Source organism: Odontomachus brunneus, unplaced genomic scaffold, assembly GCF_010583005.1.
Source record: "Odontomachus brunneus isolate Ranch 3 - 2012 unplaced genomic scaffold, Obru_v1 Obru_scaffold_050, whole genome shotgun sequence".
NCBI classification, from domain to species: domain Eukaryota; kingdom Metazoa; phylum Arthropoda; class Insecta; order Hymenoptera; family Formicidae; genus Odontomachus; species Odontomachus brunneus.
In genome coordinates this window covers 2,051,020-2,122,007 of record NW_022639500.1, presented here as the reverse complement: position 1 = coordinate 2,122,007, position 70,988 = coordinate 2,051,020, and the positions used below count along the sequence as shown (strand labels likewise).

Below are 70,988 nucleotides of genomic sequence, written 5' to 3'. Positions count from 1 at the left end.
GAGAGAGAGAGAGAGAGAGAGAGAGAGAGAGAGAGAGAGAGAGAGAGAGAGAGATGGAGGAATAATAAATTAAGGATAATATGCATACAAAGCTCTATAAGCTTTAGTGACGAATGTATGATGTTTATTATCCAAATTTTCTCATTAATATTTTTCTCATTTACAGAATTCTGTAATAATTTTTAGTATAAAATTCTCTCCATGTATCCCTTTCTCTTTCTCTCACATTACTGTATTTCGCGATATTTTTGCATATTTCGCGATGATTCTCATGAAGCCTTCAGACCCATTACGATGCACGCCATACGATGCCATTTCTATTACTAGTCCACCACACGCAACCAACTTGAAAATCGATATAACTGGTATGCAATTGTTTCGTTAGAAGGTCATTGGCCGAGAAACTACGTATAGAGTAGCGATGCGCTTTTAACTCAGATCAAGAGCCAAGCCATTAATCCTGTAATTGGCAATGATCACTCACGAAAACAGAAAAAAATTGCGAACGCATAATCTCACACTGAGAGAAATTATCTAATATAAAATTAACAAACGAATATTTCCGATCAAAATACCGATAAATTTTTATAACCCATCAGGGTACCCCATTAAATTTTATTGGGTACTTGCGATTATAATGGCATTTCATTAGATAAACTGATAAAAAAATTATAAACCGATATTTCTCATCGAATATTATCTGATCGGATACAAAAATTCGGTATTTTGATTGGAAATACCCGTTTGTTAATTTTTTATCGGATAATTTTTCTCAGCGCACCAAGCGACAGCCGTGAAAAATGCATTTTTCACGTGACTCATGCACAGTCATCGAACGCAGGATACATTCGATAAAATTATAGTGAAAAATTTGGAAAAATTTATCCGCGATTTTTTCTTAATTAAAACCAATTTGTCTAAGATTTAGAAGTAGCATTTTCTGTAGCCAACATGCATAGTCATCGAATGCAAGATAACTAGTAAAGTCTTGTTGAAAATTTAAAAGAAAATTTATCCGCAGTCTCATTTACTACATACACACACACACACACACACACAACAAGATTTGCCATCGACGAATTGAAAATTCGCCTCGACCAGTGGTCACCGCAATATTCAATCAATATTCCGGTTTCGCAACTTCGCAGTATCCGCGTATATTTGCCAGAAAATGCCAAATTCACATTCGCTGCTACGCCGTAGTCGCTGCATCATCTACACACTTCATATAACCGCGACGTCAGCATCGACGTTATCAGCCGTGATTAAGCCTTACCTATTTCCCGCGCGATTCACGACACCGACGAGATCAGCAAAGCTTCCCGGAAGTCGACGCGCATACAACGGGCACAAGCACGTGACACAAATCGCACGGGCGATTGCAGCGCGCATAACACGCGATTCTCAACACAAGAGAATCGGCACACCGTACATATACAGGACACTGCTAAAAAGCTCACATACGCGCAGGCATACTCACTCGTCCATTAACCGAGAAGGCAACCCCGTACCATGGGCAAGACTCGTCCCTGACCCCCGAAAGTCGTCTTGAGGGTGGTATGACTTCACGTCCAAGTTCGAAGCTCTCTCGCGGATATGTGTGTGTATCTATGTATGTTGAGCTTCCCGCGGATCCCCTCAGCGTCGATCGTTTTCGCGTAACGAAAGACGAGTCTCTGCTAAAGCGGGTCAACGTGGCGCCGAACGTTCGTTGCCTCCGAACAACGTGCTCGCTGTTGGTCGGCGTCGACCGGATGTAAACAAGAAGCCCCGAGCTTGCGCCCTTACTTGCAAGCTCCCGCCGCTCTTTCTGTCCTTTCTACCGGACAACTTCTTCGTCTTCCCGCCCGGCGTCTCTCCTCTTTGCTCCTTCCTTCCTTCTCTGTCCCTCTCTCTCTCTCTCTCTCTCTCCTCTCCTCTCCTCCTTTCCTCGCGCGGGTGTTGCGTGGTCCTTCGGCGTGTGCGTGCACGACTTCTTGGTCCTCGAGGAGCAGCAGTAACGCGCCGGCCGGCTGATCCGTTTCTCCCTCAATGTCTCTGTGACACTGCACGGCTGCCCATGGCGGTGTAATGGCGACGCTTAGTTGGTTATGGGGGTCGCCGTGCGCGCGCGAAGCCACCCCCATGCAATGTAGAAAGGCGATCAATACCGAACTCCCGCGATTCGCTTTTCCACCCTGTGGACGCTTCCCTGTCCCTCTTCGACGTACGGCGTACTGTTGCGTCTGTTGTCGTACGAAGCGGCGTGTGCTCGTAGAGACGATGCCGACGATGGTGGTGTCGGTGGATGCTTGGAGGTGGTAGTGGTGGCGATGGCGGTGGTGGCGGCAGTGGTGGTGGTGGTGGTGGTGGTGGTGGTGGTGGTGGTGGTGGTGGTGGTGGTGGCTGTTGCGTCGAAACTACCTCGTGGAGCGTGTCTCGCTTCACCGGCTGCGTAGGGTAGATAGAGGCTTCAGGGTTATTACAGGTGGAATGGTAAGGTTAACGCGAGGAGACCAACCGGCGCGCGGTCTTTGTTCTTTTTTTTGTGGTCGTGAAGCTTACGGCGCTTCAGTGCAAGAGTGTGAAATGAGCTGCCAAGGGGTAGCAGCGGCGAAGAAGTGGAGCACTTTGTCCGAACGAAACTTCACTCGACTCTGCGTACAGTCAGGAGCTTAAGGGGATGCCACAAAGTGGACGACAAACTCCAAAAATGTCGATAACGTAGAAACGATCGCCCATTAACACAATCACGCTTTGCTTTCTCATATTTCCTGCACATGTAGGTCTTATGTAAATATTTATTGTGCTCTGTTTTACTATATTTAGCGAAAAACATAACCATGCACATGTAGAAATCCTCCTGCAAACTATTCGTATATTTTTAAACTTTTGAATTCAATTGTAAAAGTAAGTACAGAGCAATGTTTTTTACAACTTTTCCGGACAGAACAAATACACACACGTTTGATATGTATGTAGCTGGGAAACTTTTATCATATTTACACTGACTGACTGACAGCTCAAAAAGATAATTTTGAAATTTTTTATAATATATTGTGACAATGCTCCAGTTCATTTCTGCATTGTGTTCACTTTTTTCATTATGTAAAAATGTTTATAATTCTGTGAAACCCATACGTCGTAAACTTTGCAAATAAAAGTCAGTATCTTGCTAGCAAAATTTCCAAATATGACATCCCCTTAACTCTACCAAAGTAACGTGAATAACTCTTACTCATACTGAAAGCCTCAAACTCCCCCTTTAGTGTTTACCTCATCAGCCACTGAAATGGATGCCAGTGCTTTCTTGTGAAATGTTACTTGAATGAATAAAAAATATTATTCATACCATCTCTCTCTGAATCGTAACATAGATTTCCACTATCCTTTGCAGAGAGGATTAAGGCTCTCAGTGTGAATAAAAATTATTTACCCTTCTAGAGTTAAAGGTCGCGACGCTTTTTTTCTCGATGAGTTTCGCAATACGTGCCGTGTCTAATTGGAGAATGTCTCTCCTGAGAATTACGGAAAAAAACAGATTCCCCTATTGGACAGGGTGCCTCGCGATATTTATCGAGGAGAAGCGTCACGACCTTTATGATCTGACTGTACGGCACAGTAGCGAATATATCACGGCAGTGTCCCAGTGCTCTGCCTAAGATTGATAATTTTCAAATTGGACATCAACAATGGGAAACAAGTTACTTCCTTTCGTGATTAAGCAACTACAGCGCGTTTCAGGTGGCAAATGATAAATAAATTAAAAATTTCTCCCCGTTTAATTTTTAAAGATTTTTTGGCGACATATTTTTCATTTGCGAATCTGCAAAGGGATGTAATAATGTTGAAAATTGCAACGAGTTGCAACAAGTGGTGACTCTCGTTGAGCTTGGAAATTTCTGTGCGAATTTTTCGACACTCCTCGCGTCACACCGTTGAGGGATGCGCAAGCGGATTTAGGGAACGGTCCGCCGGCCCTATCGATTTTATACATTACGACTTAAGCGACTTCGCGTAACGATGACTACGGGCTTGTATTGCGCCAGGTTTGACTAAAATGCACCCCCTTTGCGAGCGCCGCGCATACAGCCCGGCAACGTCGGCGAGGGGTAGATTTAGCTCGTAATTACGGCCACTTCCCTCCGCAGACGATCGTCCAACATCGTCGGCCGGACGGTCTGAACGGGATCACGATGCTTTGTAACGCATAATAGAGGGATATTGTTATTCCTTTGCCTTCGTTGAAGCATTTGTGAAACATGAATATTCGCATGCCTCCTGTTTCGCTTTTACTCCACGGCGGACCGACCGGGAGGATCGCGGCGATGTTATAACGAGGTTAATTTGCAAGCGAAAGTAGGCTAAACTTTTTACACGGTACCCTTCTCCCTCCCCTCTTAGAATCAACTTGCAGGCTATTTTTATCGTGATGGTGCATTATAATTAAAGTCCGGCGTTCAGAATCGCCATCTCCGTTCCATGTATCGATTATCTCGCGTTAAACGAGCAGTTTTTGGCAAGCAAAACAAAAGTACACCGGTATCACGATGCACTTGTCCGATTTTATTTATTGTTTCCGCAGTGACCAGCGGGAAAAATAAAAATCGCTTCGATGGGCTATAATAGAAAAAAAAAATGTTATTGCATCAATAGGATTGATTAACTGCACCGTAATTTGAATAAATCCTCTTGTGCATTGAGAGAAATTATCCGATGAAAAATTAACAGACAAATATTTCCGATCAAAATATCGATGCATTTTTATCAATAAATATCCCATCAGGAAACATCCAATGAGAAATATTGGTTCATAATTTTTTTATCAGTTTATTTGATGAAATACTATTATGATCCGATAAAATTTAATCGGATATCCTGATCAGATATAAAAATTGATTGGAATTTGATCGGAAGTAGCTGCTTGTTAATTTTTTATCGGATAATTTCTCTCAGTATGTGAGGTAATGGCAAAATTATTAAAACTAATGTATCATACATTACTTTAATAATTAAGAATTAGTTTTAACAATATTGCTATTGAATCAAAGAGATTTACTCCAATTATGGCATTTTTATTCTATACTGAGAGAAAATATTCGATAAAAAATTAAGAAATGAATATTTTCGATCAAAATATCGATGAATTTTTGTATCCAATCAGGAAACATCTAATGAGAAATATCGGTTCATAATTTTTTGATCGGTTTATCTAATAAAATGTCATTATAATCGGAATTTGATCGAAAATGTCCGTTTGTTAATTTTTTTTAATAATTTTTCTCAGTATACCAATTATGTTAATTCAACATATCTTCCCGTGTATACACAGAAAAATACATACTAAACTCAAGTAAATGTTACTTGTTTAAAATATTTTATAAGTTTATGTACACACAAGGATGATAAGTTTATCATATAAGTTTATCATATAATTATATATTATAATCAAATTTATTCAAAATGTATATATATTCTTAGTAGGTTTAATATTTTAATACAGAATATTAACCGAAATAAAATAAAGCCAATGAGAGTTAAGCGCAAGATATTGTAAGGTGTGATAAATTTAATGTACATTTACAATATGCATATTTACAATATAAAACAGTTAAAAGTAAGATTTATAAACTTCGCAAACGTTTCGAACGTTTCGTCAGAATTGATACGTGATTCGGCAAACTTTTGCATCAAACAACTTACATCATATACATTCTTATATACATATTTATCAATTATGCACTGAAGAGAGTTGAATTGTCAACCAAAATGTTTGCAAAGTTTACAAATTTGTTATTCTTTTAAGTACACGACAAAAGAATAATTTTCTCTACAATTTGCGATGGGTACTTTTTTTCTTATTTTGAGGCTATTGCGAAGGAAATATTCTCTGTTGAAGATAACCATTACTCAACAGAAGGAAACTAAACTGAGTAACTGCTTTTCTTAACATTAGAATGATATTTTTCTATGCGTAGGGCGCGCGTAAAAAATTTTCTCTTTTAAAGCGGGCCTCAGTCGATCTCGCAGCGACGCACCTCCGCAAAACATCCGCGTTCCTGATTCATGCGCCTTCCGGGCAGCGGGCGATCGAAACCGAGAGCGAGGAACACACTCACGCGCGGCAGCAATCTGTGAGCAAACATTAGACATCGAGCCGGGCACGTAAGGGTCGTTCCGTTCGCACGCTCCCTTACGCAACGTTCCTCTCACGCGCGTCGCGGTAAAAAGTACGCGCAACGCCTACGTATACGCGATGCATCGTCCGGTGCTCGTAGCCGCTCCATTCACGTTGTATCCTTTCGTACCTCTCATAGTTCCGTAGGATCGATGGATGCTCGCCTGTCGTGCTGCCGACGGGAATATACTAATAACGGCGCATCGCGATTAATCCTGTCAGCATGAGGAGGATGTTGCTACATTCGGGTACTCAACGCGCCGATACTACCCTGATATTCGATACTTGGAAATCAAAGGGTTTTGTCACACATCCCAAAGGGGATGTCACACATACATTTGAGAATTTTACCGTTACATTATTGACTTTTTATGCAAAGTTCACATTGCGCACAATGAGAAACAATATCTAAGAAATAAAAAAATATTTATTTATTTATTTAATGGAAACTAATAATATATATTTATTTATATTAATATAAAATATTTCTCAGGTAAGAAAATATATACCTCTTTGTAATTTTAGCTTTCCACGAAAACAATTATTTATTCTATTTAAACAGAAGAATTTAGATTTAAGTAAATATATCATTATAATACTCACCGAATAAATATATTTTATTTTTTAAATATTTTTCTTTCAGTGTATTGGTTATACGGGATTACAGATGTATTTACACAATGAATGTACGTGTAAAAATGAATTGAAACATTGCTCAATATATGACGAAAAAGATAAACAATTTTATGATTGATACATCGAGCTGTCAGTTAGCATAAATATTTGTTTGATATACAAAGATTTCGCCGCTTGTATATACCAAGCATATGTTTACTTTGCACGCGCTCTCAAGGGAATTTCAGAAAACATTATCTGTACAACTAAATTTAGAAGCTTTAAAATGGACGAAAAGTTTGCAGAATGATGTTTATATATATTTAGTTACTATATTTGCCACTAAATATAGTAAAACGATTTAGTGTTAGTGCTTATCTGACGTAATGTTTTGACAATCGCATTTACGTTCGACTTCTGTGAAGTTCGTCATCCACTTTAATATTCTCCTACACAGCATTATTTGTTTATCTGTACATAAATATATCCTCATTATTGATCTACGTGTAAAAGTAAAAAACAAGATTAAGGGAAAATGTGTGTGTGTGTGTGTGTGCTTGTACTTACCAAAATATTTTATATTTTATTTTAATGTGTGTTTTTAATAAAAAATAAAAGATTATTATTTAAAAAATAATAAAAGTTATATATTTCGTAAAGTATCTTCTATTAGATTTATGTATAATTTCGTAAGGATTGAATTTGGCTCAAATAATGAAATCGATTAATTTCTATCAGCGAGACATTCAACTTTTGCCCGAACGTTGGCAAAGAATCATTGAAAATAATGGGCAATATTTTTGCTAATTAACAAATTCTTATTTTTCTAAAATCATTTTTGAATTTCAATAAAAATTCTTACAAACTTTTGCATACACCTAATATATTAACCTTACCCTAATATTTTGTATATAAAATGACTTATGTGAAGAATAAGAAGTGAGAAGAAATAATGAATATAGAGATAATATTTCAGGATACTTCAGTGCCCAGAATTAATAACTAATTAAAATATTAGTTTATAATAAATATTGGAATATGGAATTGTTCCTACTTTTATGAGCCATATGTACGTGGACGATATTTGAAGAGATTTGAGGATGTGTATTTTCATATCTCTCTTCAAGTTAAGATAACAATCGGAAGTTTAAATACTGTCTAATACGCTTTGTGTTGCTGATATTGCAAGTTTGCGGTTAATTAGATCGACGAGATGCTGTATATTTGGAAACAGCTTGTTCGGCACTGACCTTAATCGGAAGTTAATGAGACAATGATTGGCATAAAGTGATCTCAGTATTTATAGATACTGCGTGAATTATTTTAGACGATCTGGTTTACTTGTCGACGAGTTAATTAAGAGCGCGTATTCCATCTATCAGTTAAACTAATTACCTCTCAAGAGCACTCAGGGAAACGCTTCTGTCGCGTCAACGGCACGTTCAATATGAAATACTCGCGGTCAGCCTCTCCACATCTGTATTTTCAAATGCACAAAGGGACCATCGAAAATTTCGGTTGGCTCACTGCGTCTAGATGCTTATCACAACAAAATACATTAATATTTTGCGACACGTTAGCCCGACTTTCAACGACAAAGCATAGTTGACAATAATGTCATTAATTTTTGGAAATTAATTCTAGAAGAAATATTCAATAACTTAATTACATAAACAAAGCATTAGTTTTATAATAAAATGTGATTAAGCTATTTTTTTACTCGACAACGATCAAGATTACACTGAGAAAAAAAATACTTGATATTTTTAAATATAATTGCACAGGATTACAGCCAGAGAAATCATTTTTGCATTGTAAATGTTACTACAGAGTGGCTCAAAAGTACAATCTGAAAAAAGAATTTTAAACATATACTACTTACAATTTTAAACATATATGTTACTGTATAAAAAGAGTTATGAATTTTTTATATCATTAACTTTTAACCCCTTTATAATGTTAGTGACAATAACCTTACACGCATTTTGCTATTACTACTTTTTTGTTAGAACAATAAGGAGTCATAGTTGATGCCGAAATGACTATCAAATCTGATATGGCGTTAACCAAATTTGTATACTAAGAAAAATATTTATAACTATAATACACACAATTCTTTTACCACATATGGTAAAAGAATTATAGTCAGGGGATTTATATTTCTAGTAAATGTTGCTATAATGATAATAATGATAATCTTATATGTATATTACTACTATTATTTTCTAATAAAAACAACAAGAAGATATAATTGATACCGAAAATTATTATAATTTCAGTGAAAGTAATAAACTTTTTCCTCAGCACACGTTTCTTAGGAGACCCAGTTTACGCGGGACGGATTGATTTCGCGAGGAGAAAGTCGCGCTGCTTCGTCTCCATTAGATTCAGTTTGAGGGTCGGTCACCGGATGACCTTGGACCCGAGGAAGGCCTACCTCAACAACGAGAGATCACGAACGTATTCGCGGAGTCGACACCGGAACCGCGCGGTATTTGGGTCGACTCGATCGCCACGAGCCGCCGGGTGCGCCGCTATTTCAATTATTCCCCGCTGTCGTCGCATTATTAACAGCTGCCTGTCGCGCGAGACAATCTCGCATTACTTAGAAAGTCCGATCTCAAGTGTCGCGAATCGTCCGCGATCTAAGTCGATCCCGAGACGTCGACGTCGCTTTCTCACCCGGCGCAGCTGGCTCAATAGAGTTGCGGTTTTATCAGCTCGGCGTTCCTCGTACTTTCTATCCTAAATAACGGGGGCGACCGTGGTGAACGGTATAATGAAAGAGGGAGACGTTTCGTTATTGCGGACGAGTGTATTGCAATTCGTAAGGTACAAATAGTACAAAGGGTATAAGAGTACAAACATTGCGTAGGAACTAGATTTTATGCGGACATAGAAAAAGTATAGTTTAGAGATGTGATATAATAAAGAGAACATTCCCGTTGCTGTTTCTTTTTCTTTTTTTGCCCTTTTCTTTTATATCACTTGCAAAATGTGAATTGCGTTCTTCATGAATTTCGCCTTGGTTTTATGTTTCTTCCGGCGAAAACTCATGCCGAGATCACAAAATGCATCAACCACGTGCACGAGAAAGAGAAAGAGAGAGAAAGAGAGAGAAAAAGAAAGGAAAAGAGAAACACAGAGTAACACAAGAATATCCGGCGAGAGAGAAAGAGATTCTCTCATGATATTTATTTAAAGATAAAATCGAGAGAGAGCTGGTTATTCGAACAATTCGACCGTAACAATTGAATTCAACAGTACATTAATTCCAATATTTATTGATAGAGAGTCTATTTTCGTTCCAGCGTAAAGCGACTGTATTGTCGCTCCACATTGACGTTCCCGTTGTTTTGAATTAATTATGACAAAAACTATGAACGGACGAAGAAAAAGGAAAAAGAAGAAGAAACATGGGATCTCGGCATGAGTCCTCAGGACTCTCAATAAACGTAACACGTCGCGCGTATATAAATCCTATGTCAGACGTTGTAATAAATATATTATAATAGAACAACATAATAATAAATATATTTGTATTTTGTGTATATATATATGTGTGTGTATATATATAATATATATATACTATAGGAAGAAACATGTCGACACAACTAGCGCTAAACACCGAGAGAACCTGCTTTATTGTATATTCTCCTCCGTTTATTTACAGTCGCCCTGGAGAAACGATATATCTTACAAAAAATCGACTGCACCGACCGGATAACTATAGTTCGCAATGGCGATAATCGATATCGAAGCTTCTAGCACGAGATACGTATTATCTATAAGTGTGCCTATATTTCCGTTAAATTCTCGACTTTCCCTCCTTTCTCTCTGCGTCTTTTTTCTCGCTCCATGTACAAACACATACTCACACACTTTTACACACACACACATACACATACGCACGCACGCACACCCGTACACGATCACACACTGACTCGTTCATCGCTCGCTTCGCTTCGCATTCGTGTGATCTCATCATCACATTTGTCAGTTGAGCATGAAAGAAACTCGAGTAGGTCGCTTCTTCAGTTTCGAGATCGCGCTCGGCTCCGTGATCGACTTTTGATCCCCTTTATCTCTTACCAGAGTTCAGACAGTGCTCTTCTCGACGGATTAAGGCTCAATGATATGATCGGCCATTGTACTGTGTTCCTATTCCGGACGTCTTCTTCCGTCTCGTTGCCTATCGCTCTGCATCCTACATATCCTCTTGAAGATTGCACGAGAGAGTTTGGGACAGATACTCGATACTTGAGTTCGTCGATCGGTTTCTAGCCGTTTCTCCGAGTCTGACTCGAAATAAATTTCTAATGTGACGATACAAATTTAACGCTGACGATAAAAATATCCGTGCGTCTCATAGGTCATGATCTTAACAGCGATACTAATATCACCGTCCCTAATTAATTGCTTTCTACGACGGCAAGTATTTACTTTTCTTGTGCGTACATCTTTTCTTATTAGGTATTAAAGAATTAACGTTCTCTGATTTCGATTACCTCGCAACACTTTGACTGCCACGCTGGATTCAGACAAGGCCCATCAGGCCCAAGCCCTCTCCCAGTTCCCACGGCCGTATATAAAGTATATAGAGTAAAATTATTCGAAATAAACCGTACCAATAAATGCTTGCATCCAGTTCTACTATCCAGTGAATATTTAACTCTTAATCTCTTATATAATTTTGATACTCCAATCTAAAATTGCAAAATATATTATCCTGCAAATTTATCCGAAAACAACTACCTCAAAGACAAATTTAATACATAATAATTATATTATATATTGGATTATTTCCCAGAATATATCATGCAAAGTAAATGTTATCTTGAATACATACAATATCGCTTATAATAAAGAAAATAATTTCGTTTCTAACACAACTAGTATATTAGCAGAAACGTTTTTATCATTTTACATTCGCGATATCCTTATAAATATTTTAAAAAGTCTCTTCTAATGAGTAAAACTCTCACTCGTCTATGAAATTCACTCTTGCGGAAACACACGCGTTATCCTAGATACGAGTGACGTGGTAATCAAAGTGTTCATGTATTTAATATCTACATGGTCTTTCTCTATCGACTTTACATGGACCGACTTTATATGGACAGCATGCTAGATGTTCGAAAATATTAAGTTCGCGAAACAAGTAACGACTTTGAATTTACTGAACAAGAAATCGAGAGAAATAGATCTTTCGCTGTTAGAATATTTCTGCACGGAGGAAAAAATTTGGTTAGATTAACCAAATCTAGTGAATATGAGTGAACCAGAATTCCGATTGAAGTTACCAGAATTCTGTTCGAGTAAACAAGATTCTGGTTAACCAAACAAGATTTCTAGTTAACCAAAAATCTTACTAACTTGAACAGAGTTCTGGTAACTTCTACCAGAATTTCTCTTTCGTTCATATTTTACCAGACATTAGATTAATCCGATCAATTTTCTTTCTGTTGAACTTGTCTGGTTACTGCAACCATTTGTTGACGTCACAGCTGAACGATTTAGGACCTGCGCTAGGAATTGCTTCGCAACTGTAATATTCGATAAGAAGGTTAATTTTGTTTACCACAAAAAATTCGTGAACAATATCATTGTACCAAAATATTGTCTGTTACTATATCGAACGTATTCGTAATCTATTTCTCCCGTCGCAATTTTTGTTCTCATATGAATGGACGCGACGATTGTCGTTTAATCCTAGAACACTGAGTGGATTTGATCAGTTAGATTGTTTATATCAAAATGTTTATTTATTTATTTCAAGATCTAATCTAGAAGGAAAGGAATATGTGTGGATTCCCAGTAAACAAAAAATCATTCATAGAACATTATTACAACGATATTTAACACGTGTAACATTTTCTAATATATAGTTTTTAACGTTGTGCTAACATTATTACAAATAACTTCGACACTTGAATATTTCTAAAACATTTTTGCAATATTCAAAATGATCGTATTATCCACTAATATCTTTAAAATGTTTTTGAAATATTAAACGAAAATGTTCAAGAGATACGCATAAAATTAATATTTCAAGATGCTGATCTAATGTTCTTTGTTTACTGGGTTTCTTTGCCTTATTAAAACTTCAAACTATTCTTTTATGTATCTTTATACTAACTATCAATGTGTGTATCGCGCTCGATGAGAATTTACTCACTCCAGTGTTCCAGGATTAAGCTGCATTTTGTACTACGTGGAAGACGGATATCCGTAAGAACGTTCAAATGCCTTCGATTGCGAGAGCACCAAACAACAAAATTGTATACTTCCGTGTCCCGGAAGTAGAGGGTCAATGCTTATCTTTTCAATTATCAGTGATAGAAATCTCAGAACTTGCAAACATTTCGAAATAAAATACTTTCCTCTAATTGCATCAATTATTGGAAAGAATTTTCCAGTTGAACTGAGCGAATCCTTAGCGATACTGAAACGTTCGCAAATTCTAAGACTACTCTAACTGAAAACCGAGTAAACGGACTCTTCCCCCTTCGAGGACTCGGCGTCGAAGTGGATCAGGATTTGTATTTGGTGTTCCGGCCATTCTCTCGACGTTCGCTTCAGTCTTTCGAGGAGAAAGGAAATTCAACTCTTCTCCCTCGGCCTCTCGCTCAGAAATAGAAAAATGTATCGAACGAAGGTTCATTGTTCCCGTGAAATCGAAGAACTACGCTTCGATCAGATTGGTTCTAAGGAAATCTAATCCTTTCTACTTCTAACGAGTGGACGTTCCGCCACCTACGAGTCGTGCGTTTGGTCGGTTGTGTTCCTTTGTAACCTTTTGGCGTCCCTCCTTCTACTTCGGTCCATTAAATTTTCAGAAAACGTTTAAATATATCCGGACGAGACGAGCCTTTAGAATCTACATAATATTGTATCAACGTTTATCAATGGATCCTATATCGAGAGGTTTAGTCAGTTTAACTATTTAGGGATTTTTCAATAGAGTAGTTTCAACGTAGATTAAGTTCAAGCTCTGTTCCCGTAACAACGTGTTTGATGTACTCGAGCGGAGTTCAAACCCAAATCTATCTTTAAGCCGTTTTTTAAAAATCGACCCTTAGATCTGTTGAAAAATACAGCTGAGTGATTGCATCACCTTCTAGCTACATCTCCGAACAGCTAAGTGATCCGTTTCTCCTATACGATATTGCGGGATTGATAGAAGATAACAGTGGGATAGTTTATCTACCGCAATCGCAACTCTCTAGCACATTCGGATGAACTTTGACTCTCCCCTATATCTCGCGCTGCCACTCTTGCTCTTCTAGGGTCACGGTTCAGGACGAAAGCTGTGGGAAAACGGCGAGTGATAGAGAGATATCGACACATACGTGATATCTATCGTTTATCGATACGAAACCCGGGATTCTTGCGGTTGCGCGTTTCACGGTTGCGGTTCACGAATCTTTTTAATTCGTGCGGGTCCGTTTTCTCTAGCGCGATATAATTGATATAGAGGCCGCTATTTACATATATCGATGGTTGAGTAGAGGATTAGTTACGTGGAAATCGTGAAAAGATGGCCGAGTATACGGAAAAGGAAATGCTGTTAATGGAATTGCCTCGCTTAGGAGATTTGATAGAATTACGTAAGAAAAATTTGTATAACTGAATCGTGTTTTGGATAAAAACTGATAAAATTACACGGAAAAATATTCAGCTAAATATTCAATCGCTTCGTATAATATTTAATTGTTAAAAGTAAGTCATGTATGAAACGAAAGAAATTAATAACTTTTTTATACAGACTGAAATATAAGAAATTGAAATTTCCTAAAGAAATGATAAGTTCAGATGTAAAGTTATATAGATTTTCAATAAAATTTTTATATATTTCTATCAATCTTTATCCTTATTTTTTAAGTTACTCAACAAACGCTAATGGGAATTTCCTTTTGTTTTCCGACTCAATAGCAATATTATTGAAATTAATCATATATTGTTTTAATAACTTGAGCATTAGTTTCAATAATAATATTGCTGTTGAATAAAAAAAATTTACTTCAATTGTAGCGCTATTGGCCGATTCTATAATTTATACAATAGCACTATTTCCGGCATAAAGCTCGAGAGAAAATCGTGCATATGTAATATTGCGGATTTGTAACGAAAGGCTCTTGGGAAATCGACCGCCTCTTCAGTTTCTACCTCTCTCAATCGATCCAAAACACGATCGCGTAATTAATTCTTTTTCAAGCAGCGGATGACTAATCCTGTTTAGGAAGTGACAGTGAACTTTCGCAACGGTGTTACGTAAACTATACGGAATTGTCGACATTTGTGCCAGCCTGGTATCTGTACAAGGTTAACTGGAGACACCGACCTCCGATAAATAACCTTCGAATTAAATAACCTACTGTTTATGTTCGTTTTCATCAGTGCTCTCTCATCGGCTCGTTTTTCTTTTCTCTAACTGACTGTGTTTACTGCGCACATGATATCCAGAGATGTCATTTGAAACTGTATTTGCTCTATGCCGTTAGTCCTTCGAGGTATCCAGGGATCTGACGGAATTTCTTGTAGTAATGACACGCGTATAGACTAGTGGCGTCGCGTGGATCGCGCGGCTGAACGTCCAGAACAGTTTTGTCCACGTGAAAATACCATTGTTCGTCGACCGAACGGATTCCCCCGGGCCGGGACAGTCGGTCGCCCTGCGGTCGAGGCGGCCTCGACGCGCCCGATTTTTTTGATCATATGAAATACGCCGGATCGTTCTCCGCGATGGCGTCGAGTCTCTGCAAGCTCCTGCAGAGCCGTTGCGGGGCACCTGCCGTCTTCCATACGACCTCGCGGGACCCCTTGCGTCACATATAGGTGGGCTTGACCTTGTAGGCCCGTTTCCACACCTCGCACAGGCACACGGTGCTGTGGAATCTGTAGAATATCGCTAACGGCATCGACACATGGGTTATTATAGTCCACGCCCACAGGCCGTAGAAGTGCAGCTGCACCGGGTGCGATTCCGCGCGGGACTTCTCCAACGTGTTGATCGCCCACATGGCCAGATTTGTCACCAAGAGGAACGTCACGATCTCCCGGCCCGGCTTCCGTCGTATCTGCTCGGCGGTGGCGACTGAGCGTCTGGAAGCGTCCAAGATGAAGATGGTCTGACACGTCGTCTGCACGACGCTGGCCAGCGCGGTGACCAATACCAGCACCGTATGCTTTTGCAGGGTGAAGTGGCCGCCTATGATGGTGAACGTGGAGTAAATGAACATGCCGGTCTGCGCGGCCACCAGGAGGATGTTGTCCAGCTCGAGATTTCTGCCGCCGTCGTAGCGCAACTTGCGCATCTGGAACATGCCGATCAACGTCGCCAAGGTGGACATCCCGTAGAGCGTGAGTTCGCAAACGTTCACCTCGGTCACGGCGAGGCTGACCAGCTCGGGTCGCGAGATGAGCACGAAGAAGAGGATTAGTGAGATGATGGTCAGTACAAGTATCAAGATACCCACGAAGAGACCTTTGTGCGCGCGGGCGCAGTCCACGCTGTAATGGTGAGGCGACTTCCTGCGAATCGTCAAATGTTCATCTTTTCAATGTGCCAAACTGTTCGGTTTTGTCGCGAGTTAGGGTCGTATTAATAGTCGTTACTTGAAACTTGACGTCAAATGAGATGCTCAGATTTAAGTTTAGAGTCAGAGTGGAATCGTAACTATGCAAATGTAATGTCATTATATTATGTCAATACATTATGTCATGTTTTTTCAACTGAAGAAACATGACCTGTAATCAAACTGAAGGAACAAAAAATTCAAAGAAACCAAAATAACAAGTTCAATGAGACAAATTTCAAATAAAGACACGGGCGTAAATTCAGGTTTGAGTATCTCACGTAAGACAAGTTTCAAGTAACGTTTATAAAATACAGCCTTCAATCCCTTTTATCCCATATATTTTTAAGAATTGCAAATATGTAGATATTGTTACATATAAAGCAATAAGTTAAACAATGCTGCCATAAAATAAATTTTTGAACTGTAAAACATATGACCCAACGGAATCGGGAAAGGACTAAATCTCGTGAGTGCGCATTTTTTAACAGAATTATATATGATATCAGTTATATTAAAATGTTAAAGAGTGCAAAGAGAGATGTTATCCGTAATTGATTTCGCTGTTTGCGAATGGAATGAGTCGGTAAACTAGACTGTCACTCGCACGTGGACCGTCACCGTTGTTACCGTATCCGTAGGCGTAGTATTGTTATCGCCGCGGTATTGTTTTATCGTGACTGTGGGCGCGCATATTGTCACACCGTACCTGTAGGCGTGTGCATGGTGACGCGAGCCCGGCGGCGTTACGGGCTGCGTAAATCCGGCTTTCGAAATGTTTTTCCACATAACGTATAAAATGGCCGCGCAAATCAGGCTGTACTCTATCGTACACGGGAAAAGAAAGGGGCTGGCGTCTTGCACCAATGATCCCATTATATTTGTCCGTCGGCACTCGAATATGTGATGGGGTCCTTTGAGACCGCGCGGTAGTCGCACGTGTTCACCGTGATGGGAGTGAGTGTGGCCGCCGAGATGAAGTCCACCCTTCGAGCCTGGACGTCGTGAGGAAATGTCAGATGTTTCATCGATTCGATGAAGAAATTCGATAAAGAATCGTTCTCACATACTTACCTAGCCTATGGGAGATTCGGAGAGAATTATTTTCCGGATTGTAGAAGGTGAGGATCTCGTGCTTCGTCTCCTGGACGAGGACGTTCAACCAGACTGACAGATTCGTGCCGATCATGTGCATCAGTCCGAAACGCGCGACAACACGATGGCGATAAACCTTCATTTGCTGGAACGTGACGTTATTTCATTATTGGAATTCAATTTACCGTGTGCGCGCTCGACAGCGTCATAAATTGTATATTTGATATAACATATCAATATATATAGTCGTATATTTGATTGTGTAATATAATCGTGTATATATTCGATGTAACATATTTGCAGCATATCAGATATAAAATAAAAAAATAAGTGAGGAAAGAATTCCTTAAAATTATACGGTCTTGTGCTTCGAGAAGATTTTTTCATTAATGTATTTTCTAAGCTGAGAATTTCATTATGTACGAACTAAAAAGAAGTTTTATTTGACGAAAATTAGATTAATTAAATGTTGGCAGCAGAATAAATGATTGATTCGTCGTGTGAAATACCAAAGGATTCAAGTAGTCACGTCCTACTATTACTTCTAGGGTTGTTCACCCTTCTGTTTCATTAACCCCGTAACCGACACGCTAGTGTTGGCTCGATACTTCCATCAGTGGATTCCATCAAGCAAGACCACTAAGGTTTTCCGATGTAACATGTGAAGCGATACTTAAGGAATCAATAGCAGCTTTATTCCGGTATCATATATTGTTTTTTCAAACCTTTTTATCTCAGAAAGAGAGAAAGTAATGTTGCGTTATACTACTGAAAATTATGATTATATGAAAATTATTATATCTTATTTCTCTTTATAAAGAGCATTTCAATAAAGATAGACAATCTTCCAGGAGTATATAATATCAGGTGAAAATAAACCTATAAATTCATGTAAAATGTTTTTCCACAACACATCCCTGACGTAATATAAAAAAATTTATCAAACACTTTTAACGACCTTAGCTTAATGTAAAAATGATACAAAAGATTTCTCTCTTTCTCTCTGTTAGGCAATATAAAAGTTATTTTTAGGAATGCTTCTCAGATTCTAATTTCGGAGACTAGTATCTTAGCAGGAGTACATTGGAGGAACAAATTAACATGAACTTATGGGATTATTTTCATTTAATCTATACGCTTTTAAGAGATTGTCCACTTTACACATTGTATATTAGTGTGTAACGTATATTATTTCATTTCTGCAATTTTTAAATCTGTAATGTCATAAGTAGCATTATATTCCGTGAAAAGATGAAAAAGGAATTTTATTTGATACTTTGAATAAAAATTTTCTCTTTTTAGACACAAAATCGTAAATCTTTACCCAAACAACACGCGTGTTTAAAAGACGTCTTATGGATATCTTTTTTTAGACGTCTTATTTCAGATATTTTTATGACCTATATTAATAGTTGTTACTTGAAACTCCTCTCAAGTGAGATCTAAGTTCAAAGTTAGATGAGAGTTTTTTAGTTGGGTACAGATATAGTGTCACAAATAACATATAATTCATCTAAAAAGCTCAGATCTAATTTTGAAAAAATCAGTCTCACGTGAGATAAACTTCAAGTAACGATTATTAATACGGTTTTATAACGTTTATTGAATAATATTTTTAAGACTATGTATAATTATTAACATTACTGCATCTGGTTGCGTTAGGACTATGGCATACAGAGAAACTTGAGCAGTAAAACGTAAGCAGTAAACAAATTGTCCAATCGCAGTCGCTAATTCTTGAACCGTAAAAAGAATCATCGACTATGATTGATCAACTTACTTACTGATTACGTCTTATTGTTTAACTTTTTGTCCGGACTCTTAGCTCTTTATGTGCTGTAAGCATTATTTTATCTTGCTTCCGTATGTGATGAACGATAAAAATAGAATGACACTTACAGCGCGTGAGCGCAGCTCATGAGATTTATGTACTCTGTTGCTATAGCAACTGTCATAACGATTTCTTAGCTTGCGAGCGTTATGTACGTGAACATATAAAAAAATCTTAAAGAAATTATTAAACTATAAATTTTGATAATTTGTTCAGTTTGCTGTTTTAAGTTGCTGTACCGAGTAAAAATGTTCTTTCTTCTATACAGATTCTTCAAAATTATGGTTAGACTCAGGATTAGGATTGAGTATCGATGACAGATAGTAAATGATAATGATATTTGACATTGTATTTTAAATGTTATGTTATGTATTACCAAATACTGCTATTTGACAACATATTTAAAGTATAGGGTGTGCTGAATGTCATCATTATTCGTTAGCTATCATCAATATCTAAACTTAACTCTGAACAAGACAGATGAGCAAATCCACAGTCTGATCATAATTCTCAACCGTCTGTGGCGAACAAACGATAATAAATAAAATATCCTTAATATCCTAATAAAATATCCTTCTTTTTTAATATATAAGTCTTAAGATAACATCTCGAAAACGTTATTTTAAGACAGTGTTTAAGATAATTTTAAAACAATGTCTTTAAGACGTCTTAAGTCGGGATACAAGACGTTTTTGAGATAAGTTTTAAGACTTTTTTAGACGTCTTTAAGACATAATTTTGTGTGGGTAGTTGATTTTTTTGGCGGATTTCAATAGAATTTTAATTCACGGATCGACTCGAAAAAACGCGTAAAATGGAAAGAAGTCCGTCAGAAAGATCAGATTGCAAATCATCCGTTCCGTGAAGTTTGTCGTGAAAATTAAGGCCGCGAGTTGTAGGTCACTCCACATACATATCGTTCGCGCCGAGCGTGCCCACTCACTCACCTCGTTGTTCAGGAATATGAAGTACATTTGGATGAAGATGAAGGCCATTCTCGTGGCGGGCGTGAGAGCCAACATGATATTGTGACACTTGGTGTTGCGTTCCAGCTCGAAATACTGGCCAAATTCCAGTCCGGAGTAGATCATCGAGCCGATGCCGAATGCCACGGCGCCCATTCGTAGGTAGAAGCTGCCGTAGTGCTGGACCGGACGTACCGGATTCACGTGAGGGTATCCGGTCTCAGGCGCGTCGCTGTCGCCGCCGGCGCCGCTCGACGATCGCGATGAGTCTAGGTCGCATACGTCCTTCTGCTTTTCTGCATCGCGATTTAGCATGGAGACCAATCAGTCGGCTATCCCGATTATATCGCAGGACAATGATCGTGGCGTGTGCACACATATACTGAGAAAAAATACTTGAAAATGTGTATCCCACAAATGAATGTTCAAGTATTTTTGCCAGTGTAGAGAGAACATTATACACGTAATTCTTTCCACATAAAGTCTTTACGATGTTTCTGACAGCGCAGAAATGAACTGTCAGAGTTTATATTGAGAACGTAATACAAATTTTGGTACTTCAAACTAGATAGTAAATTATAGGTAACGATTTTTTTAATATTCTCTATAGACATCAGTTCCTAAGTAAATATAAATCGCTTTAGCGAAAGTAGAATTTTTCAATCATGTTATAAAAGAATATATAATTACCTATGAAGGATTTTAACAAATAACATTAAGGGGATGCTGAAAACTTTATCGCGACAAAACTGACATTTTTCTGCAAAGTTTACGTCATATTGGTCGTACAGAATTACAATGCTTTTACGCAATGAAAGTACGTGCGAAAGTAAATAGCAGCATTGCTCAATATGTGACGAAAACGAAATAAAAATCTTTAATGTAAAATTTTAAGCGTAATATTTAGCCTAATCTAAATCTGTCTAATGTAAATCATATATATACCGAAAGTGTGGATGCTCCAAACAGAAAAATTTTGAAAAACATTGCTGTACTTCGCATCTGAATTCAGAAGCTTAAAAATATCGGAAGAGTCCGCAGAAAGATTTCTATATATGCCTGGTTAGGTTACCCGTTAAATATACCCGGTAAAATAACACACATTTACGTAAGATCTACATGTACAAAAAATACGAAAAGCATAGCATAGCATTTAGTGACAACCGTTTTTACGTTATCGACATTTTTCGAGTTCGTCATCCCCTTAAGGGGAAGCTGGAGTCGAAATCTTTACCGACAGATAACTGACGTTTTTCTGCAAACTTTATGTTGTATTCGCTGCACAGAATTAAAAATGCTCTCTTACATAATAAAAATATATGCGAAAATGAATTGGAGTATTGCTCAATACATAACAAAATCAATAAAAAATTCTAAAGTTGACGTTTCAAATAGTAATTAGTTTGTCAAATGCTGTCAGTTAAAGTAAATATTTGCCTAATATAAAATATCTGTAACTTGTACATACTGAGCTCGAATTTGCTCCGTTCAGGAAAATTTGAAAAAAGATTAATGCTGTATCTTTACATCTGAATTAACAAGATTAAAAATGTCGGAAAAGTTTGCAGAAAGATTACTATATATGTGTCTGCGTGGTTAAGTTTTCCGTTAAGTGTGCTGAAATGTGCAAAGCAACATACACTCACGTAAAATCTATAAGTACAAGAAATACGAAAAGGATAACATGATTATATTAATGATGGTTGTCTCTACGTTATTTTTGGAGTTCGCTATTAACTTCAGCATTCCCTTAAGCAAAAATATAAAAATTTGCCAAATTAGTAGTAACAAATTCTTTTTAACAATAGATTTCAGTTCCTAAAATATAAATGGCACATATGAGAAGCAAAGAGAACAAATTCAGGCAAAATATGTTCCTCAATTACAAAATTCTACAGTAATTTTTACTATAAAATTCTTTCCATGTAGTCAAGAAAAAAAAGATCGCAACACTTTTCTTTTTAACAAATATCATCACGCATTAGCATCCAACAGGAGAATTTGTTTTTTAGTAATTTCTAGAAGATTTTTTTTTTTCTAATAACATAGAGCCCGTTCTGAAGTTCATTGAGGAAAAAGTTGCGACCTTTTACCCACCGACTATTCGGATTCTACGCCGTCACCTCGTTTCGGCGATCGCTGTCGACCGAGAGAGGAATTTCGATGGGAAATAGGACGAGGTCGTCGAGCTTGATATACAAACGTCATGTCATCATGCGCGCGAATGTAGATCGATCGGAATTTAAGGCTGCGATTGTCAAGGCACGTCTCCGATCTGCTTTTGTCTATTCTCGCGGGTACACCTGTCAAGCGCGAGTACACCTGTCGTGGAACCGCAATCGAGATACCTCCCACAAGTTGAGAATCTTTATCGGTACCAATGGGAAACGACGCGGGCTTTCCGAATGTAATAAAGAACTTACTTGGTTTCGACTTGCCATCCCTGAACAACATGGCGTACATGTACACGAGGAAGATCATGCTGCCGAAGTAGAGGTAGAGGTAGAAAGCCTCGTAGAACGATGGCGGTATGTACGTGGATATTACTTCCGCCATGGGAAAGGCGATCCCCATCACGACCAGAAGTTTCCCGTACAACGCGCTCAAAGTGGTCGCCAGGGCGTCGCTGCAGCAGAAACGGAAATTGAAGCTGAATGAAACGCGGATCCGCGTCGAGCGCGGATTAAATCCTCGCTCGAGGAAATAGATCCATCTCCGGCTTGTACTTTGAGGAGGCACGTTCCCTCCTCTTCGATTAGTACGTCCCGACTATCAAGCGGATCTTCATTCGAAACGCGCTGTCAAGGAATTCTATAAAATCCGCCTGTCTGTAAATCCACTCAGGCTTTTATCGGCCAGAGGGATTTCAATCGATAAACCGCGATCAAGCGAACGAATATCATTGCTTGCGTATATTAAGCCGATTAATTGATAGTATTTCAATAAAAAGAATCACAGGTAACCTCGACATCCTGTATACGGACAAAAATTTATGTGCATTTAAAACTAATCTATTTAAATTGACAATCATTGTTTCATAAGCAACAACATATAATTTTGTAAAAAGAATTTTTAAGTCTTGAATTTCAACAATGCTATAATTTTAGGTGAATATTATAATTTGATAAGAATTTTATATAAGTAGTACATGATATTATTTTGGTGATAATAATATCTTCTTCCGATATTTCATCAAAGACATCATATTCCTAATCCAACATTTCACGCTTTTCATTCATGAAAAATAAATTTTGGTGTATAATAAAAATATATTTTTATAAGAATAATAAAAAATAATAATAAGAATATATTTTTCCTTTGTTAAATCACATAAAATGTTGCCAATAAGTTATCTTCATTTAACATTATGTAACCTTATTTTAAGATTTACATGTCAAGAATAAAGATATTTTCAAAGCAAAAAATTTTTTTTCTGCGTATAGAAGATTGATATTCTGCAGAATAATTAATAATTATATAATTTTCAAATTATCATAATCGATAATTTAACATAAGTATAATATAATATAATTTAATAAGCTATAATCAATAATTTTCTTTTCCCGTAGAATCATCAATTTCATTAAATTGTTTTGTAAATTTAATTTTCCAAAATCTGAATTTATATCTACTGTAATTAAAAAGGAGATTTTCTTTTCCGTTTAACATATAAATAAATATAAAAATCTTGTATAAATAAACAAATTTCTTCTCTTACACAAAGTCGCTGCAGATAATTCAAGATTAGCAAAGAACGTTGTTTGATATAACTGAATATATCTATAATGACGTAATTTATTTCCATTCCTGACTGAAATGAAAATAATTTGCCAAAGGAATCGTCGAAAACGGGAGATCGAGGGCAACACGCGTATATGATGGATCGTTAGTTAGATTCTCGTCATCGTGTAACATTACAGCGGAGATACCATTGGCCGCAAATACATCCACCCCCGTAAGAATTGGCTCAATTACGAGTAATCGCGTGGTCGCCTGTACGCGTGTGTTTGATTCATAAAGTACCGGTAATTGCGGTGCAGACGTCGGTCAGGATAACCTGTAGGATCACGTGAAATTTCCGTGGCGACCGGCATTCCCCCTTCGCATCCATTTGTCGGCAACGTGAGCGGATTCAAGTGACGAATCTTCGCGAAATCGAGCGCGTGCGTATCGGGGGGAAGCGAGAGTGCAAGCGTTTTTCACACGCAAAGCTCACACGTGCAGCATTATCATAAATAACAACATCGTTTCGCTAAATTAATAATTCAACTAATGAGCCTGAGTGCAATTAAAAAAATGCACGCGTCTGAATTTAACAAACCAATTAACATTAACGACGATCCCCTTCTCGCTCGCGACTCTCTGGGTGGCGATTCTCAACGTCATGCGAATGAGAAATGCGCATACGAAAATCCTATAGTTCACGTTACGTACACTATAAATTTTCGCAGGCGTATCTCATTCATACGCCGTCAAGAATCGGGTTCCTGGGCACGCGACTCGATTACCGCACGAGCTCCGCAAAGTTGTACAAATAAAATCACATTCCGCCGATGTGAAAAGCGTTGAGCTAATAACCGCAGGCGCGCGCGACATTCAATGGCTGAGAATCAGCTGCGATTGAAAACACGCGAGAGAGCGCCCGTTCGCTCGGGCGCTCGGGTACATCGACCTCCGGGCGATGACGAAACGATCTGATCCACTTCGCTCACTCACCATCCAAGGTTCTTCCACTTCCGTTCGTCGGTGACCTCGAGGAAGGTCGGCGCTGGATAGCAGACCGCCGGAATCGGCTGCGAGGAGCATGGCAGGGCCAACGCGAATTGGGGTGGCCGGTGGACGCGCGAGGGTGAGCTGCTGCTGTGTCTAGACAGCGTTTCCGGTGAGACGATTACCGCGGATGGCGAGGCTGGTGATGGTAGCGCGACCGGCAGCCCTGGCCAACTGTGCAGCCAATAGAATCGTTCAGAAATTAGAGGAAAATGAGAAATCGAAGGGCAAAGATTAAAGCTCCTGGTCCTTCATAGCGAAACTCGTGATTCGTGACGTCAGAAGCGAGAAAACGCATGCTTAAAATTCCTGCATGCTATTTTCAAATAAGTAGATTTAAAAAAACACTTCAGGTCACTTGAATATACTTGGAAAGTGGTTCGAAAACTATCCTTTTCCTTTGACAGTCAACAAATAGTCACAAAATTAACGTAGGCTGTAATCTTCCTCTTTAAGCTATCTTTCCTCGTGATTTTGTCACGTTAATGGCATGGTTATTTATTGACTGTCAAAAGGAAAGGATAGTTTTTATAAGTATACTCAAGCGATCTGAAGTTTTATTCATTTTTTTCTTATTATTTCTAACCTCAGACGTCATGATCCAACAGAGCCGCAAGGAATACTTAAAAGCTCTATACATTTTATACTTAACATATGTAAAGATTATTTATATGAAAGTTACATATATATAGAAGTTATTTAACATTTATAAAAATTAAATATATATTATATTTATATAATATAATAACATTCGCGCTTCTATGATTTATTTGGGAAACTCTTCTCACAAACCACGTTGTTTGTTTTAGGAGAAACCGAGGAGAAACTGAGTCTAGGACTCACACGTGTCAGTTGCCACAAAGCTTATATCTCACGTAATAAATGGGGAAGCATAGTCCTCTATAGTATAGGTTACTTGAGTCATATTAGTTGGGTGTACGAAATAGCTCATGATAGAAATGTATGTCGTATTTACAAGTACTTTTTCAAAATTGGACGCCGTGAGTACATTTTTTCTTGTTTCTATTTTTATACTTGAGTTTTTTATGAGATTCATTGATTTTGGAATTTCTGGTCATGATTTCTTTTTAATTGTAAGAAATGTTACGGATTTATTTCACTTTTCCTACATATAATTAACAGTTATTGCAATATAATTTGTAAATATAATCTTTTCTATCCCAAATAGTCGGGTTCAGATTAAATGAGATTATTTTTCATGTGTTGCGGATTTATCACGTAGCTATGACGTGACTTACATAAGAATACAGAAGCATACGCAGTGATGTATTATATTATTCATGTCACACAACAATAAGTCTGCGTATAAAATCCTATACTAGAGAGCTCAAAATTTTATTATAAAGTTTATGAGAATTATTATCTTCTTAACTGAATGATTGTTTACTCTACCTGATTATAAGATATCACTAACTTTAATATAAAACATTTAAAAAACTTAAAACAGAAATAATTTGTTGTTTAGTTCCTTTACATGAAAGATATGTGATAATCAAATCTGGGTATAAGATAAAGTCTTTGTTTACAACTTAATAACTTCCTCGTGTATAAATATTTATAAGGATAATATTTGTTTTCTTTTATCTAAAGGTTATAGCTATATGAAAACGTGCACAATATTTAAAAAAATATTGCATACATCTTTCTTTAATCACTATGCAAAAAGTATGACGACCAAACCCGATTTCCCCTAATCGTATCAAACAAAATTAGTTTTATGTGAATATGGACAGAAGAATCATTGCTGTCGCACATACGTTATGTTTATAGCAAAAGTGTTAAGTAACATTGATTTTAAGTAAAAATGAAAGGAAAAATCACCTGAAACGAAATTTTAGCTCTACTTTCGATTTGAACTTTTTAACCTCTATATGTTCTATAAAATCAATGCATGTTTAATATACATGAATTACGAGATGTTTAGAGTTAATTGGGTGTACAAAATAGCTTATGACAGAAACATTGCATGTTTCTAGTAGTATTTACAAGCACTTTTTTAAAATTAGATACGGTGAATACATTTTTTCTTGTCCCTATTTTTATTGATTCATTTTGGAATTTCTAATCATAATATTTTTTTAGTTGTAAGAAATTTTATGAATTTGTTTCGGTGTTTTTTTAAATGATAGAAAAAACAAAATGTCACTTATAAAGTTTAAAAATCTCTCGGCAAAAGTGATAAGTAAAATATTGGGTTGATTCATAAGTTCGTGCAGATTTTTATCTAGTTGAGGTATTCGTATATTAATATTAAATATTAATATTAAAAAGATAGTTTCATACAGAGTTGACGTATATGTTTTGATAGCTGACATTCGAGAGCATATTTTTGAGATAAATAATAGTGTTTAAAGAAGTACAAGTGTCTTTATTGTGGCTTGAAAATGGTTCATTGGAACATTTTTTCTTGTTTCTATTTTTATACTTGAGTTTTTTATGAGATTCATTGATTTTGGAATTTCTGGTCATGATTTCTTTTTAATTGTAAGAAATGTTACGGATTTATTTCACTTTTCCTACATATAATTAACAGTTATTGCAATATAATTTGTAAATATAATCTTTTCTATCCCAAATAGTCGGATTCAGATTAAATGAGATTATTTTTCATGTGTTGCGGATTTATCACGTAGCTATGACGTGACTTACATAAGAATACAGAAGCATACGCAGTGATGTATTATATTATTCATGTCACACAACAATAAGTCTGCGTATAAAATCCTATACTAGAGAGCTCAAAATTTTATTATAAAGTTTATGAGAATTGTTTATATAATTATAATTATGAAGGCAGTAATGAGTTATTCCAGTGTATTATGCTTTTTTACTTCTGAAAAAATTCTGAGTCTGGAATATTTTACCTCACTATATTCACTCGACATTGTCCCGATTATCATCTGTTTCGCTCATTATAAAACTTTTGACGGTATAAACTTCGCTTCTTTAAATGATGTGAAAAATCACTAGGAACATTTTTCTTCACCGGAAAAGTACAAGAAAGAAACTTATTTTACGAGAAGGGAATCATGAAATTACGTGAAAGATGGCAAGAGATTGTGGAACAGAATGACGAATATATTATTCATTAAAATGGTATCTAATAAGAATAAAATGCATTTTCAATTTTGTTTAAAAATCCGCAATTTACAGGTCAACCTAAAAGAATCAAAAGAGGTCGATATAGATTTCAACATGTATCAAAGTAGACATTAAATGGAATATTGAGGTCGAAAATATAATTTCTAGATTTCTAGATGTTAATCGCGTGACATCATGTTAATCTTTTATTTTCGAGTGCTCCATAGCCAATGAAACGATCCTTGCAGTATCTAAAGATAAACTTGGAATAATCTTAAATATAAAAATTGACTATATATAAACACCAACTCAAGAGGTATAATTTTTTTAATTTTATCGATACACTTCGTTCCTTTTCTCTTCAACGATAAAATATATATTTCTTTCACTCTTTTTAAGAGTACAATCTGGTTCAGTTAAAAGGAACTGACCTAAAAAGATGGCTTTTTAGCGTCAGAGATAAACATTAAATGTTGCGAAACTTCCGAATTATCGCGAGAGTGAGGCGATATTTTAGTGCTCGAACAAATGAGATTGTATTAATTATTTGCCTCTTGTTCTTCTTCATCCTCCTCCTCCTCGAATTAATTATCTCGCGGCATGGTGGCACGTGCCATGTCTACGCAAAGCCCCTTTACCTTCATTTTTTATGTATTTTGCGTGACGCCACGTGGGAAACGCAAATATACTCACGACCACGCCCTTCACGCCGGGCCACTATTTTAATTAATTGATAATTCACCTTTAGAAGATCGCGCAGTCAGTAATTATTTTGCTCGCCTCGCATCTCTTTATTACACACAATAACAATTCTCTTCTTGCACTTGTTATTTTAATAATTTTCATATTATGCGAATTGTTAATTGCACGCTCAATTTAGATAATTTGAGTCGGCAGCCTTGACCGACTTACTTATTCAGCGACTACCTGGTCTGTCGTTAATCCGTGTTGCAAGTTTAACCTTCGTTGACTCGCATGATTTCCTACTCTGTATATTTCTTAGAGAGGAATCTCGCTAAAAACAAGTGGAAAGTGACAATATTTTCATTCTAAGCGACACTGAAAATATTGCTACACAAAATTACAAAAATGTTTGTGGATTCCAATTACAAAATTATACGAACAAATCGATGATGAATTTTAATCGATTAAAGTGAATATGTTTCTGTGACGATAGAGTACATCAGATTCGCTCTTTAATTTTAAGGAAAATATTCACTCAACGATTCAGAATGGAAAATTCGTTCTCCATATTTTATTCTAAGAAATGTATGAAATATTTTTTAAATAGTCTCAATCAAAGTCTCGTAACTTGTTCTCGTAAAATTCGTCAGAACTTATAAATAGATTTACAAATCTATGCAATATCATATGTCGTATAATCACTTATAAATATCGTAAATTACATGAAATCGTAGATATTTACGAATAATTGTACGATATGATATTGCATGGACTTGTAAATCTACTCATAAGTTATGACGAATTTTACGAGAACAAGTTACGAGATTTACGATTCTCCTTAGAATTGCAGCAACAGAATGTATTCTCAATCCACATGACCGAATTTTTTAATTGGGTCGGAGTGTGAATTTGTGTTTCTATGTGCGGGACAATGGAGTGTATCAGATTTACTCTTCAATATCAAATAAAAATATTCACTCAACGATTTAGAGTGGAAAATTCACTCAATATGAATGAAAAATTATTTAAATTCAAGAGTAGCTTACTTTATTTTTAGGAAAATTCACTCTAAGAAATTTAGATAGTAATACACATAAAAACTCCTATTAGGTTTGTGAGACGATTTTTTAAAATTATGCAAATAGAATGTATTATATAATAATATAATACAATATATAATATATAATATAATAATATAATATATATTATATTATTATATTATATATTATATATTGTATTATATTATTATATAATACATTCTATTTGCATAATTTTAAAAAATCGTCTCACAAACCTAATATATATATATATATATATATATAACTTTGTCTTTCATAGATTTAGTTTCTGATTAAACTACCCGCGCACAGTAACATTTATGGTTTTAGAGCAGCACTGATTTCGCATCTTATCGATCTCGGAGATTAACATACGAGTCAAGAAAAGAAATGAAAAGTTAATCAAGACTAATTAGGTCCCATCCCATCCTTGAGATAGAGGTCTCTTTCCAGTATTCTACATGATAAATCCACAACCATACAATACTTGTACTTTATTATTATCTTTTCCATTTCCATTAAGAAAGGTCAGATATTGATTAATTTTTTAGGACGTTCAATGTCTCATTTCTTGATCTATTTGTGGATATAGTGTGTTTCGCAATCGGCTATCTGTGGACTCTTATTGGCTTTTTTATCCGTGTCTGGCCAGGAGAGATTAATTAAGACACGTGCACGAGGGCGAGGGAGATCGGTTGATCGTGCACACATGGCTTCGCCCATGATTTTTATATGAACCGCACGCTCGGCCGATTTAAGGTCAACGCGGTGCTATAATGTTTGACACATCACATTGACACTAGCTGCAGGAAGAGACCGACTAGTGCTGATGGCTTCGTGAGCGTCATTAGATGACGTAGCGTTGACTTTCTAACACACTAGTCGTTTATCAAATAATCGTCGTAAACGATCAATTTAATCCGATACACACACACACACCCGACGTTCTTTTCTCTCGGTGAAAACATTTCTTTCTCTTCCCAGCACGCGCGTGGATTTCCACAGTCGAGAAAATTCATGAAGAAATGTAGATCGATCGAATCGTCACGAGAAAGACTTGATTTACTCGGTAGTGAATGACATACTTTACACGCAGGAAAAAAGATTAGCAAAAGGGATAAACACATCGCCTACTAGAGACGTGAATCGATATCTTCAGTTTTCGACGCGCTGCGAGAAAGGAATGTTGATTCACTTTTTTCGGGGGTTGAAACGAGGTATTTCTGTGAATTCTATAAATTAAATCTTGTTAAATCTGTAAATAAAAAATAAGATTTTTCTGTAAATTTTGTAAATTCTCTTCATGAGAAATAATATTTTAATAAATATCATATACTAAAAACATTACTAGTATATTTATTAGCTGTGTGTGTCTTTTAAGTTTTAATGAAACTTTACAACTCTATATCCGATTTGTAATGTGTTAAAATGTAGCAGCGGCAGCCAAACTATTTCTTCGAAATAAAGACAGCTAATGTTATTTCTATTGAAGTTCAGTTAGTTAACTATTTTGATTTAAACGCTGTGGCGGCAAATATTCGCTGTCAGGAACAAAAATGACGTTTAAGAGAGGATGCCATACTTGAAAAATATACCGACAAAATATTGATCTTTTTCTGTAAAGTTTACGTCGTATTGGTTGCACAGAATTCCAAATATTTCTACACACTGAAAATACATAAAAAATAAATTGGAATATTTCTCGATATGTAACGAAGACGATAAAAAATTTTAAAAATTTACATTTCAAGCAGTAGGTAAGTGTAAATATTTACTTGATACAAATGTTTTGCAACTTGTATATACCGCACGTGTGTTTGTTCTGCTAACGAAAATTTCAAGGAACATTTTTGTATATTTTTACAACTGAATACAGAAATTCAAAAGTATATGAAAAGTTTGCAGAAAAACTTCTATATATGCATATACTGAGAAAAAATATTTAAAAATTAACAAATACTTATTAGATATCATTAACATATTTACTTAAATAAAAATTCTCTTCATTTAAACAAAGTGTTGTTTACTTAAATCTAGTAAATAAAAATGAATAAAAAGGTTTAAATAAAAAGAATTTTTATTTAAATAAATATGTTAATAATACCTACCTAATAAATATTTGTTAATTTTTAGATATTAACATTTTAGATATAACATTTATATGTATAAGAAATACGAAAAGGATAACATGATCGTGTTAGTGATGATCACCTCTATGTTATCGACATTTTTTGAGTTCGTCATCCACTTCGGTATTCCTTTAATTGAATCATCACGCCATTGCAATCATAAGATTACTTCGTTAGTATACGTGTACAATAAGATACTTAGCTAACGTTTTTTTAGCTATTCATACTGATGTGCACTTTTAATTTTAGCTAATAAACTTTCGTCTTGCCGTGAATGCATTTTGTGATAACCAACTCTCAGCAATGATAGTGAAATAGTTATCCTTTCAGCTGAGTCTTAATCGGTTTAGCTGAGATTCAATTGATAGCACCAAGTGATTTTTCTCGCGTATAAAATTTCGGAATAACGGCGATGAAACTAATAACAGGTCTCGTTGTCGCAATTACTCTTCACCTGAGCATACATTTTCAGGGCGGGAAGGGTACTAACGTTCCTATCGTTACATTCTTAAGCCGCATTCTCCGGCTTCTAACGCATTCTCCGGCGTGCGACTCCAACCCGGCCGTAAATTTCACCAAAATATCAATTAAGGCGGTAAACTCGAGGAAGGTCGAGCCCGACGGGGTTCTTTCTCCTCACGCGACGTCACTGCAAAAAGCTCGCGCTTCGACCTCGTGGCGACGTTCTCTGAGAAATCTGGCGCAAATTTAATTCGCGCCCTCACGAAGACAAACGACCCGGCGACGCATGGCGACCTATCTCTACGACGAGAAGTTAAAGAAGTAAAAAAGTGCACGGGGGTGGAGCCCGGTGCTCTTCAGGAAGCATACACACACACACATGTATGCACGCACGCAGAAGCCCGGCTCAAAAAGTGTTTCGCGGAAACATGGCTCGATACGCTAACGAAAGGAAGGGTGGAAGCTCATCTCCCGGAGCTTTTTGAAATAATCACGTAGCGTTGCGAAGCGTCGGAGCGAGAGAGGGTGTCATTGGCCGAGGGGGACGAGGGTAGTGAGAGGTTGATTCAGCGGTCGAGTGCCGTCCCTAGTTACGAAGGGCCGAGGGACGACGTATGTGAGGACTCGGCGCATCGCCCAACTGCCTACCCTTCGCCGGGAGATCTGCTCTTACATCACTTTCCGCTCCCTTCAATGTCCCTTACGGTCGCAGCGAGCCTTCCTGAACCTTCTCCCTCTTTCTCTCCTCTTTTCTTTCGTGACTTCTCGAGCGAAGATATTGTATTATTAAAATTCCATAACTATCAGAGAGAAGACTCTTATAATACTCTAATACACTGGGGTCATTTTTGATCCCACTCGAGTTTCAAATTTGAATTGCCCGCAAACAAGTGGAGTGAGGACCTTCGATTTACACGCTAAAATACTCTGGTATCCAATAATTGGTGAGAATATGAAGTTTAAACACTGTTGAGTCTGTATTTCAGTTGTCTGTATATAATTCATATAATAAAAGACCTCATATAACAAAAAGGCAAAGTTACTACGAGGTCGTTTCTGATCTCAGTATAGCCGGATTAAGGTGGCAAAGCATAAAAAATAAAAGTGATTTTTTGTTATATTTCGATTCTTTACCTTAAATATAATATATAAGAAAAGTTTTATGTGCAAGTAGCTCATTTTTATTTTTGATTATAGTATGCGTAATCAAGGTTTCTGTACCTTCAAACTGTAATCACGAAAAAAAAAATAAGATTTAGATACAACTAATCTTTGTTTTAATTTGAATAAAATCCCCAAATTACAATGGATTAATACTGCAAGAACTTGAAACTATTATTAATTTTATTCGCCTCCTGACTGAAAAGAACAAAGTGTTTTCGTATACTTAAAAAAATATAAATTGAAATAAATACATGTGTGCTTAATAGTTGTTATTTGAAACTTATCTCACGTGAGATACTCAGAGCTAAACAGAGATATTCTAAACTTAGAGCTAGATTTGATTTTTTTTATTTAAATCATATGATATATATGTGACATAAGATTTGTAATTGCATCTTACGTAAAGAATGTCTTAAATAATAATTACTAATACAAATCTTAGGCCCGTATTAATAATTATTGATTGAAACTCGTCTTAGATAAGATACTGAGATTTGAATTCAGAGAAAATTTTTCAGCTGAGTCGCGATATAAATATCACATATATCATAATTTAACTGATTATTTAACTGATAAACTTCTAACTCTAAATGAATATATGTGTAAGAAAGACCGAGGCTATTTGGTCATTGAAATAAATTGGTAAAATTGATTATTTTTACTGTCATTTAACAGATCTGTTAAACAGATTTACATTTTTACTGTCATTTAACAGATCTGTCATTTAACAGATTTCAAAATCAAACAAGCAGTGATTTCAAAACCATCTTTCACATATTTGAAAATCTTATTAAGCTAAATTACTACTTAATTCTGCGACTCGTTAGAAAATATTAAAAATGATTAGTTTTACCAAGTTACTCCGCTAGCTAACTAGCCCTGATCTGATATGTAACAAGTTTCAAATAACGATTATTAATATTGATTTGACATATGCAATCAGAAATAAATTTCATAAATGAATAGAAGCTAACGTGTAGATAATTTTTGACGATAATATAAATAAACCTCCAGTTTTGCAGTTGGCGAAACATAATTTACAGTTTATGTTCTGACAAGAGTAAAACTAAAAGCTAATTTACACTAGTGCAAAAGATTATTTGCATTTCTTGGCTCTTATAAGTTTATGAAGTTTATTAAAACTTTTCTCAAGTTCTGACTCGGCGACGTATCGTGAGATCAAATGAAATTTCATGTTTCAAGAAAGACTACAGCTTCAAAATTTAAACCGACTTAGATTCTTTTCTTATTTTATAAAAGCTATTGAAATTTAGAACAATTTCGTCGAAATAAATTTTTGTCTTTTGTTTCCTCTCTTCTAAATTATACATAAAAAAGTTGGATTCAAAAATTTTTTTCAATTAAATAGTAAATAACTCATTTCATATTTTATCTAATTTAACATCAAACACAAATATTGATATTGAAATTAGATATTCAAATTCTGATTGTAAGTTTGAAAAAGCTAACATAGGCTAATATAGATTCACTAAATCTTACCTTGACTTAACAAACAAGATTAATTGAAATAGTACTTAACTTTAGTAAGTAAAAACTACTGAAAGTTAAATAAAAATACTACTATTATGTTATCAATTTTGTTGTAAATTACTCTTCTTGAAATAAAACGTTTTAAACTTCCGCGTCTATCGGAATTATTTAATCGGAAAAAAACTTATAAATCTAACTTCATTGTGTCTGATATAGGAGAGAAGTAAGAGACAAAAATCTGGCTCAATAAAATTGTTCTAAATTTCATCAGCCTCCATTAAAACGAAAAAAGCATCGGTTGAAATTTCAAAACTATAGCATTTTATTGGAACATGAAATTTTATTTGGTCGCACTGTGTGATGACGCGCTCACCTGATTCGTTCCGATTTTATCGATTCCGAAAGCCGCAAGATTCGACGCGCGTTAAATTTGATCGATGTCACCCCGCGCCCTCTCCCTCGTTTCCGCCAGCTGAACTTGTTAATTTAATTAACTGTTCGCTCTTAGCCAGGAATAGGATCTCGAAAGAGGACGAGAACGATTGATCGCAACGTGTGTTGTTCGCGTTTCACGAGAATGTTCGCGTTTTTTTTCCTTCTACTTTTTTTTTTTTTATGAAAATATCATTCGTCATGATTTTGACAGCTGGTGTTTGCCGATCCGATTCATGAATAGATCTCACGAATGTATTCGCGCGAAAGCGGATCGCAATTTCCTGCGCGTCCTTTTTTTTCCTTCTTTGTGCGCGCACGACCCGTCGCTTTCCTCGACAGCGCGATCCTCCCCGAGAAATTCCCCGTGTTACACGTAGAGGCGTCGATGGCATTTCCACTTGAATTCAATTGCCGCGCGGCTATTGTCAAAGTACACATCTCTCATTCGGAAACGCGCGGGGGCCCTTCGCGCGCTGCCCTTTGAGTCGTGCCTACGAAGTTCCGGCTCGCTGGCCTTTCCCTTTCCCGTCGCTTTTCGCATATTACAACGGGAATTACGTGCCGGAGATGTCTGTCGGGCTGAGAAGCATCGCGATCCTATTGCTTGTCACTCTCTCATCCCGCTGCCCGTTCTTCATCTCCTCATTTCTCTCCCTCTATCTTTCTCTCTCGCTTTCCCCGTGACATCAGTGTCCCTTCCTCCTATCATCCTTTTAATTTCTGATTTATCTAATTCGCGTAACGGTACATTTACACGACGAGATAACACCTTATTGGACACGGCGCGGCGAGATCAAAAGCGATACCTGAGGGACGTCTCCTTGATGAGCATACCCGTGACCTTGACTCGAGCTTTCCTCGACCGTCTCGGCGGAACGTCGGCCCTCATGAACGGCCCTCGCCAACGGATGACACAATCACGGCCCTCCGGCTCGTGACACGGCACTCACGGACCCCGCATCGCAAACTGAGGCCCTAGTCGAGGCTGACCGGCTCCCTGGCCATCGTGCATATTGATCCTTCTCGCCGCTCGTATATCTCACCCATTCTCCCTCTTTCTCTCTTTGTCCCTGCCTGTGTACGCGATCATTTGACAGCGAGCGAACTCGTTAACGCGGTGTATCGAATTTGCGGAGCGGAGTGTGACACCGCCATAACAGCGCCGAACGCGCTGAAGTGATCAGCTGATCACTTTGTTTCGGTTACGTGTCGCGAATTCGGGAAATAATCGAGAGGGACAGAGTTCGTGTCTGGTGAGAATTCGGAACGTTTACGATTTATTTTTTTCTATAGAGAGAGAGAAAGAGAGAGAGAGAGAGAGAGAGAGAGATAGCCGAGCCATTCGAATTCGAGTGAGTCTTCACTCATGTAGAGTAAATTCTCTATCCTAAATTGTCGAGCGAACATTTTCATTTAATATTGAAGAGTGGATATGATGTTCTGTACACTGCAAAAACAAATTAACTCTAATTAATTTAAGCATTCGTAAGGACTAAATGAGACGCTCCTATAGATTAAGAATCCGCTTTGAGTCAAACATCAACTCTTGTGGCTTTGAGTAACAGTCGTCTCACTTTAAGTGAATTTTTGCTTGTTTTGAGTGAGATTTCATTCCATGAAACTTAGAAAATTATTCTCTAAATCTCTTCGAGTGAAAACCCACTTGAATAGAAAAGTGACGGCCGCGTCATTCCAATTCAACAGACTCTTCACTCGTGTAGAACGAATTCTCCACCCTAAATTGTCGAGTGAATATTTTTATTCAATATTGTGTGGAGAGTGACTATGATACACTCCATACTGTCATAGAAACAAGTGTACTCTAATAAATTGAATTGTTCATTCATATAGATTAAGGGTCCACTTTGCGATTCGAGTTAAAACATTTACTTGTGTGGTCCCGAGTGGCAGTATTTTCTCTTTGAGTAAATTTTCATTTATTTTGAGCTTTTCAAGACAGAATATTTTCTAAATCTCTTCGAGTGAAATTTTACTCGAAACGAAGACTGACAGACGAGTCGGTCAAATTCAAATGATTCGTCATTCATAGAATGAATTCTCCGCTCTGAATCAAATGAATATTTTTATTCGATATTGAAGAGTGAATCTGACTTCACCGTCATAAGAATAAATTAAAATGACTCTTCATTCATATAGAGCAAATTTTTCCAATCTGAATCATCAGGTAAAGGTTTTCTTTAAAAATTAAGAAGTTAATTTCGGTACACCCCCTTCTCCCTCCCTCCAGTTCACACTAAAGCATTCTCTCACTCGTAATTTCGAATAACAATATTTTTACTCAGAGTTACGAGTAATTAATTACTTTTTTAATTAATTATCATATTTAACTGACGATTAATATGATTAATTAAAGATTAATTGATTTTAACAAATTCAATAAAAAACCGTTTGTTTGACGATTAGTTCCAACGAATTCAATTAAAGACTGCTCAATCGACGATTAATATGAGTGAAAAGAATTAAAGACCGTTTACTTAATAATTAAATTTAGCAAATTTAAGTAAGGGTTACTTAGTTGACGATTGCACTTAATAAATTTGATTAAAGAATGTTTAATTGACGACATTGAACTTAGCAAATTTAATTAAAGGACATTTCGTTGATTAATATGAACAAATTCAATCGATTCAATCGAAGATTATTTTGTCACGATTAATATACTCAGTGCAACGCGAATCCTACTCAACCATTGACATTTTCCACGATGCCATGATGCTGTGAGAATTAATATTATCCACAAAACTAATTGTAGCTTTGAGTAACCGAACACTCCTCGATTGAGTCGATTGAATTTATTCATATTAATTATTAATTAAACAGTCTTTAATTAAATGTGTTAAGTTCAATTATCCATTAAACGGCTTTAATTAAATTTGCTAAGTTTAATTAAGTTTAGTTGTTAATTGAATGAGTTTTTATTCTCTTTGCTTATATCAATTGTCAATTGAACGGTCTTTAATATGCATAATTCGTCTTTAATATGCATAATTCTATTCGTTGAAATCAATCATCAATTAAACATCCTTCGGTTGATTGAATCAATAGTTAATTAACTGGATTAAAACATAGTTGTTCAAATCAGTTATTAAATTGAGAAAAATTTTCAATTAATATTTTCACAACACTGTCCTCGCTATCGTTTCAAAGGAATTTTTACTCGTTTTGAATGAAATGTCACTCCGAGAAATTTGCAGAGTATCATCTCATTATTTCCAAGCAAAATACAATACACTCCCCTTCCCCAATCGCGATGTAATATTATGCTACACGTATTTGAATATTCCAATAAATAAGTTTTAAATTTATCGATCGTATATATATGGAATTTTACGTAACTTCCTGTACACTTAAGGCCGACGTTTTCCAGAAAGCCGCACGGTAAACGTCGCGTCGAAGGCACGTAAAAGTGCTGTGCTTCAATATTCACATCGACTTTTATTCCGTCTGCTTCTCCCGAGATCGCCGGTTCTCCTCGTACATTTACTGGAAAATATCTGACGGTTTCGCGGTACGCCCTCGCCCCATTCGTGTCTACCATTTTCCCATCAAGGCGACAAATTTGTCGAGAGAGAGAGAGAGAGAGAGAGAGAGAGAGAGAGAGAGAAAGAGAGGTTCCTTCGTCGGTGGATCATGGGACATAAATTTTCCGCTGGGCAACGCTCTCTCTCTCCGAATATAACTGGGAAATTTTTCATCCCCGAGTGAAATACGTCGAGCACGCTGCGCGATACATCTGGTGGTCTTTCTCGTTCGAGAAATTATCACTCTTTTACATTTTCGAGCACATGGTGATATCTCCAATACGGCGCGCATCGGACTATTTGTGTTTTCGCTTTTATTTATTTATCTGCAGTGCGAAAATCGAGAGATCTCTCTAGTTGAACGCTGGAAAATTGCCTTCCTAGACGCCGTAAATTTCCCCGGACGAGAACGTGGCGTCGGCGCGAGTATGTGTCTACGTTGATTGAATCTGCATGTAAATCGACGGAATAAGCTGCTTTCCCGGTAAATTGGAGACGAGGGGGGGAGTGAGGCTCTCAGGAAGGCCGGCGGTACGAAGGAGAGCGCGTGGGAGAGGGTTAGGAGGTCTCTCCGAAGGTTGAACCGGAAGCGAGAGGGAAGATGCGCGTGGAGGTCGAGCGTAAGCCATAACCGAGTGACAGGTCAATATTAACTCTGACGCCGATGTTCCGTGCACGCGATTTCGAACGTTCGATATCCGGTGGAAGTAATCGAGTTCCGTGGATGGACCGAATTCGCCCGCAAACCAGACGCGACCTCTTGCCAGAATTCGGGACGGGCCAAGGGGAATTTGGACTTGACAAATTGCCTCATTCGGAACTCCACGACAAGCAACGATAATGTTCGATACATGGATGGAGATCGAGGTGTTATCAGGCAAGCGAATACGAAGTTGACGTTTTCATCAATTATAAAAAAATCGTAATATATATACAGAGTATTCAGTGTAATTCGCACGATTTTTCAGACACTTTCGACGGTTTAAGGAAAAGGTTGTTACACGAATTTTCAATTGCTTCGTGCAGACTACAACTTGCAATAACAACTTGCAAGAAGGTAAAAAAAATATTTTTTTATAAAGAAATCAAGGTCATCTTGCATTGCAAACAATGGCATCATGCATTGTTTTTTACTTAATATAGAAGACTTTAAGAAACATACTATCTTGACATACTGAAACATACTGACTTGAATTCAACATACTATCACAAATATCATTTTTGTTAACATTTAATGTGCAGCATTATTTTAAACAGCAATTATGAGCAAAGTGCGGATCTCACTGCTATCTTCAGGATACTTTTGAAAATCGTGTTATAATTAATGTACCAATCTGTTGGCCGCCTCGTTCTACAGATTTATCTCAAATAGATTTTTCTTGTGAGGATATTTGAAAGTTCTTGTGTATCAAAGACCAATCAAAATAATTGTATATTAAATACTAATTATAATGAAAATAATCAAGATCTTCGAGAAAAGATAATTACAGCTTGTCCAAATTTAGATCCAAATAGTATAATAGTTCCTACGCATAGCAATTTATTAAAAAGAGCAGAATTTTGTGTTGCAGGAGGCAAGCAATTTGAACATTAGCTTCCATAAGTTGGAGTTGTTCTATTGTTTTACTATTATTGTTAATAAAAATAATATTTGTGATAGTGCGTTGAATTTATCTTAAAGTCCTCTAAAATATTATTATATTATTATTATTAAATTCAAGGTGACGCAATTCAAAGTTTGCATTTTTACGCTGAAAACAAATTTTGTTTAAATGAAAAAATTAAAGAATATATATATCATAAAAATATGCATTTTTTTCTTATACATAAAACGTAGCTTTTCATAAAAAAAAAACGGTCTTCATAAAAACCTTTATGTTTATTCTATTTAAATTAAAAAGAATTTAAGTAAATATTTTATTAATATAATATGTATCGAATTAAAGTGCCTTATTGAAATATTTTTCTTATATTTTAGATATTTTTTCTAGTGTAGTACTATGTATATAAACTTATTATCAATAACATTATAATAACACTTTCTACACTGAGGACAAAAATAAAGTAAATCAGGTTTTAAAGTTACGTGAATTTTTTTGCGCAAACCGTAATCGAAGCGGATTAAATAAAAATTGAATTAGATCAATATTCTGTTATGGAAGAATTAGAAATATTAAATTTAATCAATAGTAAATAGTTAATACAACTTGATTGATGAATAATCTGTTCCAATTGTAATAAAGTTAAATTTGACTGAAATATTGAATTAAATTTTGAACCCGATATCAAAGACACAAAAGAGTTCGTTGGATTTTTAACCATATTTCTTTTATTAAAGGTCGTACTCGTTCATCTTTTTTTAACGACGTCAGAAATAAGGAAAATCATGCTAAAAATGTTTGCAAAATACATATAAATAAAAAGATATATTTATAAAACGACACATGCAATCGAGCAGGTCTGTTAAATAGTCCAAACACTTCCCTTTCGCTGTGACAATTAATAATGCCGTTAATTATTATGTGTGACGTATAATATATATCTTTTTAACTTATCTCTTCACATGATTCTGTCACATTTATTTTCGGTATTATGATATTACAGAATTACCATATTCACTGTTCAATATAAATTATTTTAATGAAAGATTAAATAAATCAGATAATAAATAATAATGTGTATCTGATATTCAGATATAAAATAATAACTGATAACGTGTCGAATGAACTTTACGAGTGCCTTGTTGAAATAAATTGAAAAGTATTCAAAAGAATTCAATTTTTTCAAGATTTAAATTACACAGACCAGAGATTAAAAAGACGTAAAACTTTTGCTGGAAGAACCAAAGCAATTACTTTATCATATAGAACGCCGAAATTGCGTTCCTTCAGCTTGATTCGAGTTATTTCGATTGTCGAATTTTGTATAATTGTAAAATGGCTTTCTCGGCTGTAATTCTTTTCCTATGCAATTACGACAGCAAGTACCAAATACTTGCTTTTCCGAGAGTAATACACACAGAGAATAAACCATACGCGGTATTACTGAACCCATTTGGCACGCTTCGATGAGCACAACGTATCTCCAGCAGTCGACACTTCCAAGGCGTGGAAGAGTTTCCGATTTCGGATGATATTCGAAGCGAATGTAGACTCGTCGTATATTCGAGAGACGAGACGAGACGAGACGTCGGTTTATTACGTTCGTCGGAAATTGCATCGGAAGGCATCCCGTCTGTAAAACGGACGTGGAATTGATGGCGCGGGGAGAAATCGGTGCGTTACTGCGAAATCGCCCAGGCATTTTTCACGATCAGGTTTAATTGCCGACGGTGTACAACGTGCAGGGAACCGTACGCCGGGAACCGAGGGAAATGTGCGTTAATCGCAGACGGTGATTAATGCTGCTCGCTCGGGACCGCCGCCGCCGCCACCGCCGCCGCCACGTTGGTCACTTCAATGAAGAGACGTGTGGAGAAACGCCGGGCACTTTAGGGGAGGCTGTAATTTGCGTTGCGGTGGTGCATACAAAGCGGCAACAATCGATACAAAACGCCCGAATCGACGTCGAGCGACCGCTTTCTTCGCGGTTTCGCTCTCGTGCACGTCGTGTGTCGATGAGAACATTAATTATTATTTCCCTCTTCTCCTTCGCCACTTCTCCGGAGGCTTAAATCAGCCGACTCGACATGAACTGAAAACGGCGGGTTGGCTCGGGTGGTTGGCTGTCGCCAGCCGTGAGAACCATCCGTTTATTCCGTTCGCTCGCTTTTCCCAGCTTAATCCGGACTTTTCAGTCCGCGAGTCGAGTGGCTCGCGAACCCGCCAGCGACCCGCGCGGATCGTTAACGACCGCGAAAATTACTAACGGGGGAAAGTGAAAGCGAGTTCCCAGGTAGACTTTCATGATTATCATGATTATCATGCGTGAGGCAATCAGTGATGGAAATTTTACAGTTCCTTTAATTGCATTTATGAAGCAAATATATAGGAAATCGCGTCTAGGTGGTATGTTGCTTTTTTATTTATCTAAAGAAGAACAATGGATATACAAAATCGCGAAATGGTTCTTTTAGGATATACACGGAGAAAACTATTATGGCTGTTATATTCACATATTCTATTAAAAAGAAAATTTATATAATTTTAAATGAAATAAATATGGCATTACAAGTTGCTGTTATCACATGCTTATCTATACAATTGTCACGACCATAGTTCTTATGATATGCAGGGTGGAAGGTAATAATTTCCGAAGCTTGGGGATAGATACAGATTGAGATGAACATAAAAGTCCTATGTCGTTTTATAATATTTGAAATAATTTTCGAGATATTAATTAAAGATTTATGAGTGATCACGCGAGACATGGCAGATGAACTGTAGTGGTAAATTTCGGAACGAATAACCTGCTCTTATCAGCTCTCATTGACTTTGTTATTCATTTTTTTATTAGAATTGTTTTATTACTGCTCTACTCATTTGAATAGCGACAACGTATCCAAATGAATAAATATTTACCCAACTGTATACATATTGTGTGTTTTCAGAATAATTGTTCCTTCTCAAGACAATTATACATTTCGGGGGAAAATTATGTTTTGGGTTACTGTCTCGACATTATGACACTTTTCGCGAAATCGTCTCCCAGTTTCTCAATTTCGAGATTTTGATATTTCCGGAAATAATGCATGACCAGCCAAAAAAATTTTCTCTACTCACTCCTGCGTGCTGATCGTGCCCGACGGTTTCTCGATATCCGTGCTAAGCGTGCCACCGTCGGGCGTTCGTAGAGCGGCCTCCAGCGCGGCCGCCTCCTCCTCTTCCCTCAATTCTTCCGAAGCCTCCTCCGGGATCGTCGTGATGTCCTCGATCGGCGGCAGCTCGTTCCCGTTCTCTTCCAGGTGATTCTCCAGCATCGGATCGGAATTATTGTCGCCTGGTCGCGTCACTTCCTCGATATCGGAATCGATACCCTGCGGAGTGCAAACGGGGGATACGCTGGTGCGGCCAGTCGCTTTTGTTCGCGAGAGTTTTCAGCCGCTAAAGATCGTCTCACGTGTTTCCAATGGCAAAATGTTCATTTACAAAGTATCAAGATATTTCCTCATACAAGAGGAATCCGTGCTAGCGGACAAATTGTGCTATAGAGCTGTTTAAATTATTTGATCGTTTGCAAATTTTGAATGTTAATTCGGCCGAACGTCAAAATTCGACTAATAAGTTACATTAACCTTCTGAGCTTCAGTTTTTATTTTGGAAAATTTATTATTTCACATTGAAAGAAAAAACATCTAAGAAGTCAAAAATATTTTTCAAGAAAACACATATTTTTTAAAACCTTTGCTTTTCAAAGCAATTACTTATTCTGTTTAAATAAAAGAATTTAGATTTAAATGAATTTGCTATTAGTACCAAATATATATTTTTCATTTTTTGGATTTTTTCTTACAGTGTAAAAGAGATATATGAGATAAATATAAATAGTGTTTCAAGGGTTTGATTTGAAAAGTGATTTCAGCAGGAGGTAATTAAAAAAGTTTATTAGAAAAAATTGGAAAATTGGTGAAAAAATAAAACTGACTTTCTTTCATAAATAAACTATTATTAGCCATCAAAAACGTTTTATTAAACGACGTAGATGAATAATATTATATTTATTTTTAGAGATATACGTCATATTCTTAAGGATAGGACACAATTATAAAAAAAAAGTTAAATGCATTATTGATATATTAACAGAAATGCAATAACGATACGCTTTTTAGGGACGTAACACGATTACGTTCTATCAGCGTGAATAATTAATAAATGCGGATCTTTAAAGGTACAGTTCTAAATTATTCAGTCGTTCTTATATAGATCGTCTATTTTTAGGGACGTCCTAGTTTCGAGGATATTTGCGAGGATATCGAATTTGTCTTGCGGCATACGGCTCTATTGGCGCGGCATTTCTGTTATTGACACGTTGCTACACTTTAATCCGATTTTAGAAGGGTCAAATATAGAGCCGCGAATATCCGGAGAGATTGACTTGATAGATATTTATTGAATCGCGACACTCACGTCCTAAAAATTATTCACCGCCACGTCGAATGTCAAGAGTAAAAAATGATTATCGAATTTTCATCTATATACTCTTCAATTCCAAATGTGACATTTTCACATGAAAGAAAGAAAAACTTATAATTTTACGAGCGGTAAAAACGCTTTGTAAAAACGCTCACGAGACAGAAACCGCGTGAAACTCGAAAACATACAAAAAGAAAAAAAAATATATTTACATAACAAAAAACATAAGATATATTTAAGAAAAAAAGAACAAATGCGCGCTTACACTGAAAGAAAATATATATAAAAAAATTAAAAATATATTTATTCGATAAATACTAATAATATATTTACTTAATTTTAAATTCTTTTATTTAAACAGAATAAACAGTTACTTTCATGAGATACAATTTAAATAGAATAAGCAATAACGGTCGTGAAAAAATACGGTTTTTAGAAAATATGTACTGAGAAAAAAATTGAAAACTTATTTGTAGGATATAAAATTTAATCATAGAAACAAACTTTCCCACAAATAAATTTTCAAATATTGTTTCCCAGTATATATTTTCTCATTTGTAAATTTTCTCTCGATGTAAAAATATTATTAATATAAGTAAATAATACTCACTAAATTAATATTTTTTATTTTTTAGATATCTTTGCTCTCAATTATATACGTATACAGATCGGCATAATAGTCTCAGTTATTAATTATTATAATTAATTTACTTGGCCTATGTGATCATTAAAATTATTTCAGCAGCAACAATATCTCAAACATAACTCAGATAAAGTAAACGTAAAAAACAGATAAAAAAAAACGTAAAGATTTGTAACATAAAAAATAAAATCGATATAAAAGGAAAAAATATTATGTGAAATATCGTTATTTTTAGTCAACAGTGATACACAGATGTGTAAGCACGACGCGTTTGATAAAAAAATTTAGATAATCCTGAAGTATGAAATGGGAAGGACTAGAAAATGTTAAGGTTATTACGTCGGTTTATATACACTACGCAAGTGAGGACACATAGTTGCGTTCGTTCGTTCGCGCAATAATTTGTCGTGAATTTGGAGACAGCGATTTGGAATTCGGGATTCGCGACAACTTGGTAATTCTCCAAGTCGGCGTCGCCCGAAATCTTTCCGAGTAATTAGCCTCGCTACTCGAGACAGATGATTTTTCATCTACGCGGCGTCTCACTTGCCACCCGCTGGCGTACCTGAGCGAAGTCCATGTAGAAGGAATCTCTGGAGTCGGAACTGCCCTGGCGTAGCCGGAGGCTGAGATCCGGCGAGCTCTCTCCCATCTTCCTTATCTCCTTATCTCCTTCTCGCTTTTTCACCACCCCCGGGCTCAACCGCACCTCCGCGTCGCGCCTCTCCTCGTCCTCCTTACCGCTCCTCTCGCGCGCCAACCCCCCGTATCTTTGTCTTCGGCGAGCTTCTCGCTCCTTTACGGACGGGGAATTCTAAAGAGGGTGGGCCCTTGCACACACAATCCACCACCGGGTTTACAGCCTGAAAGAATCGGCCCTTGAAAGACAGATCGTTTGAACGCCACCTCCTTTTCCTCTTCCTCCTCATTCTCTCGCTTCTACACCTACACAACTTCCTGCTCTTCCCACCTGCCCTTCGCTCGAGACAGAGAGAAAGAGAGAGCAGGAAGCTGCTCTCGACCGTGCGATGCGAAAATACTCCAGTGAAAAGAGTCAGTGATCGCGCGCGCGGCCTTCTTCTCAACGACAACTTTCAACTCCGGGTATCAAAGGCGTTTCTCTTTACTCCTTCGCACCCTCGCGAAAGATATTCGCGCGGAACGGAACGCGCCGGCAGATCGTGATTTTTATATCGACGCTTATTACACGGGGTTAAATTAGGTGCTGAGCGTTATGAGAGATATGCCAGTGTTGTCGTGTCGAGAGAAAATTAACCGCGTTATTGAAACAAATTCTCATATACACTGAGGAAAAATATTTAAAAATTTATTTGTACAATATATAAAATTCATTTCTGTAAAATAAAATATATTTCTGTGAATAAACTTTGTATTCTATGAACAAATTTTCAACTAGTTTTTTCTCAGTGAAAAGAATTTGACTGAATTAATCTGACAATGAACGAACTAAACGCGTTTTAGTTTAAATAATTTTGGTTATAAGAACTAGAAATTCTAGTTCCTTCAATTAAAATGGTTATCTTCAACAAAGAATATTTTCTTGATAATATATTGAGAAAAGAATATTTAAAAATTTTATTTATGAATATAAAGTTTATTTTTGCGAAATAAACTTTATATTCCACAAATAAATTTTCAAGTATTTGTTTTTCAATGCAATCTTAAAACATACTCATCGCAAATTTTAGATAAGTTCGTTATTATCTATTCAAAAGAAGAATTTATTCTCTTTACAAAAATATTATAAAACTTTATATAAGAAAAAGTAATATAAGGCTCGATTCTATACAAGTTATCCCAGAATAATTTCCGAAGCTCTCGTGGAAGCATAGTATGGACTAAGGTGAATATAAAAGGATTGAAGTGAACATAAAGTCCTGTACCGTTTCGTAATATTTGCAATAATTATTGAGATATTAATTGAAGAAGATTTGCCAATGATCACGCAAGATATAATAAATAAGTTGTAATGGCAATGTTTGCCATTGTATGCTTGTATATTAAGTCAAACTGAATAAAAGTTATTTTTCTAATAACTTTGTAAATTTTTAATTATTAATTCAAGAAAATTAGCGGATAATATATTAATGTTCTTGCTCACGATAATATATTAATATGTTCTTTAATAATAACTAAAATTCTATAAAATTATTTGGAAAAATATAGAGGACTATTTTATTCAGTTTAATATAATGTACAAGCTCGATTAAATAACATTAATAATAATTAACGTTAATAATAAACGATGATAGTAAAATAATTTAATAAAGGCCTACATGACAGCAGATGTCGTCACTACAGTCCATCTTCTATATTTCGCGTGATTATTTACAAATATTTTTAATTAACATCTCTATAATTATTGCAAATATCATAAAACGACATAAAACTTTTAGTTTATTTCAACCCGTATTATGCCTCCACGAGAGTTTCAGAGATTATTCTAGGACTGTATAGCAAGCAAACCGAATTTTTGTTTTTTTTTGTTTTCATTTGATATGCTTATTTAAAATATTAAATTTTCTAGGATTTAGAATGTATTTTGAGTAAATTTAATATCATAATAGAATTCATAATAGATTTGCGGATATATAATATAAATTTATGAAATATTTGAAACAAATAACTTTAATATATAGTTCAGAGTATATTTTTCGATGTATGGAGATTTGCATATTGCAATATGCTTGAATAAGAAAATAAATAAGAGTATTGTAACCCAGAATTTTCAACAATGCTTATCACGTGTTTCACGTGGGGAACTTCATCCGGCCGTTGAAGATGGGCTTCGGTGCCCTTAATTACGTAAGGTGACGAGACGGCGGTGCAGGGACGTACTTTGTAAGATCGAAACTAATTACGCCAGGTAGAAAATTAAATCTGACTCCCCGTTTGTCTTTGAGTTAATTATCCCGTTCACAGCGCGGTAATAATTTCGACCGGAACTGTATAATATAATTATGGACTGCGACGATCGCCTGTTGGCTACAGAGTCGGCTTTAAATTACATGCACGGAGAAAAAAGTTTGCTTGCATTAACCTGCCAATGGACGAACCAAACTCGCTTTGGCTTCTTCAGTGTCAGGTTATTTCAAACAAATTATTTTACGCACTGATTAGTGTATAAATATATAAAAGAGCAACGAACAAACGGAAGTCTTCTTTTCCTCTCTTTTTCGCGATCGACTTTATTAGCAAATTCGTCGGAACGCGTTGACACGAAAGTAGCGGAACGTATCGTCGTGAGCTTCAGTTTATCTTGCGAGAAGCAGACTTATGTACTTAACAGCTTAGTCATGTTGCTGCTAAGACTTATAGGCAAACTCGCTGCGCGGAATTGTTGTTGGTGAAGTAACAGGATACCCGTCTAAGACGCTGCTTTGTGCGCACGGAATGCATAATTACTCGCTAAAGTTAACGCGGAGCTTTCAGCGATACAATCTTCGAAACTCGAGTCGCTTTGTATCGGCTTTGTACGTCATTTTGCACGCTGACAGGGAGGGAATTGCAGAACAAGCAGTTGCTCACACTCGTTACGACGCCGAGTGCTTTGCCTATTTATATCTGTATCTCAAGAAAAAGAATATATGCGCGATATGTCCATTTTTCTTTGGTCTTTAGCTACTGAAGAGTTTCGGTCTATACTGAGAAAAAAATACTTGAAAATTTATTTGTGGGATATAAAGTTTATTTCTGCGAGTTAACTTTATATCTGAAAAATAAATTTTAAACTATTCTTTTCTCAGTAGAGGAGATTAGTTGGCTATCGGGATGGCAAAATTGATTATTTCTACTATTCTTTAACAGATCTCAGAATCAAGTTGATATTTCAAAGCCACCTTTAAAGCCATCTTTAAACATGTTTAAAATTCTTGCTTGTTTAAATCTGTAACCTGTTAGAAAATAGCAGAAATAATCTGTTTTGCCAACTTACACCGTAGCCAATTACCTCCGGTTTTTACTACTTGTAAATATACTGAAAAAATACTTGAAAATTTATTTGTGAGATATAAAATTTATAAGATGATGAGCTTTTCTCAAACTTGAGGATATTTTAAGATTATTACATTAGATCAAGAAAATATTCTTTGTTGAAGATAACCATTATTTAAAAGAGGAGAAGTAAACTGAATAACAGCTTTTCTTAACAATAAGAATGATATTTTTCTGTGTGTACACTTCGAGAAACATTAAAATGCTGCGAACCCAACCGTCCGTTTCATTTTTTTAAGTGCTTCGTCAAGATATTAGGCGAATCCGTCGGGGAAGAAAACAATGCGTCGTACCTTCAGAAGACATTTGTCCTTCTATGAGTAATCCAGTGCGGTGCCGGTGAAGCGCTTCCTCGCCGGGACGCAGGAGTTCTAACGTCAATGAACATTCTTCCCGCTCGAGCTCGTCCCTAACGCCATTCCACGAGACGGACCCTCCCGTTCCTCGAACGTTTTATGGTTCGTATACGTGGCATCGAATATTTCTCCATCAAAATGACTCCCCGCGCGCATTAGGGAAACACTGGGCACAGCAGAAACAGCTTGGGGTCAGGCGTTAAATTCTAGGTTGGCGAACGCAAGCAGTTTTGCATCGTCACACGCACAACAATACCGATCACGAATTGTCGTCTCCGGATCGCGCAAATTAAACACGTGCTCTCAAACAAAACGCGAAGATAGCGATTGTGAGCGTGAACCGATGATAATCGATTAATTAACGTTAATAATAAACACTGATAATAAAATAATTTAATGAAGGTCTACATTTACTGTAAAAAAATGAATAATTTAAAGTTCTGCTGATGTAGAATCAAAATAACTTAATAAAAGCTAGTTAGAGCCTGTACAAAGATTTTGTGGTGCACACATATACACACATACAATAAAAAATAAAACACATTGTTTAACAGAATATCTTTATTATTCTGGATATTTGATTAAACAATACGTTTTATTAAATTATTTGGATTGTATAATTTTTATATTTTAAGCTCTTACTAGCTCTTCATTAAATTATTTTAATTTGTATATTAACAGAGTCTTAAATTATTTACTTTTTAATGATAGAGATAAGATTCTTATACACAAAACAATATCGTTCTACTGTTAAGAAGAGCGATCTTCAGTTTATTTTCCTTTTTTTAAGAAATTGTTCTCTTCAACAAAACATACTTTCTTGATAATAATCTTAAAATATTCATCACAAATTTTAGAAGAGCATATTATCATGTCACTTAAAAAAAGAATTTATTCTCTTTACAAAAACATTCTAAAATTTTGTTAAAGAAAAAGTTGATTTGCGATGAGCAAACCAAATTCTGTTTTAATTTAATATTTCTGATCGAACTTATCAGGACTCATAATGTATTTTGAATAAAGAGTGCAGCCAAATTTTGCTTCTTTTGCATGGGATTTTGTAAAACTTTGAATATTCCAATAAATATTACATCGATTTGAAGCTTAGGATGAGTAAATAAAAAATATAAAATCTCAATATTATTCTCGTAGTCGTTTGAAAGATAAATGATTGATAAATGATGATTTTGATTGGTCCAAAGGATTGCAATCTCAAAATAAATATACCATATTTCCCAAACAATCTTGAGAATAATATCGAGATTTTATATTTTTAATCTATTCGCCGTAAACTTCAGATCTCTCCCGATATATCATTAGTTGGAATATTCCAAGTATTTGAAAAAGACGAAATGTCTATGGGCGCTCGGCCGCACTCTTTGAATGAACTAATAACGGAGTTATGGACATACAAACTTATGAAATACTTGAAACAAGTAACATTTACTTGAATACAGTGTGTATTTTTCTGCGTGTATTGATCCTTAAATCAATTAATTTCGATTCATTCATCACTGAAGTTTTAAATTATTAATATTTAATAACACGGATTAACGTCAATAATGGAGGGAAAAGCAATTTCCGCGAACGACCAGGTGAATCGGCTATGCAGATCGCACGAGAAAACATCGCGATAACTTCAGTACGCGATAGAACGTCACGATAGAAACAGGAAGCGACGCGAGGATGGCCGAACGATACGACATCGACACAGTGAGACGGAAGGATTGCCTCTCTACACCGATCGATACGCAAATTCTATATCCAGCAGCGTCGATAGTTTCGACGCTCTTTGGTACAGTAGTGCAGTTGTTGCTTTCCCAGAATTCCGCAACAACGATTTTCCCGTCGCGTGCGAGAAAAGCCGACGGTATTTCCACTCCGCGCGTTCATGCTCGGAAGCAGTTCATTGCCTTTTTACGCCGGCGATGTCGCGTTCCGACGTTTTATCTAAACTATACGCCTCGTTGCTAGATGCACGCAATAAAGCACGCAACAGGATGAAAAAGAAACGTCGGCAAATGATAGGCCGCGGGAGTTATCGAGCCACATCGAGACGAAAAAACGTAGCCCGCCCCGACTCGCTCGCGTGCTATTTACAAACAAAGCCGAGAGAGGCGGTAATATCTCGATCTATACGAAATATGCCGAACGAAGTTCTCACTCCTTGGAGTTGACTTGTGCTTATGCGAGCTTACGAGACTGTCGTTATCCACAAACGTTCCCGAATTTTGAATCCCGCGAGAGACTTCCGGCTATTGGTTATGCAAAACGCGAGTAACAATGATATAAACGACCCCAACAACAAGAGAAATTGGGGTTGAATCGCTCAATTCACTCGCAGATTTCGGCCATCTATTTCAAGAAGAGCCCGAATAAAGGCCGATCGATCTTGCGTCGTCGACTTAGGATTCTTCATGCAAACTATCAAGGCTCGTCTACAGTACGCGGAATAAGCTTGATGTAATGGATTTTCTACGAAAAGTCATTAGCCATAAGCTGCGAGTAAATTGGCCAACCACGGTTTTATTTTCAAGAATAATCGACTATGGTTGGTCAGTTTGCTTAGGGCTTATGATTAATGGCTTATTGTAGAAGGCTCATAAATTGAAGAAATAAAAGAGTATTTATTTCGCTTACGTCTCCAGCCTGCTTACGCCGGAGATACTTCTCTTAAGAAAAATATACACTTCCGACGCAAGAGATTCAGAGTTTAAAAGACGTATAAAAGCGAAATAAATTATTTTTATTTCTTATTCCAAAATCTACGCTCACTCCGTGTGCTGTAGACGAGTCTTCACACATCTAGCACAGACCTGTCGACACGACGTGACACGGAGCGCGTGTCAATAATTTCGATTCAATCGGATTATCAGATCTCACGATGAAAGCTCGCGACTAGCAACCCAACGAGCGGAAGCGGCTGCCTTTCGTGCGTCAGTCCAATAGTTCTTTTCCCTCCAACGCCGGAAGTCGCGACTTCGCGTACATCGCCTGCCGCTGGCCTGACTCTTGAGCGAAAGTTCGACCGAAGGAACGAAAGAAGCGCACTTACGGGAAGAAATCGAGGCACTCGTAGGCAGCCGGTGCTCGTCTTCCCGCACCCTTCGTCGTCGTCGTCGTCGTTCTCCTGAGGGGCGACGCATCCTCCCTCTCACATCGTAGTAGCAGTAGTAGCAGTAGTAATAGTGGCAGCAGTAGTAGTAGTAGTAGTACGCACCACGCAGTCCCCCGTTTTCACTTTCATTCGACTCCTCCTCTCGCCGGCTCGCTCGGGTCGCGGATCCGTCATCTGCCACCCTCCGCATCCGCTCGGGTCCACTGCGAATCCATATCCCGTAATCGGTGCCTAACGCCGCCGCCACCACCGCCGCCGCCGCCGCCGCCGCACTATCCGCAGGTTGTAAACACACGCACCAACGCGCTCCTCCTCATGCACACGCGTACCTGAGCGCGGCCCGTCGCTCGGGGGTGCGTACGAGAGCCTCGCAACGAAGTTCCCGGCGAGCTCCTTCCCGCTGCTCTCAGTCGGGGTTGAGGGAGGAAGAGCCGCGAAAAGTCGCGCGCTTCAATTGGACTTTTGTTTTCTTGCGTCGCCCGGTAGAACTTTCCTCGCGACGCTCCGGGAAAAAAAGGTATCGTGAAACTTGTTGAGCGAATCGAGCGGGAAACGGGAGAAAGTGCGAGAGAGCGAGATACACGGCGGAGCGACGACGATGTAACGTCAAGGGGGATGAAAGAGAGACAGGCGAGTACAGAGAAAGAGAGAAAGAGCGTTTTTCCAAAATCGAACCGGATGCAATGCGATCAATCGTGGCGCGCGGTAACGAGGCACGGGGACACTTCGGCACCTCCCGAAGGGCGCGCCACGCGAGGCATCGACATCCTGCGAGGGTCGCCGGGCTGCTGCCGATGGCCCGGGCGTCGAGACGGGAGCGCCCGCGCCGCGACGCCGCCACCCGTCGCACGCCGCTGCGCCGGACGACTTCGTTGCATCGCGGCGCAAGCCCGTAGCCAGGGGATGGACCGTCGCCTCCGGGGGCCAAAGGTCGAATGACACTCCACTGAGATTTTCTTTCCCGCCTTATTTTATTCTGCCTGATCGTCCCGTGAATTCCCGTGCATCGCAAAAAGCTCGTCACATTACATCTGTACTTTTAGAAACTAGAGATTCTGTGTTACAAGGCTTGGGATAATTGCAGGATGATCCTTTTTGTTGAGATGTAATTTGTATATTTTTTTGCAAGTATGATTTGGGAAGAGGAAGCTCCTTGGAAGAAGTCGATGCGATTAACGTCAAACCGGAAATCTGACGTGCAGTACGAAGAACTGCGATTATTTCATTATTGGGACGCGATTGAACTCGAGGATACGCCGGGGATGTGGTACAGCCCTTGTGAGATCGGAGCTGCGCGCATGCGCCTTCGAAATAGCTACTAGGAAATAAGGGTGGTTTATTGGAATGAGAAAGTTCTTGTGCGCAAAAAGAAGCCAACGTGATTAATGAGGCGTGAGAAACTCGATGCGCGGTAAAGCAGAATGGCAATTCCACGACAGCGACCAGAATGAAGAGACTTCATCTTGGCGAGATGAAAGTGACAGAGATTATTGCTTGTTCGTGCTTAAAGCTCATCGTGATTAGGCGCGACAAATTAAAATAATGTTGCATCTGCCTGTATGTGGATACTTTTATTTTCACTTTTCCAAAATATCAGACATAAAGTACAGAATAATAGACATTTGTGTATTCTGGTGTAAAAGGTACAATTTGACAATTATACGTGTTCACCGGGTGCAATGATGTAAACTGAAACTGCTATGGCCGTACTCGCGAAAGTAGAAAAGTTCGCGGAAAGCCAAGAGTAGCTCCTAATTTACATTAGTAAAAATAAGAAAAGTAATATAATAAAATTATTGTATACCTATGTAATATATATGCATCTATAATATTTATATTACATACAAACATATAACGTAATATACGTGGATTATCGCAGTTGTATGTAATATATGTATTAACATATGTGTGTATGTATAGATACGTATTAATACACGCTGCGCCAAAATAGCTTTAACATTTTTTTCGCCACTAGCATCGATCGAAAATCTCAACCACGTAAAATGCATCTACATATTCACGCGTCATGACCGTATACTATTCCGAAAAAGTGGTAACACTATCTAGAAGCAGCTGTGACACTGCGTTCAGTAAACGGAACGGTGGAGCGAAATAAAAGTATACTATTAAAAATGGCGACTGCTTCGTAAACATGTTGCAAGAGCGTAAAGCGCTGTCGTTCAGCAGAAAATTTTACAACAGTGGCGGCGTAGCGCAAAGCGTTCACTGAGCGTTTTCATCTGTTGAACGCAACCATTGACTGCGTTCAGCAGAGAAAGCTGTTTTGCAACTGTGTAAAATTCGTGAATCCGATTTGTACATGCTCTTGGATTTAACCAAAATTAAGAGCATACTCCAGTCAAATTCACGAATTTTACAACAGTTGCAAAGCAGCTTTCTCTGCTGAACGCAATCATTAACAACTCTCCATGCTACATAACACAGATTACTTTCCAAAAGCAAGAGCATTTCGATATGTATAAGCACTCTAATTCGGGATATAGTTCCCCTTAATTAAGACTAATCTTAAAAAAATATTTCTAATCACTTTTAACTTTCATAAAAACGCTTTCATGTAACACTCCTCTTTAAATGTTAAAGCTATTTCGGCGCAACGTGCACAACGTTTTTATCGTGTTATACAATAGTAAAACTACATTCGTATAATAAATTTGAGTTGAATAATCGTCGTCAGTCTCATACTAAATTCCCGTGAACATTTCCTCCTTCTGCATCGATTATTCGATAACGAATCCTTTATTACGTTCTGGCATATAAATTAGTTACCAACACATTTTTGCCAGGCCAATCCTCCGCACGCTATAGAGACGATTACATATATCGTAACCTGCAAAAAAAATACACTGGTTAGATCGCAATAACAAATCGGAAAATCAAATTGATCCTAACGTTGAACTTACGATTAAAATAGCACCAACAATAACGTAGATCTTGACATTCTTCCAAAATAAGGAGCGCGCTAAATTTCTACTTGTCTTCCTGAATGTGACAGACTGAAATAAAAACCAATCATTATTGAAACGTTCAATAACGATTAACGACATCGACAATAGGCATATTTTTACATACATTAGCAGATAAGTTTTCCGTTTTGTGCACAAGGAGTTCTAATCGCTCGCCGCGCATCGCTATATTGTCAATATTTTTTACCATGATATCCTTGAGTTCGTCTAACTCACCGTGAACTTTGGACAATCTATCAAGATCCTTTGATTCGCTATAATGTTTCTACACAAAAACAGAAAAGAACATACATGAGACTAGATAGATCTATGAAAACAACTTTTCTATGCTGATTGATTCTTTGCTGATATTACCATTTCATTGGCTAACACACGACTGAATTCAGTATTCATGGCATATGCCATGGCAGTTTGAGCACCCTGTCCATAAACAGCTAAAAACCTCCTCTTAATTTCATTCAGATATAAAAATGCTCTAGATCTTTGAAAATCCTGAAAAATGAAGTTGTTATATATTAATCTATATATAGAAATTATATTAGATATGTTAGATTGATCCTTTTATCTATTATAGAGAAAATATTGTAGTCAAAATTACAACAAAGTTTTTATAATCTTGAACCATACAGAGTTTAATTTAAGAGTGTCACTAAGCTATTTGAAAATGTTATACATGTTTGAACTTTTATTATAAAATTATTGTAATTACTTGAATATCTTTTTATCATATATTTAGAAATTTGCTATTTCTATGGTCGTCAAATTTACTGTTTCTATAGTAATTTACTACAATATACAGTTCAATCATACAATTATTGTAAAACGAAATATAACTTTAACGTAATTTTTACTATAATATATTCCCTCTTTCATACATCTTAATATGTTAGATACATACATCATACATAATATGTTAGATACATACATCATCTGTAATACACATATAAATCAGATAATCCTCGCAGATATAGTGGAAAAGATAAGGCCCCTGCGAGTATGTGAGTTTGTCATTGTGTGGCGGAATCTTTGCCAGAATTTTCTCTGTGACTTCCTCAAAATTTCCCGTGCACGCAGCGTGTTTTGCCAATATTATTGGCCCACGGGCTACCACACTGAATAAAATCGGCATGTCGGCAACTGTAACAAAAGAAACGGAAAGTTAAAGTAAAAGCAACTCGACAATCAGATATTTCTCTAGTTAAGAAAGAGATAAGACCTATAGAAGTTGTATGATGGATGTTAATGCGAATAATTAAATTATGTAAGGATAATATTATTTGACGGTGACAAATATTCTTTCTACATACATTTTCTACCTAGAGGAAGATACTTCCTACTGACACTGAATCAAATCATTTTTATCATGGACCAATATAGTATTTACAATGAGTTCTATATTAGAATTCTTATCTTGAATTCTTCTATGCTTGCAGAAGGTTCATGCTTAATGCTCATGCCAATGCTTAATGTACTGGCACAAAAAGGAAAAAGAAGCAATTAAAGCCCCAAATCTCTCCTTGTCTGTGCATTTTGATTGGTCAACAGTTTCCAGTGATTCTTATTGCAAACTAAGGTTGCCAGACATCCAGATTTTAACTGAACAGTCCAGATTTTATCAAGAATGTTTAGCTATCTAGTTAATATTAAAATTGCCCTGAATTTGAGTATTTAAAATAGTACCTTATATATTTTCTTTATTGTCTAATTTTCTATTTATCTCTATTTTGTAATGATTATAAATGTGCAATTATATTCTTATATTCTTACAATAATACAATAATATACTTTCTTCTTTGCTGTTGTCGATTGTAATTAAAGATGAATGTGACCACATTCTTGTATTCTTGTTATATTTTTTGTTTATTGTTGCAATGATTTTAAGTCTGTCATATATTCTTAAAGAAAAATATATTTTTGCAAATCATATTTCCAGTTTGTTTTCTTCGAAGAAAGTCTGCCTAGATTTTTCAATTTTCAAATCTGACAACCCTGCTGCAAACTTCTGCTTTACTAACCCAATAAACTTCATTATAAATGTGGATCTTACTCTTTTGTACTTTCTTTATACTTGATATGTCCCTGAACACAGCTAATGTTTTTAGCTTAGAGAAGAAAGGACAGACTGGTTATATTTTTGCTTCTCTCTTGTTCTGTCTGCGCCCATTTGAGTAAGCCTCCCAATATAGCATAACAAGTTTCCTGTTTACAATACAATATTCCCAGTGGAAACATTCTGTTATCTCTTAACATATCACAACCAAAAACAACAGGCATTCTATGCAGTAGGAATAGTAGATACAAACATTCACTTGGCTTTGAAACTAATTTCGAGTTTGCAAAGTGTTCGTTAGATATAGATAGTTATGAGTAGTTTAACAATGTTTTTCTACGAATAATGACTAATTACCACATGCACGCACACACAACACACACCACGCGCACGTTAATAAAGGCGTAATCTTAACCTCTTGATAACCAATTCGAACAAATTGTTCTCAAAATAAATTATTTTCAAAATTCTGGCAGCAAAATTCTGGCAGCTTCGATTGTATGAAGAGATTCAATTAACATATATCTGACAGAAGGTTAAATCGTCAACAAACTGACACTTGACACTTACCTCGATATAAAATAAAGAATAATGGAACAACTAGCTGCGCACTTTACTGCTTACGTCTTTCGCAGTGTGACACGATTATCCTTGGAATTTACATTCATTCACATTTATTCAAAGACGACAATCAGTCGTTCGATCTGTTGCTCCCTGTTGGGAACTTTTGTGAAAACATCAAAACACTCCCGCGATCAGACAGCCACACTCTTCCTGAAATCATCGATAAGTGTAAATACGTCAGTGTTAGATCTTCGCACACGCGCGATGCCAATAATGACGACCGTGAACTTTGTAACATACTAGAAGGCACACGTGTGCTACAGGAACAAGTCGAGTCATAACGGGTATTGCGCCTTCTGTCTCTTTAACTCAGTCCTGCTTTAACTCTGTCCTCAACAGCCTTAAGAGGGCGCTAACAGGCAGCGAGAAACTATGGAACCTGACCATTCGAATAATCTATACAACAATGGCTGCGTTCAGAAAACATAGCTGAACAGTGAGCGGTCAGTGATTATTGGTCCTTACTGTTAGATCCCTAACTTTAGACCAATTGCGTTGACTAATTACTCAACCGTTGTGCAACAGTTATGTCTTCTGAACGCACCCAATGACCGTTGTAGTACTGAATGCACGTAATGTTGCACTGGGATGCACCCTTATAGAAATATCATACTAAGAATCATTGATAATTACTTATTTTCAGTATTAAAAATACTGGATAATAAGTAATTATCAATGATTCTTAGTATGATATTTCTATAAGAGTTGACTATTTCTCTTCAGTGCTCGATATATTTGTTTTACTTTCTAAAGGAAGGAAGCGCAATCTAGTTCAACTAAAAAGAACACACTTTAGGGTAGAGTTCACTGGTGTCGACAGTTACTGGCTAAGTTCGTTTTGCTACTTCGAAAGCATTATATGAAGCATAATGCTGAAAGCATTAGCTTTATCGCTAATTATATGCCGAAAGAAGATAGAATAATTCTTTTAACACAAAAGTATGCGAGGCGAACTTAATCATTGTCGTAACTGAATATAATTAAACTAAACAATGATAGCTTAAACTACTTTACTTTTCACTCTATATGATAATAAGTTTAAGTGATCTTCCATTCGATTTTATAGCGCGAGATGTACTTTAACTTATTTGTTAACTAGAACAATAATGCGTGCGCTACGCGCGCGCCATATAACTAATAAAGAACAATAAAAAATGTAAAATAAAAATAAAATAAAAATTAAATTAAATTAAAATATACTTTAATTAATTAATAATTATAGGGAGAGACGGAGAGACAGGGAGAGACGAGGAGAGACAGGGAGAGACAGGAAGAGACAGGGAGAGATATGGAGAGACAGGGAGACACAAGGAGAGACAGGGAGAGACAAGGAGAGACAGGAGAGGCAGGGAAAAACAGGGAGAGACATATCTCTTCTGTATTTTTTTTCGTGACCTAACCAACGCGATGACAACTATTTGCTTGGTAATTTGACAGACGCAAACGACACCCCTTATAGAAAAGTATTACTGGCTGTGATAAATTGGCCAGTAATAAATAGTAATTTTATTACTCGTACGAGTAATAAAATTATTGAACAACAGTAATTATCGCTAGCCAAATTATCACTTATCAGTATTAAATTTCTATAAGGACGAAGCAAGCCGCAGCCTATATGAAGTAAGCTGAGCGAGAGAACCAATCAGCATCGCGGAAAAGCGGCAACAATTAAATCTCTTACATGCCTTTTTTTAGAGTGAATTATTATCCATGGGCTAAAGCTTGTTAATAGCTTTGGGCTACCCTTATAGAAATATCATACTAAGAATCATTGATAATTACTTATTTTCAGTATTAAAAATACTGGATAATAAATAATTATCAATGATTCTTAGTATGATATTTCTATAAGGGTATTATCCATGCTTGTGAAACCCATTCAGTGCAATCTGAAAAACTTATTTTACGTTAAGAATAAATGAAAGTGTTCGCGCATATTTTTTGACATCTTCGTTTCACGAACACAAGCGGAAGTCATATATAAGATTCATGTGAAAGATGGTTCAAGAAGCCACTACACATTCCAAAAATTTTTATGACATGGCCACATTTAAATTTTCTCTACCCATCAAACACAATGTTACATGTAACATGTTAGTTATAATTTCCTACTCAACAATGTAACTGTTATATAACATACGTGTTAGGAAATTACAACTAACATGTATCCCAGTAAACACAAAGTAACAGTAACATAACATCAATGTTACAATTTCCTACTCAATAATGTAACTGTTATATAACATACGTGTTAGGAAATTACAACTAACATGTATCCCAGTAAACACAAAGTAACAGTAACATAACATCAATGTTACAATTTCCTACTCAATAATGTAACTGTTATATAACGCGCGTGTTATATAACAGTTACATTGTTGAGTAGGAAATTATAACATTGATGTTATGTTACTGTTACTTTATGTTTACCGGGACGTTACATGTAATGTTACATGTTATGTTTGCTGGGTACACAATCGAAAATAGAAAAGTTTGAACACTTATTTTTCACTGTTTAAAAGAAAAATATTCTTACTATGAATTACTAAGAAATGTTTGGCACAAAATTTTTAAAAAGTACCGAGGAATTATCTAATTGAGAGTTCGTCAATTTAGTATAAGAACGATTATAGTGCGATTTATGTTAGAAAATACCCTGTTATATAACACGTATGTTATATAATAGTTACATTGTTGAGTAGGAAATTATAATTAAGATGTACGTTATATGTAACGTTGTATTTGCTGGGTAATTAACATTTATGATAATAAATGAATCAGTCATTTTATTATTCCAGTATTATTATCATTCGCATTTTTTAAACAGAATTGTACGAAAAGTAATGAGATACGCCTGTCAACGAATAAATAAATTATTCTTTTAAAGTTCGGGAAGGGGTTTTATTTCAACATAATGTTACTAGTCGTTATACTACTTGGGAATGCTTGCCTGATGTAGTTTTAAGATTTGTGTCCTGTCGGAATGGCCTAATAGTGGTATCATTTTTGCTACCTACGAAAAATGTTTCTCCATCACCCTTCCACTATACAATGAGGGTGAAAGAAACGGGTCCGCAAGTAGCAAAAACGATATCACTGTTAGGCCGTTTCCACAGGACACATCTTAAAACTCCATCAGGCAAGTATTTCAAAGTAATATAACTAGTAACGTAATGTTAAAATAAAATCCATTCGCGAACTTTAAACAAATAATTTATTTATTCATTGACAGGCGTATCTCATTGCTTTTCGTACAATTCTGTTTAAAAAATGCGAATGATAATAATACTGGGATGATAATGTTGGCTACTTCATATATTAATAATTTATTTTATTTCATATTCTAGAAAAATGGAAAAAAAGTTGGAGCAAGCCGGTATCGAGCGTTTCAGCTGCGCTCCCTACTCGCTGCTTGCGTTTTGCTTCTATTTACCAGATATGTAAATATGAAACCGGAATTTTTGTAGAAAATATACGTTTATTGTATGAAAATGATAAAAAATATTTTATTCGAAGTATTGCCCATCGCTAGCTATACATTTTTCCCACCTGTCTGACAATTTGTGGATGCCACGCCAAAAAAACTGTTGCTCTTTTGAGGCAAACCAGTCATTGAGCCATTTTTGTATATTTTTGTAAGAAATGAAGCGCTGCTTAGCAAGTGCGTGTCCCATCGATGCAAATAAATAGTAATCGGACGGTGCCAAGTCTGGTGAGTAAGCCGCATGCGAAAGTATTTCCCAACTAAACGCCTCAATCGTTTCCTTGACCAGTTTTGCTGTGTGTGATGGTGCATTATCATGAAGCAAAATCACTTTGTGTTGCCTTTTTTTATATTCTGGTCGTTTTTCACGCAAAGCTTGATTCAAATCGATCATTTGTTGTCGGTAGCGTTCAGTATTAACGGTTTGGCCAGGTTTTAGCAGCTCATAATAGATCACACCCTTCTGATCCCACCAAACACAGAGCATTGTCTTCCGTCCATAGCGATTTGGCCTTGCAGTCGATGTCGATGGTTCGCCTGGAGTTACCCATGATCTTTTACGCTTAGGATTCTCAAAATATATCCACTTTTCATCGCCAGTCACAATTCGATGGAGAAATGACTTTCTTTTGTACCTGGCGAGCAGCATTTCGCAAGTGGTTTTTCGGTTTTCCTGCTGTCTTTCATTCAGTTCATGTGGAACCCATTTTCCCATCTTCTGGATCTTTCCCATGGCTTTCAAACGTATGGAGACGACTTCTCGTATCACATTTAATTGATCCGCGAGTTGTTGCGTTTGAATGTCATCCTCATCCAACGATGCTTGCAATTCGCTTTTTTTTCAATCTTTTTCGGTGGTCTTCCACGTTCTTCGTTTCTCACGTCAAAATCGCCACTTTTGAATTTTTTAAACCACTCAAAGCACTGTGATTTACCAAGAGCATGCTCACCGTAAGCTTCGACAAGCATTCGATGCGATTCTGCAGCAGTTTTCTTCAAATGGTAACAGAAAATCAATGCTATCCGCAAATCGTAGTTTCCAGGCACAAAATTCGACATGTTCAACGCTATTACAAACTATGCTGTTGTATGAAACTTGTATTGTTGTGAGTTGAAAATCTTTGTCAGAGATGTCAACAAGGAAATGGCGCCAATGACGCGGTTTGACGGTAACTACATTGACAGCTAGGGCCATCTATGGGCAAATTCCAGTTTCATATTTACAGACCTGATAAGCGGTACTCTACGTGCACAGAAAATTTTTAATTCTGATTTCTCGTAAGCTAATGCTCAATGATAATAGTCATACGAGCTGTTTTTACAGGAAAGGGATTACTACACATATATAAAGATTAGCCAAATCTAACGCGGCGCATATTGTAAATTTCCTTGTAAATTGCACGTTAAAATTTTTTATTTAGAGAATATTTAACACACACATAATAAAACACAAAGTTGTAATTAGTAAACTGAAAAACAGACTCTTAGAATTCTCCGATAAAAGATAATGCGAGAATAAAATATAAAATTACAGATGTAAATTAGAAAAGATAAAGTATGAAATAAATTTAAAACCATTTAGTCGAACATTCGACTCTCATTTGCCCAAACTCAGTTATCGCCTAATCAATAATTTGAACATTGATATATTCGTATTTCAAGCTAAATTCTTCATATCCAATATGTACGATATATACGATATGTACATATATACATCAACTAACTGTACGTCAACTATATTATGAGGTCAATGGCTATTGATTGTGCACAGTAATAGAGTTTTCACGAGGCCGATTACCAACAATTATCAGAGTTCAGTACAGTTGCAGACATCTGGCACGTCCGATGGCTCATCTAAGCCTTGAAAGTCCAACCGACAGAGACCGGCGTACACGTGCTCCAACGAAACACGCATGTGCCAGGTCTGGTAGAAAGCTACGTGCTAATTCCAGACGGAGCTTTCGCACGTCACACCGATGTCTTCTCCTCGCATGTGTCGACACGGCGGCGGCGGAGACGGCAGTAACGGCCCGGCGACGGCTGCATCGACGGGATTTTACTACTACAGCAGTGGAAGGAGATAACAGAACGTAAAGCAAATGGATAACGGTGTCTTCCTCCGGAGGAAGGAGATGGTAGCGGCGTGCACGTGAAGTCCAGCGAGCCAGTGTCGCGGAAACTGCGAGAGAAGAGGTTGTTCGACTGGCCTGTTCCCCAGCTTAGGCATTCCCGAAGAGGAGTAGTTATCGTTAAGAACTGATATTTCCTAGGGTCCTTATCGGTGAAAACGTCTTGGTTTATCGCGGCCAATTTCTTCGTCAACCTTGGCATTGATTATGGGTAAATATATACATATATATTTATATATATATATATATAAATACATGTAATTTTATCGCACTGCAATCACCTGCTCTGGAATTTCTTAATGTGAAGTACTTGCTTACTGCTTTATTGATTTTCTTATTGGGGGAGATGACCAACGGTTGAATGACTCCAGATTTAGAGCAGGTCAACGCGCAAGACGAAAAGCGGAAAGAAAATGACGAAACGCGATAATGAGAGGTTCAGTGACTTGTGATATTACTTGCTCGGCTTGTACAGATAATAACGTTGAATTGCTGCCGTATCTACGGTGTATTGCGGTCGACAATAAGAAGTAGAGAGTACGGGGGATTAAAGAATGCTCAAAGTCCATGACAAATTGGCCGACGTAAGGAAATTGGTGAAGTTAGCTAACCCAACGTGTCATGTGTCATTTTGCGGGGGATAACGCGTGACGTGAATCGCGAATCGCGATGTGTGCCCATAAAATAACATAATTCATAAACATGAGCGAACGGATGTTATGCCCATTTGGCGATTACACTGAATGAGAGCCAGCGCGTCTGTCTGGCTTACATGTGTACATTCCACAATGGAAAGGCGTAAGAGCGGAAAAGCATTGTAGCTCTGGGGAATGACTGTGAGGAATCCGGCATTTCGCACGGTACATTTCCTATGAACAATGTATGTATGTTTTCTCCCAATTTTATCTCTCCTACGATACATCGGCCGGCTTCGCCATCCAACGCACGTCGGATGAGAGGTGAAATATACTTTGTAAAACAGAAAATCACAAAATGACGAGAAAATAACTGAATGATATTCGAAAGATGAATTTTTATTGTCATTTGCTGATAATTTCAGCGTTATCGTGTTCTACATAGCTATTCTGTCTATAATCGATACTCTACATTGACAGAAAAATATTTGAAAACTTATTTGTGGGATATAAAAGTTATTCACAGAAAAAAAACTTCATATCTCACAAATAAATATTTAAGTATTTGTTCTCAGTATATTGACAGTTTTTACAGTTAACCTATATTGCAGTTGGATCATACTGAATTGATTACATTAAATTGCATAAAACACTAATAAGTAAAATAAAAAATGATATTTTTATATTTATAATATTGTGTGAATGTATACAATTTTTAAATTTATCTTAATTTTGTTTCAAATTAAAATTGATTATTTAGATAGTAAAATAAATGTATAGAAACGTAATTTTGTTCGCTGAAAATAGTTTATAAGTAGTTAATGTGTTCCCTATTAAAAATACGACATTTAAAGCTACATAATTATCTTAATCACTGTTAACAATTGTTACAATTATCGATTATCGACAATTTTTTATCAGTTATTGATATGACACACTTTCGACACTTTGAAAATCTAATTCCGCTACTCTAAATATATAAAATTGTTTTTATTTAAATTCTTTCGATCGTTCGTGAAATTTAATCTCTCATCGACGAAGTGATCGTGCAAGTTACACTTCAACAGCCAGCCATATCCCCTTTACGCACGAATCATGCCTTCATTTCCCGCGGTATTGATTCAGTGAAGGGTGCGTAGTCCCCTCGAACTTCACCATGGAATACTCCCTTTCCCAGAAAAATATATTTCGAAGGGTCCGAAGATTCGAATGAGTCACTCCGACTCTTTTGGGCGCGACTTTGTTCTGTAGTTATTCACAATTCTTTTCGACTATTAGAAAATTCAAATGTAGTTCGATTTGGATTATATTAATAATATATTCTGCACTGGGGTGATTTTCAATGATTTTCCATTCACATTACGTGAGTTCTTATACTATTTCTCAGACATTTTTTCTCTCACAGTGCACTTGGTGTTTAATGAATTATGACGTAACAGGATATATGACGTAACTTATGATATTAATTTTTATGACATCTAGTTTTATTTTATCTAGTTTTATTTTATCTAATTTTGTTTTATCTAGTTTTATTTTATCTAGTTTTATTTTATCTAGTTTTATTTTATCTCTTATCTTATAGCATCTTGCATTTAATCGCAAAATAAAAAATAGAACGGCTCGAAAGAAGAAGCGATTGCGACGCATACCGCAAGCAATATGTTAATAGTGATATGTCGCTCTTATCCGACCACAAATTGCTGCGCAATGATTCCAGTCACGTTTAAAGTGTTGGTCGACTACTGTTACTCAGCAGTTTTTAATATTCGCTGCAAGTTGCAGAAAATTGTCCGCTGCTACATGTTGCAGAAAATTGTTCGCGAAAGGCTACTGAACGTTATTAAATAGCGCTCGTTTTAAAAATATAACACGATTCATTTACTCTACTAAAAAGTATTCGTTATTATCTACGATACTGGCATGACAAAAGAATTTCTTGCAATAACTCGTGTGTTCGAACTAAGTTGAAAAATTGAATATGTATAAAGGCCATATAGTAAGAATAGGATTTACATTTAAATTTTTACACGCGAAATTTATACTGCGACGCGTTTCTAATGTAGTAGACGGTACTACTCCAAGTGCAACTGCGAGAAACCGTAGATCTATGTGATTTGCATGCGCAACGTTAATTAACGAACTGTTTAACACTTAAGATAACGGGTTTCTCGGGTCCGAAGCTTGTCTTCCTCTGAAAGCGGATTCTACACCGACTTCGATGTGCAAGACGCGAGATATCAAAGCATGGTTACATAACAACTTATGTACATATATTTTTTATTACATTGCTACTTAAGATAAAGCAGAGCTTTGATACTGCGATACAGAAATAACGATAATTTTACTCAAAACATGGAAAAGTAGAATACCATTTATTCCCAACGATTCCTGATTTCTGATTTCTGATTCCGCACTCTGCAAACTTTTGAGTTTAAAAGCAAACTTGGTACAAACATTGTATTAAAGCAATTGTACCCATGAAATGAATTTTGTGGGAATTTATTAAAGCTTACACTGCATATACATTGAAATAAATTGTATAAACTGAAATAAAATAATAAACAGAAATTAAAGGAAATTAAAAGTGTATCATATACATGAATTAATACACAGACATGATATAAATTTCAGAATTAATAGTTGTTTTACTTTCAAAATACAACGGTGGAAAGTTTATAATTTTAATATTTAAAGTACATATATCTCAATTTAATATTTAAAGTATATATACATATATTTAAATACTTATATAGCTCTTGATTATTTGTGCATTTTTATTAGATTATATTGAATGACATTAAATTAATGCATAAAACATAATAAAAAAGTGAAAAATGAATATAAAATGAAAATATTTTTATATTTGTAATTGTATGTGTATATAGTGTTCAAAAAGTCCTGAGTCGTTAAAATATCACGAAAATGAAAAATTTTAGAAGAAAATATTAAACACAAAAATTGTTGGAACAATATCTGCGAGCATTTTAATTAGATCTTGGACTGAGTGTTCAAGGTCAAGTAAAGGTTATTTTGAAATTTTTTGATTGAATAATCTATTTTTTATTACATATTCTGATAGATGTTGTTAAAATATTTACGAAACAATGGTTACAATTTTTTTTTTATGAAAACTTTCTAAGTTATGAGTCCTCAGAGTTGAAGTATTGTCAACATTATCTAAAGTGTACCGCGCAGAGAGATGCTGCCTGATCAGATTTATACACCTCTTTTATATATGTGTGTATGTCTGTTTATTTATTTATTTTTTATACAATTTATATCTCATACAATTTCATTTCAAATTAAATCTGATTATTTAAATAGTTAAATAAATATATAGAAACGTAATTTCGTTCAGTGTATATTGTAAATTTATAAATATGAATGAATATTATAACATTATGGATGGTTCTCTTGATGCGCATCACGATCATTTATCTATGCGATGCAACTATCTTAAGTAAATTTACCACACCCGTTGCTATATCGTTCTATATCGTTACTTATCATTCGATCGTTCGCCTACGCGTGTCATCATCCATCGAAAGAAAACAGCATAAAATAATAAGCATACTACATCGTACTACGACTTTCTTTCGTTTTTCACTTAAAGTAACAGCGCGATATTTTTTTTCTCTTAGAATACTGTGGGCGTATATATTTTATCAGCAAACACTGTCGTTGTGGCTTGTGCGGGCATATAAAATACGAGCGATTAGATGAGCATCGACTGTACAGAGCGTTCATCTTCACACTGCTTCGTAGCGCGTTAAGTACATATTTTCCGTCGACGTTACGTCACATATGATTCTACACTTGTTTAAAGCTACTTGATGTACTGCTTCAGTCGAAATAAATTTCTTCTTCGTCGCCTTTCGACGATATTTTAGCAGATTTACTGTAATTGTGTACCGCCGATGAATGATTGGCTAACCTCATTTAATGATCATTTTATTGAACGTTTCTAGAACTCATAAAACCGGTTATACGTCGCGCGGACTAATTTTTTGTAGCCGAAAGATATGAGTCTCCGTACCACTCGAATGCTTCATCATGCTCGTCGAACGTGTGACGCGATCGTCACTACGCGTTGCTGTTTACTGTAGGTACAGTTACAGCAAGAAACATTGCCATACGTTCATCTCGATGTGATTTTTTAAATCTAATCCCATAAAATAATATATCTTTTGATAATGATTAAAAACCAATTTCGCATGTTGGATATCAAATATATTCTGAAAATTCATCGAAGTAAAAGTGCTTCTTGCAGTCACTGATTGTACACAATTATATTAACCCAGATAGTACAAAGAATTCACGAAGAATTCAGCCGTATGTCACTAATTCTAAGTTTATTTTCAGATGCAAAAATAATTTTTCAGAATTCAGTTCAGTGAAAAAAATTCTTTTTGCATCTAAAAATAAACTCAGAATTGATGACATGTAACTGAATTCTTTTTTAATTCTCTGTGCTATCTGGGAATATTCTAATAACATACTCTTATACATTTAGTACTAATTTTACACTAGTAAAATAATGAAAAATATTAGTTAATATAAAAAAATCACAGAGGAACGTTAAAAAAATTTCATGAAAAGTTTCCATTGCATGTTAAATGTGCATTGACGTCTCTATATGCAAAGATTAGTAATCGATTTTTCTCATAATTCTAAAATAGTATCAAATTATTAAAATTGTAATAATAATATAATATTATCAAGGTACCATTACATCGAAAAATCGATACTTTCCGAGATATTTTATATTTCATGCCGATAAATATAAAACGTGAATGTCTTGGAATTCACCTTTCTATTATTTTACGTTCTATTATTTTACTTTTATACGTAGAATCACGAGTGAAATCGATTTAAAATAATCAAAATTTATTTTAAAAAATTTATTTAAGTATCAAAATTTATTTAAAAAACTGAAGTTAGCCTTAAGAAGACCTTGAAAGATAAAACGTTTCACGTTATTATTATAATATTATTATATTATCTTATTATAGTTGTTATTATATATTATTATATTATGATATTATCCTATCGTACATTTCACTCTAAACTGAACAATTTTGGTGTAAAACAATTTTTTATATCCCAAAAATTTTTTGACGTATTCAACTGTTTTCATTAAAATCGGACGTCATATAAGGGGAAACCGGGGTTAAATGTTATATATGTATTTTAGAATTTCGAAGTTATTGTAGTTTATGTATTTTACAACTTCTCAGGCAACTGATTGTTGTAGCTGACTGTATAAACATGATAGAGATAACCTTCTTCCATGGATTAATGCCTGAGTCGAACCTTTTAACCGTATACAGGGTGTCTCACACTCTCCTCCGGGCATTTTGTGGGGACGTAGAATGAGTTGATGTGAACATAAAAGTCCTATGAGTCCGTTTTGCGATATTCGCAATAATTATCGAGGTATTAATTGTAGAAAATTTGTGAATGATCATGCAGAATATGATAAATGAGTTATAGTAGCGACAACTGCCGTCGTGAACTTATGCTTTAGGTCAAATTGTACAAAAAAGTCCTCTACCATTTTCCAAATAATCACATAGATTTTTAATTATTAATTAAAGAAGATTATTGCACGATTTTGTGTGATAATGCACTCATCTTCTTTAATTAATAATTAAAAATCTATGTATCTATAATTATTTGCAAAATAGTAGAGGACTTTTTTGTTCAATTTGACCTAAAATATAAGTACACGACAGCAGTCGTTGCTACTATAACTCACTTACCATATCTTACATGATCATTCACAAATTTTCTACAAATAAT

At 36.3% G+C, this 70,988-nt stretch overlaps 4 protein-coding genes across 8 annotated transcripts in view; 1 reads left to right on the top strand and 3 right to left on the bottom strand.

Annotated features, from left to right (window-relative positions):
* LOC116845235 (proton channel OtopLc) overlaps nucleotides 1-2,206 on the bottom strand; it is a 43,683-nt gene extending 41,477 nt beyond the window's left edge. Inside the window, exon 1 of the mRNA XM_032817677.1 lies at nucleotides 1,481-2,206. The gene's annotated coding sequence lies outside the window, so the exon portion shown is untranslated. The remainder of the gene's footprint in view (nucleotides 1-1,480) is intronic.
* Nucleotides 2,207-10,284: 8,078 nt separating this feature from the next.
* On the bottom strand, nucleotides 10,285-54,058 carry LOC116845227 (proton channel OtopLc-like). Of its 3 annotated transcripts, XM_032817663.1 has the most exons (10): nucleotides 53,218-54,058; nucleotides 50,100-50,328; nucleotides 46,358-46,655; nucleotides 43,800-44,053; nucleotides 24,958-25,185; nucleotides 22,665-22,867; nucleotides 20,224-20,537; nucleotides 17,425-17,590; nucleotides 17,060-17,345; nucleotides 10,285-16,306 (listed from the first exon to the last, which is right to left on the bottom strand). In XM_032817663.1, exons 3-10 carry the CDS (start codon nucleotides 46,442-46,444, stop codon nucleotides 15,601-15,603), a joined length of 2,244 nt encoding a protein of 747 aa, XP_032673554.1. In that variant the 5' UTR covers nucleotides 46,445-46,655; nucleotides 50,100-50,328; nucleotides 53,218-54,058; the 3' UTR covers nucleotides 10,285-15,600. The 3 variants fall into 3 exon arrangements, with proteins under 3 accessions (XP_032673554.1, XP_032673555.1, XP_032673556.1); XM_032817664.1 differs by lacking the exon at nucleotides 50,100-50,328; XM_032817665.1 differs by lacking the exons at nucleotides 43,800-44,053; nucleotides 46,358-46,655; nucleotides 50,100-50,328; nucleotides 53,218-54,058 and adding an exon at nucleotides 36,343-36,771.
* A 774-nt stretch (nucleotides 54,059-54,832) lies between these two features.
* On the bottom strand, nucleotides 54,833-59,322 carry LOC116845198 (vesicle-associated membrane protein 7). Of its 2 annotated transcripts, XM_032817602.1 has the most exons (7): nucleotides 59,179-59,322; nucleotides 58,885-59,088; nucleotides 57,190-57,401; nucleotides 56,619-56,756; nucleotides 56,371-56,529; nucleotides 56,202-56,294; nucleotides 54,833-56,128 (listed from the first exon to the last, which is right to left on the bottom strand). In XM_032817602.1, the coding sequence occupies exons 3-7, from the start codon at nucleotides 57,391-57,393 to the stop codon at nucleotides 56,060-56,062; spliced, it is 663 nt and encodes a 220-aa protein (XP_032673493.1). In that variant the 5' UTR covers nucleotides 57,394-57,401; nucleotides 58,885-59,088; nucleotides 59,179-59,322; the 3' UTR covers nucleotides 54,833-56,059. The 2 variants fall into 2 exon arrangements, with proteins under 2 accessions (XP_032673493.1, XP_032673492.1); XM_032817601.1 differs by lacking the exon at nucleotides 59,179-59,322 and having other exon boundaries at nucleotides 58,885-59,149.
* A 5,056-nt stretch (nucleotides 59,323-64,378) lies between these two features.
* Nucleotides 64,379-70,988, top strand: part of LOC116845196 (mitochondrial amidoxime reducing component 2) — a 12,264-nt gene continuing 5,654 nt past the window's right edge. For both annotated transcript variants that reach the window (XR_004378211.1, XM_032817597.1), the window contains exon 1: nucleotides 64,379-64,762. Coding sequence is in view for 1 of the 2 variants with exons in the window: in XM_032817597.1 (XP_032673488.1) it covers nucleotides 64,759-64,762 (4 nt within the window). In the remaining variant the exon portion in view is untranslated. The remainder of the gene's footprint in view (nucleotides 64,763-70,988) is intronic.

What these genes read in the sequence shown, in the direction of transcription:
- LOC116845198 (XM_032817602.1), bottom strand. Translation starts at nt 57,393, where the DNA reads ATGCCGATTTTATTCAGTGTGGTAGCCCGTGGGCCAATAATATTGGCA. An exon ending in GTGTGTTAGCCAATGAAATG is followed by an intron (nt 56,530 to 56,618) that starts GTAATATCAGCA and finishes GTTTTTGTGTAG; the next exon opens with AAACATTATAGCGAATCAAA. An exon ending in TTGTTGGTGCTATTTTAATC is followed by an intron (nt 56,129 to 56,201) that starts GTAAGTTCAACG and finishes TTTTTTTTGCAG; the next exon opens with GTTACGATATATGTAATCGT.
- LOC116845227 (XM_032817663.1), bottom strand. Translation starts at nt 46,444, where the DNA reads ATGGGAGAGAGCTCGCCGGATCTCAGCCTCCGGCTACGCCAGGGCAGT. An exon ending in GGCACGATCAGCACGCAGGA is followed by an intron (nt 25,186 to 43,799) that starts GTGAGTAGAGAA and finishes TTGGCTGCACAG; the next exon opens with TTGGCCAGGGCTGCCGGTCG. An exon ending in CACCATGCACACGCCTACAG is followed by an intron (nt 16,307 to 17,059) that starts GTACGGTGTGAC and finishes GACGATTCGCAG; the next exon opens with GAAGTCGCCTCACCATTACA.